The sequence below is a fragment of the Miniopterus natalensis genome, chromosome 14 (genome assembly GCF_054644295.1).
Source record: "Miniopterus natalensis isolate mMinNat1 chromosome 14, mMinNat1.hap1, whole genome shotgun sequence".
Lineage (NCBI taxonomy): Eukaryota > Metazoa > Chordata > Mammalia > Chiroptera > Miniopteridae > Miniopterus > Miniopterus natalensis.
Window position 1 is genome coordinate 50,646,955 of NC_142094.1, and position 60,948 is coordinate 50,707,902.

The following is a 60,948-nucleotide window of genomic DNA, read 5'->3' on the forward strand; positions in this document are numbered from 1 at the left end:
GTTGTCCTACAGGGGGACCAAACTCCGTGCTTCCTGACACTTTGGCATAAAACTCTGCATAAACAATATTAAAGTTGAATGACATTATTTTGAGAAACAGTTCCTGGAATTGCCTCTCAGCTTTTCCTCCCACCTTCACTCTCTTCCGACTTCCATCTCCCCTGCATATTAAATTAATCTTCCTAAAATACTTCTCTCATATCCCTCTTTTGCTCGTGAATCTACAGTGGCAGCCAACAGTTTATCTCCCAGAGCCAGGGCCTTGTAGAGGAAAGGAATCTCAACCATTCGTCCAATCTCCTTATTTACAAAGTGGTGAAGGGAAGGGCCAGAAAAGGTGACTTACTCTTGGCTACTCAGCCAGTGATTGACAGAAATGAGCACTAGATCTTCAAATCCAGGGAATGGTTGTATTTTTGGGGTGGGTTTTTTTTTGCCTTAATTCCTCTGATAAACTTTCAAAGCACAATTTGACCCCACATTTCTGCAGAGCATTGTTTCCCAGCCTGAGTTCCCAGCCTGAGAAACTGCTCCCTTCCAGGGGGCAGAGAAGAGAGAAGACTGTGAAGAAAAGGTAGGATCTGAATACACTGAAGTGGTGGGAAGGAAATTCTCTGTGACTGGAACAGAATAGGCGAAGAAATGAAGACAGTGGTCAAAGAATAGAAACTTAAGCTCAGAGGCTAAGAGTAGAAGCTGTGAGTTTCACTGATATCCCTGATTCCAGAGCAGTCTCATAGGGTTCTTCCTGGGTGCCTTCTATTCCAGATTTGCACACCCCTTCCTCCACAGTGAGGACTCTGGCTCCCAAAATACTGACACGTTTACTCTGTTCAATTCTACAGTACCCACTACCACACCCATGTCACTACACAAAACAAACCTATTAAAAAGAGCTCAAGACTTGTTGGCGATTCTTTTTTTATTTTCTCCTGGGCTCAAGGGTATACAGTCAAAGCGCTACGTTCAAAAATTACTGGAGTTAGTATCCCCTCCCCCACCCCTATTCAGCATGATGGTGTCATTCTTTTCAATAAAGTTGGGCTCATTTGTTTCTGTTTGCATTTAGGTTTTTTTTTCTCTTATCTTTCTTGATTTGACTTTATTTTTCTAGTATGTAGAGATGCAGAACACTCATGTGCTTGACCAGAAATTATGTTTCTTTGGTAGCTTGCTACAGTACACTTAGCAAACTGGATCATTCATAATAGGCAGTTGTTTTTTGATTGATTTCTTATTGAAGAAATGATGTATAACTATCAAATATACTCATTATTTATGGGGTTTCTCAATCCTGAACCTCCAGAAATATTGTAAGCTCAAGCCTTTGATGTTCAATCATGGCAAAGTCTAATGTGGCCCCAAAGTCTTAAGCTCACGGAGGGCATACATCCAGACGGCAACCCTAGGATGCCCCAAAAGATGTATTACATCTAGGATGCTATTCAATGCTACCCCAGTGAAACCTGTCCTGGGGCTCTGTGCTTAATGTAGTAATAGCTGTTGAAAGATTTTCAGAAGCGGCACCTGCATAATAAACTGCCTCAGATGACTGCTGCTTCTTCCACTGTGGGCAAGGCTACAGGAAAGAAGAAAAGGTTAACCTTCCTCAAAGGTTAAGATAGACCACTGCATGCACTACATTTCTTTGGTGCAAATAGGGCACCCATTTTTGAGAAACCTGACAACTGAAATGCAGCCAGGTTTACCTCTCCATGGAGGAGAGATAAGAAAGATATGATTCATTAAATAAATCATTCTGAGGGAAAAAGGTCTAGTTAACATAGAGTCTGTTTCATTTTTAAATTATGCTTATCAATCATTATAAATATAATCCTTAACAAATTATTTAAATAATTGCAAACATGGAGCCCTAAGGAAAACTACTGTGCCCTAGAGCAGGCAAACACGGGACAGAGCACCTCCCAGGAGCTTGAGCACAGGTGGGAGGGAGCAGGGACAGGCAGGCAGATGTGGCACCAGCCTGCTGAGAAGACTCAAGAACTGTGAACAACAGCATCAGTGGAAAGTGAGAGTAGTGAGGACCACCCTGGCTCTCAGGCCAGCATGGCACCTGCGGAAAGGGGCAGCCATGCTGGACACAGGCAGAAGAACCTGGACCAGAACAAAACAAGCACTCTTTTCTCAGCCACGCCAATCCGAGGGTCTTCACTGCTTCCCCGGTGCTCAGGAACCAACATAATCATCATCTGCATAAGAAGGACGGGCTACCTGTGTTCAGTAAGCACACATGCACAGGGCACACTGGTCTTCAGTTAATTGCAGGCATTCTCATCAGAGCTTTTTCATTGCCTTCCTGCAGCCCCCTGATGAGATGACTCCTGCAGGTAAAGAGGGAAATGTGTGGGCTACGCCAGCTCTGCACATATTGCTGTCAGGACGCTGCTGCCGGAGGGGGCCTGGCCCGGCCGGCCCGGCCCTTTGCTGAGTCCTGCTCTCACGGGCTCATTTCCGCCTGTGCTGGACACGGTGTACTTCCTCCTGGGCCTGCGTTCGTCCTTTCTAAGGAGATCCTTGTTCCCCTGAACTGCAGCAGTTAAATCTCTCTTTGCTTCTGTTTCACTTCTTCTGTTCCTCAACCCTTCTTGAGATAATATAGTTATTCAATTCGGGATTTATTTTCCCCACCAGATAACGCAGACAGCTCATTCCATTGGCCTGGTATGTGCATTCTAGAAAGAGCTACACACTGTACCCTAGAGCAGGCAAACGGGACAGAGCCCCATAATCTCCCTTTTCTTTTCCTCTGGGTCCTGGGAGAAGGCCTCCGCCTTGCCTCCTCCTTCACTGGTTTCCATTCCTGCCGTATCCAGAGGCTCCGGCGGGGCTTGCCATTTAGAAACCCCAGTTCTCATCTCCGGGCTGCCTCTCCTGCTCTCAGATGTCCCCTCCTCGGGATTGTTTTCACTGTTTCTTTCCCCAGCTCAGTGTCCTCCCGGGTCTTGTTGAGAACACAAGTCAGACCTTTTTTTTTTTTTTTTGCACCGAGTTTATTTCGTCATTGATTCTGCATAGTTGCTGGGTTCCCCCCATGGGTTCCCCTCTTTAGAACTGCGGAGTCCTCTGTGCCTCGTGCATCCTGTCTGAACAGAGCCTCCCAGAGAGAGATGGATGAGCTGTCGGGAGTTGAGGTGGGAGCTGTCACAATGATGGGGCCACCCGTCTGAATTTTCCACACAAGTGGAGAGATTCGCTCTAGTTTCGCTTTGCTAGGTCAGAGGCACAGCAGCTCCTGCAGAGAGCGTGGTGGGGGTTGGGGAGAAAAGGAGGGACACAGGGACTGCCACGGGTCCTTGGGCAGAGGGCTTCGCCTACATGCCAGAGAGCCCTGCTCACGCTTACAGCAATGCACACGCCACCTGATGCAGCTGTCCTCCGAGCAAGCAGCCCCGGAGTCCCCAAGCTTGCCTGGCACCACCTGCCACTGGAAAGATTCTCGAGAGCCGGCAACATCTCAGTGTTTCCCGCCTTCCTGGTCTGCCCCCACCCCACATGCTCCCCCCTCTCCAGCCCTGACCCTCCGATTTGGTGCATATTGGTGAGGGTCTCGGCCTCTTCCATTCCCCAGATAAACGGTTCCTTTACATGCGTGTGCAGTAGATGGGGGGGTCATATACTAGAATTCCCCCTAGGGAGAGCACTGTATCTGGAAGAAATAATTTCACAAGCTGCTTAGTAGAGGGGATGAGACTCTAAAGGCATATTCCTATTACTAATGGAGATTGCTCAACTGCGAGCCATGGGGCAGGGATAGGAATTTGTTTTGGTCCTGAGAAGTAGGGGGGGAGAGGGAGAGGGAGAGAGAGAGGAGAAAGGGGAGTCATGGAGATGGCAGAAACCCATGCATGGTACCATGTCACCAGCCCTGTGACCTTCACCTCTTCTGTTAAGGCGGAGTCTCTCAATGTCAACACTACTGGCATTTGGGGCCGGATAATGCTTTGTCATGGAGCGCAGTCCTGTGCCCTGGGAGGCAAAATTGCCCCTGAGTTGAGACAACTAAACTCCTGAAGGGCTGTTCCAAGTGAATTATTTGTGGAAAGGATTGAAGGGTTTGAGTTTCTAGCCACGCTGGTATGGGCCAAACTGGGGCAGTGTGAGGGCCAGAGGGGCCAGAGGCAGGAGGAATCATGAGAATATAAACCCCAGGGATTTGCAGATACAGTGGGTCCTGCTTTGAAGTTCTACAGGCTGTGGTCTCCGGGCTCAGGGAGTCTGCCTGCGTCTGCATTGTCCCTCCCTTTAATCTGGCCAGGTCTGAGCTGTAAACACAGAGACACCTTGGTGCTCCCGGCGAGTGGCAGTCAGTATTCCTAGTTTCCAGCTCTCACACAGGCTGTTCCCATTTCTTTTGTGGGAATCTGGGCAACAGCTAAGCATCATCCCACCCAGAAGCTGTCCTGTTAACCAAGTCTGCACACCAGTGCTGTGTCTCCTCCTGACAGAGACACTGGTGGGCATTGATGTGGACACAAATGATTTCTCAGTAAGGCGAGCATTGTTGACAGTCACATCGTAGGACTTCGGGACAATTTTTTTCAGGTTCAAGTGAAGCCATATTTTTGGGGGTGACTTCCTTCAAGATAGATGTGTCCTGAAAGTTGTGTGGCCAACTGCTTGTTTTTTCATTCTAGGCTTATCAATTCTTATTTCCCAGGGATTCGGGCTTCCATGACCTTCTCTCATGAGGACATTTGAACTGGTTTGATGTACACAGTGCCCACCTGCTTTTGTTCAACAAGAGCCAAGATCCTTAGACTTTTCCAGCATCACTCCCTTCCCTCTTCTGCTGCATTCCCATTCTCTACCGGGTTCCTAAACCGTAATGGTGGTTCACTTGTTCATTCCAACTAGATTAGCAGATACACGTTGAGGGCTTGGAACAGGTTGATGAGGAAACCATGGAAACCGTGACTGCACAGTTTATTGAGCAATTACATGTGCCCTCCAATACTTCAAGGAATTAACCAAACAGCAAAATACCATATTAAATATTTAAAAACTGAGGTCCAGAGAAGTTAAGTAACTTGACTCTTGCCACTGTGTTAGTGACCGGATGATCTGACTGCTAACCTTTTCTCTTCATGATACTGTAAAATGATGCAAAAGAGGAGAGTGGCAGTTATAGTTTCATGGGTTTGGGTCACAGTTTGCATACATTTATGGGGAGTTTGCTTTAAAAATAATGGGGTTGTTATTTTCAAGATTTTAGCCTTCTGATAGATTCCTAAAGATGGAATTTGAGATCAAAGGACATATTTTCAAGGCTCATGGTACATATTGCCAACGTCCCTTAAAAAAACTTTGCCCTTTTGATAGGTGAAATACTCTGTCTTTTCATTTTTTTGTGTGTTTTCTCTTCATCTATGAAGTTGAATATTCTCTCACATCTATTGGGTATGTGCACTTTTGTTCAACTCTTTGTCTATTTTTCCAGTGAACTCTTTCCTTAATATTTTATAAGTTTGCTTGTAAAATAAGGATATTCACTCTTTATCATAATGTTAAAATATTTTTGCCAGTTTGCCCTTTGTCTTTTTATCGTTTATTGTTTCTTTAGAAACATAAGCATTTCATGTATTTCATTGAAAAATCTCATTTTTTCATAACTTATTCTATCGATGTGGTACTTAAAAAGTGCTCGGTTTCGATATTTTCTTCTGCTTTTAGGAGGTTTTGTGTTTTACGTCTATGCTAACTCATCTGTAATATGTTTTATATATCAGGCGAGAGTTTATCTTCAACCTTTTACAAATAACCAATGTTTCCACCACTTTTTGAATAATCCCGATCTTCCCCCATTGGTTCCTTTATGATCCATTACGTACTTAAATGTTTTGCAGTCTATATTAGGTTAACTATTCCACCCTGTCTATCCATTTAACAACTTTCATGCCCGGAGCATCTGTTTTAAAGTAGCTTTCTGATCTCCTTTAATATTTAAGGCTCTTTTCTCTCCCCATCAACCTTCCCCAAAACTTTCTTAGCTCTGTTGCATGTCATTTTACCAAATGGGGTGTAATCTTTATGTCATTCGTATCATTTTTTCTTCAAGAGAAGCAAAATCTCTTTGTCATTCCCATGACGGTGCTTGGGTTAGCTACCTGCAATTTTCTCAGCCTGTCTCTGGGCCCTTGAGCTCCCTTTGCCTTTGCCTAGAACTCCCTTCCCACCTCACCCCACATCAGCCAGGTATCTCCTGCCACTGGTTCAATTGCTCAGTTCTTCACCTGCCTGTCCCATGTCACCTTCCCCTGCCTGCCACCCCCTCTAAACGGGAAGTGTCCTAGGAGCAGAAACAGAATCTGGTTCTCACCCTCTGCTCAGCAGTTCTTCTAGCAAAAGGTGTAGAAAAAAGGTCAAAACAGAGCCAGGTGGAGGTGGATGTGGGAGGTGAGCTTCAGCCTTGATCTTGTGGAGGCCTCAGGGGGCCTCGCTGGGCCTTCCTGGACTCAGAACCACCCCCTTCCTATTCTCCCCCCTCTCTTCAGAGGACATCTATCAAATCTGTGCTCCCTTCTGACCTCCTGCAGAGCTGCTTTCACACAACCCACGTTGAAGGGATATTATAAGATGATTTCTGTTAAAGACCCAAGTCAGAGACTCAGGGAACTAAATTATAATTTCAGCAGCACAACATGTGAACAAACATCACCGTGCTTTATTGCTCTAAATCTGTTGCTAAATTCCTTGCTTGTCTACGAGTCAGAAGCCCAACAAACAATGCCTGCAGTGTGCCAACAGCCACTTTGACTGTCATTTTAGATATTCTGAATGATTCATAGCCTTTCTGCTGAGTCCAACCACAGAAGTACTTTCTGTCTAAAGCATTAAACCTGAAAATCCATAGCTCTCAGGGGTCCTCAGAAGTGGCTGGGGGGGGAAAACAAGAGGGCGGCGCAGGTAACAGCTGCACCCGCCACATCAAGATTACAACTAAAACACAGAACCACCATCACGCAGAGCCTCCTGAAATCTGGGTGAACAGAAGCCCCACAACCAGGGACCTGAAGGAGCCTCGAGAGCGGTAGGAGGGGCGGAGACGCGGGCGGGTCGGGGCTAAATTGCAGAGACGGGTCCGCGGGCCCACACCTGGTGCCATGGTTGAAACCCGGGAGGGAATCTCGGCGGTGGGGGTTTCCCGGAGGAGGGAGGGGTCCCAGCCCCACAGCAGGCCCCCAGCCCAGGGCTCCAGGGCCGGGAAGAGACGTCCCCATAACTCCGGGCTGTGAAACCAGCGGGGACTGTCCCTGAGGGTCCCTCCTAAAGGGCCCGGCACGGACTCACCCGGACGCTCCCTCTGAGCCCAGCGCCGGGCAGCAGATGAAAGGACCCGGGACACCCGGGGAGGAACTAACCTGCCTGAAGTCGGGGAGAGAACTGGAGGGGCAGCTTCCTCGCAGGCAGAAGGGCTGGCGGAGGCCATGGCTCCTGTGGCGAGTCCTCCCCGCACACAGCCGGCAGGCGCCATGTTTGAATCCCCAGCACCTGACTCGCACCTTTGGCCCCGCCCCGTGATTCCCGGAGGCCCCGCCCCCCCACCTGCAGCTCATCCAGGCCGTTTCCGGGGGCTTTTCTGTGCAAGTGGCCTCTGGAGCCTCATGCTTAGGACTTTCCTAAAATCTCTCAAACAAGCAGCAGGGGGCCCCATACGGCTTGATAAGCGGCCCCAGGCCTGGCACTAGCGGCAGCTGCATTGGCTCATAGCTGGGCCTCTCCTGGGCTCCTCCAAGCCCAGCACAAGGAGCAGCCAACTATGGTTTGCTGTGTATCTCAGGCTGGGTGGCCCTGGGCAAGGCCCTGGCACAGGCTGACTTTGCACCTCCCGGGAGGCCCCAGAGACAGTGCACCTGGTGGTCAGACTCGACCACACTGGATTACAACCCTACCACATCCACCAGTGACACTCAAGGGGCGCACTCGGTGAACACCAAAGCCCCACTGAAGTAAATCCTGCTCCATAGGGGTGTCTCCAGCACAGCAGCTCTCTGGCTGTAGCTGCAGCTGGTCCTCACAGCCAACTGGCCTGGGGGTCAGTTCCTCCCAATGATGCCAACAGCAACCAAGGCTCAACCTCAACAGGACAGTGCACACAGCCCACACAGGGGAGCACCTAGAAGGCCCAGCTCAGGTGACTGGGGAGGCTGAGCCACTGCACCCTACAGGACACCTACTACACAAAGCCACTCTACAAATTCCAGGAGACAGAGCAGCTCTACCTAATACATAGAAACAAACACCAGGAAGCAGCCAAAATGCGGAGGCAAAGAAACATGTCACAAAGGACAGAACAGAAGAAATCTCTAGAAGAGGAACTAAATGAAATAGATCCAAGCAAGCTAACAGATATAGAGTTCAGAATAATGGTTATAAGGATGCTCAAGGATATTAGTAAGAGAATGACGAAAATAATTGAGAAAATCGATGACATAATGAAGTACCAATTTGAAATGAAGGCTACACGAACTGAAAGGAAGAATAATTTACAGGGAGTCAACAGTAGAGTAGAGGGCGCTGAGAATCAAATCAGCAATTTGGAACATGGGGAAACAAAAAACACCCAACCAGAAGAGCAAAAAGAAAAAAGAATCCAGAAATATGAAGATACTATAAGGAGCCTCTGGGACAACTTCAAGAGGCCCAACATTCCTATTATTGGGGTGCCAGAGGGGAAGAAAGAGATCAAGAAATTGAAAACCTATTTGAAAAAATAATTACAGAAAACTTCCCCTACCTGGGGAAAGAAATAGACTTACAAGTCCAGGAAACACAGAGAGTCCCAAACAAGAGGAACCCAAAGAGGCCCACAGCAAGACTCATCATAATTAAGATGCCAAAGGTTAAAGACAAAGAGAGAACCTTAAAAGCAGTAAGAGAAAAGCAGTTAGTTACCTACAAGGGAGCACCCATACGACTATCAGCTGATTTCTCAACAGAAACCTTGCAGGCCAGGAGGGAATGGCAAGAAATATTCAAAGTGATGAAAAACATGGAACTACAACCAAGATTACTCTACCCAGCAAAGCTATCGTTTAGAATTAAAGATCAAATAAAGAGCTTCTCAGACAAAGAAAAGCTAAAGGAGTTCATCACCACCAAACCAGCACTACAGGATATGTTGAAGGGTCTTCTTTAACAAGAAGCTAATGAACAAAAGAAATCTGATGAACTAAATGGATCCAGAGACATTGATGCTTGTAACAGACGATCATATTTCAGAGGGAAGAGAGAAGGGGGGTGGAGGGTGGGAAGAGATTAACCAAAGAAGTTATATGCATATATGCATAACCCATGGATACAGACAATGACGGGGTGAAGGCCTGGGGAGGGGGGTGGGAGTGAGGTGGAGGGGGTCAATTGGGGGGGGAAATGGGACACCTGTAATACTTTCAACAATAAAGATAATTTTTTTTTTAAAAAGTGGCTGGGAAAATAAAAGATCCTTGCAGGAATACCTGGAGCTGAAACAGGTGGCAACAGGACTTAGGAGGCAGCATCTTTGTAGACGGTGCACATGAGCACTGAGCTGGGGGCTCTATACTTGTTTTCATATCTATCCTCAGGCAGCTTCTAGTTTCAAAGGTGTAGGGAAGGTCTTGCTCTTGAAATGGAATGACTCTCTCATTGGCAACACTTTGGACTCAAAACAGAAAGCAAACCATCTTCCTCTCTAGTTACACTCTCAACCAGAGATGCTTAATTTCTCCTGAGTAAACAATCACCGCCCCTTCTAAATCTGCACTCACACCCTGGGTTACAAAAGAAGTGGTGGGATGGTACCTCATACGTGTGTAGGCGTGTGGAGTTTTCAAATCTGTACCAAGAGTTTGTGAACAGGCTCCCTACCCCATGCTCTGGCCCTATAAATAGGCAGGGGAGCAGGGCACTGCTAAGTGGTAGGATGGAGAACGCTGCTTACATTCATCGCCCAAGCCCACACACCCACACCCAACTGTCACCGAGCCTGAAATTCCTACCATTAGAGTTGCTACTTTTGGTGGAGGCAGAGGGTTTCAAGAAAACCCTTGTGCAAATATAAATACAATAAGCAAGAAGTGTTCTGTGACACTTGGTTGCAGGTAGCATCACACTTCTTTATTTTTTTTATTGCAAATTTTAAAAAAGGCCGGGTGGCTTATAAAGAATTGAATAGGCAAATGGAAATAGTAACTTTGCCTTGGGGAAACCTGGCAGACCCCATCTTCACCAGGTGAGGAGGGCTGACATGATCGATGACATCATGGGGGTGTCAGTGACTCTCTGATGTGATGATGTGATGAGATGCAACCTTGTGTAGTCTTCCCCAAACCCCACTGCCCCAGCTTAATTGTGAGAAAATTATCTGACCAATCCAGTTTGGGAGACATTCCATGGGATAGCTGGCTGGTTCTCTTTAAGACCATCAAGGTCATGAAAAATGAGGGAAGACTGAGAAACAGTCACAGAACAGAGGCTACTGGGGAGACGTGATGGTTTACTGCAATGCAGTGCCCGGGATAAGGTCCCGGAACAGAGAGAGGACATTAGTAGAAAAACTGGTGGCATCCAAGTAAAGTTTGGAGGTTAGTAAATATAACGTACTGGTGAAAGTGTCTGAGTTTAGAAAAATGGACCATGGAAATATACCACGTTCACAATGGGGCAAATTGGATGAGGGGTAGACATGAATTTTCTGTACTATCTTTGTAACATTTCTGTAAATCTAAAATTATTTCAAAATAAGGTTTTCTGAGGGTCACGGGAAGTCCAATATCCAATTTTGCTTTGGGGATCCCATCCCCACTCTTGGTCTGTCCAGGAACCCTGGGAATTTAGCAGTGCCCTAAACCATTCTCTAAGTTTGGGGTCAATGTTCAGCAGGTTTGCCCTACGTCACCTTATTTGTGATGGGTGCAGTTCATCACCTTCTGTACAGTGCTGTGGTTCCATCTGAAATGAGCCTCGCTTGGTCCATGAGCCCAGGCCAGCCTGGTCCAGGTGCTGGCCAGGAGTTAATGCTGAGTGTGCCATTCCTTTTATGCCAGGCTTGGTACCAGGGGACTTACGTTGGCTGTTAGGGCCCTTCCCATCAGTATCTGATCCTTCATTGGCCTCCAAGTGACCAGCCCTCATCCAAGGTGTCGCCTTTCATGAGCTAGTGCCTGCAAGCTAGGATGGGTCTTCACCGTTTCAGAATCTCACCTCCTTCCATCTGGCCAGCCTTGGGGCCATCCCGTCAACCCCCCACAGAGCCCTCATCATTCCAGTGGGTTGAGCCCTGTCTCCTGCAGAAACCTAGGCTGTTGACAAGAAAGACATCAGTGCTCCCTGGAGTCAGAAGTCTAGATCATCAGGACACAGAACCTGGCTCCTCTCTTAGAAGAAAGAAAGAAAAAAGCCTCTCATTTTTTCCCGATGAACTCACCACTGAGGAAAAAATGAGCCTAGTTCATTCTCAAGCTGGTTATTCCATCGTGTGACATGATCAACACATGGCCCTGCATCACTAACATGTAGAGAGTGACACGTTCGTTACACAGTAATGAGAAGAAGTGGCACCAGGCCCTATACTGCCCACCGCCCCCAGGAGGATGCTGAGGAAGGACAGAAGGATGGAGGAGTCCTTTCCATAAATGGTCAGCCAGGAGCCCTTCCCAGGGGTGTCAACAGGCATAGCCAAGGGAGGGTAGCTTGCACCCTTTACCACTTGGGGACTCCAAGGTGACCACTCTGCATAAAAATAAGGCTCACTGCCCCTGAAGGGAAAGAGCCCTGCAATGTATATGAGAGTTTTCTTTCTTGATAGGACTCTACACTCTACTGCCCCTTGAGACTTAATACCTGTCTTTCCTTTGGTGATATGCATGACCTTGACCCAAGAGGTCAAGGAATCAGGAGCACCAGCTATGTCAGTGGCAGAATTGAGAACAAGGTGACCCAGCCTAGAGGACTCATTCACCTTGGGGTCTGAACCACCTCTTTACACATCACTGGCCATCAAGCTGAAGCCCCAGGTGCCACTCCAGACAGAATGACTCCAGCCCCAGCAAACGCAGCTGCAGTGCAATGCTGGGGAGCATGAGCCCCTTGCACTGGCTACAGCTGGGTTTCCCAAAAGAAGTAGAAGGGGATTCACATAGGGATCTTTGGAGAAGGGAAAACAACCTGAGGGCCAGAGCAGCCTGGTTAGGGCTTGGGGCATGCTGGCCGGGATGGTGGCCACTACAGCCAGCCTGTAGAGAATCCAGAAGTTTGTCCACTATGAGGAGAGGTCACAGGGCAAGCTGCAGTCCCTTTGTCCGGAGCAAAGCCAGTGGAACATCACCCGGCACAGCTCTAGAACTGATTTCAGGGACTGTTGCTGGCTGCTTAGCCTCCTGGCTTCACTCTCCAGCCCTCCTGGGATTCTAGAAGTCACCCAATACACTTTATAAATTCCTTCCCGCTTTAAGGAAACAGACTTGGTCTCTATTATTTGCAGTTAAGAACCCTAATTGACACACGTTAACTGCTTTTTATTCTAAACATTCATAGATAAATGTCACAAGGAAATGATTCCCTGGAGCCTGGAAACCGTAAATTAAATGGACGCAATGGAATCAGGCTGCTGTTTAGTAAAAGAGACTGAAAATGTGTTTTTGTTTCCTCTTTCCATAATGCATATTAAATAGCCCCATCTTACATTACTTCCGAGCCTCCGACACTCAAAAACCACGAGTAAGCACACAAGTTAAATTTAACAGCCTTTGCTGGGCTTGGCCTGTGGTTTTCCTCTTATAATGAAATGTCAAGAATGGGGGAGGTGATGAGCCCTGTCTTGCGTTGCTGCTAATGTTTTTAACCAAGGATCTAAGGCTGTTTGATATTCTCGGCTTCATCATTCCCATTTCCAGTCCCGTTTTGGAAATAAAGCAAGATTGAAGTCCAAAGCAAAGGAGCTGCTGAGCTCCAAGCCAGTCTCTGGGCCCAAGGTAAAAAGTGAAGTCCCTGAGGTCCCTCTTCTTGCTTTGCTGCGTGTCGCGAGCTGGACGTCCCTGGCACGTTTTTTCCCCTCTGTCTTATACTGCAGGCAAGTCTCTGTCGCAGGGTGTTGCAGGATTTGTTCTGTGGCCCTGGACTTTCTCCTCTCCTCGGCACTCCTGTGCATGAGCCTTCGAACCCGGGACCCAGCACCAGAAAGAAACCCGAGGAGGGCGTGTCCATGTTGCCCACCTCGCCCACACCCCACTGTATGACGTAGAACCCAACAGAGCAGGGGTTCCCGTGGCTGAGTAGGAGACGTGGGTATTATTTATACTCCCTATTCGGCTCGGAAGTTTCCAGACTTGAGAGAGAGATCAAAGGTACGGGATGGTATCGTCCAAGCTGTGCTGAAGGGAATCCCCAATAGTAAAAAACACCAATGCTCTTTTCTTTATTGAAGGACAGGTACAGACTTTGCCTCTGGGCACTCCTGTGCGTGTGTGTGTGTGTGTGTGTGTGTGTGTGTGTGTGTGTGTGTGTGTAACTGGCTCTTGTTTTTCAGAGAACCCAGGCTTGTCTCACTCTAGCACAGTGATTTTTTGCCACAAGAATGTCTAACACATGCAATACCTGACTGTTTTAGTCAGCGGCACTGACCCCTTTTCCCTTCGATTGTCAAGTAAAAGAAAGGACAACAGCCAACACAGTGGTAGCTGTCTGGTGTGAGTGAATCAAAATTTTACCAATTTTTTTGTCAGATTGGCAAAAAATATAGTTTTGGGTGTGCCACAGAATTTTTGGAATTAGTTTATGTGCCATGAGATGAAAAAGGTTGAAAATCGCTGCTCTATCAGATACTCAGTCTCCAAGATTGAAAGAACCTGAATTTTTTTCAACCTAAGTGGCCCCAGATCCAAACCTAGGGTGACCTCCACCTTCATCTGAGCCTCCAGATCCCCGAGCAGCCTTTTGTGATTGAGGAAGGAAGAGGCAGGGGGGAGTTGTTGAAGGCAAGAAATATTTTTGGTGAAGCTCCCTGTAAGCTGTGTAGGAAGACAAATTCAGAGTCTTCTTCTGCTTCATGAAACTTCCCATTGAATTCATTCAGCCAAATTGCCATTTTGCATCATCTGTAAATAATGGGTCACTCTAACCCCATACCCAGCGGGGTAGGTGTGAACTCAATGGTGATGGGTAAATAAATGGACCAGTAATTTACAATATCACTCTAGGCTCAAATTCCTAAAAAAGCATGATACACACCGCCCTTAAACGATAACAACTTGCCTTTGTTCAGCATTTGACACCCTCCAAAGTCCCTTTTCTTTATCTCATTTGAGTCTAAAAACAAGAAAGGAGGGCAAGTTTTATTCTAGTTTTACCAAGAAGTGTCATGGGCTGAACTGTGTACCCCAAAATTCATGTGTTGAAGCCCTAACCCCTAAGACCTCATAATGTGACTGTATTTGAAAAGAGAGTCTTCAAAGAGGTAATTAAGTTAAAATGAGGTCATTAGGGTAATTCTAATCCCATATGATTGGTGTCCTTATAAGAAGAAGATATTAGGACACAGAGAGAGAGGGACACCAGACACATGCACACACAGAGAGAAAACCATGTGAGGACACAGCAAGAAGGTGGCCGTCTGCAAGCCAAAGAGAGAGACCTCAGGAAAAAAACCCAGCTACCAACACCTTGACTTGTGACTTCTAGCCTCCAGGATTGTGAGACAATATATTTCTGTTGTTTAAGCCACCTAGTCTGTGGAATTTTGTTATGGCAGCCCTAACAAACTAATCCAGGCTCAAAGAGGTTAACTAACACCCAGTAAGGAGCAGGGTGAACACAGTCCACGTACCTCAATTTGAAAATCCTCTATCGAGTAACACAGTGTACTCAGAGGGGAAACCCCTGCCTCATAACTAACTGTTCACGCGTGATGGGTCTCCGATTCACTTACCAGTTCACCCCCGTTTAATTGCCCGAGGGGCTATACACACACAGACACAAATTAGAATGTTCCTTTCATTTCAGGTGACTTAGAGTTCAATTAGTATTCACAGCAAAATGTTCCTTTGATCCTAGGCAGCACTGGAAAACAAGTCAGGCTCCCTGCCCCTCCAGGAAAGCTAAAACATCCCTCCTTCCCCATCCTTATTTATCCAATATTCCCATGTCCTGTGTGAGCAACATACAGGGAATGACGAAGATTGTGAGAAAATTTAGACTTTTCCAGGGAGACCTAGTTCCTATTCAGACTTGTTTCCTTTGGGGATCATTGAGATGCACTGCCCCTCACCCCCCCACTCCCTCCCTTCCCCTGCCCAAGCCAGAAGGGCCTGCTCATTCAGAGCCTCAGGGCCAGCCAAGTCTTCACTCCTATTGTGAATGCTTCCCCAAGTGGTTGGAGCAGTGCTCAGGATGCTTTGCATTCTGAAACGGAACTGAAACCTGGGTGTGAGCAATGTTTTGCATTGCAAGCCCATTTCCCCTTTTCTTCCCTGCCTCGGGAGGGGAGGCTCACGGTGTCCCCACGGGGCCTGACCTCTGGGGAAATTTCTCAAAGCACCAGGAATAAGAGCCCCTCGGCCATTAAGCCGGCTATGAAACTGGTGGCCCAGGAGCCAAGTTCTATTCTGGGCAGAACACTCCCCCTGCTAAAAGGGCTAGAAAAGCATTTGTCACTGCTGGAGAGGGGCGGGAAGACGGCTGACTTTCCCAGCAGGCAGAGATCAGACACTACCTGGCTAAAATAGTAACTGCTGAAAGTGACAATGATATAATCCATGCGTGCAGCCACTGCTGGGAGGTCACCCTCTGGGTCCTCCCGCCCTGCTCTGGCTAAGGACCGGGCGCCCTGGCTGAGGACTCTGCTCCCTGCCCAGTTCCAAGTCCAAAACCAAAGTGCTCTTGAGAATTGGGGTTCCTGTTCATTAATTTAAGTGCCGTCTATTAACTGGGCCCATTAAAAATACACTTCATGCCTTCATTATCATCATCATTTTGGTTTTCAGGATGATCGTTAGATCCTTATCAAGACACACAACTGGCAAGCATTCCAATCATGCCAATAAAGGCCAACCTCAAATCTGTGATCTTCGATTCAAGTAGGGAAGAGGGTGTCCTGCCTGGACTGTGACATGGGCCTTGGTTGCCATGTGAGTGTTAGGTATGCCGGGCTGTCAGTAATACAGCCCTCGCCTCTCCTCTAGGAACCCTTGAAGTCACCACAAATTTAAGTCTGTTGATCCCCAAACATTGTAAAATGAGGTACTGGGAGCCAGGGTGCCGGGTGATTGCCTATCTTCTAAACAGCCGCCCTCCCCAGGACGAAGCATTACTACAAAGACCTTAAAAGGATAAACCGTATCTTTCACTCACCATCACAAAAGAGCCTGCACTTTTCCTGATACGCCCAGTATGGTTGCCAAAGCTCCAGAAATGTACCTAGTTGTAAAAGCCAATACTATCCTACACTGAATGGAAATAGCTCCTTGAGAGATTTTTAACAAATATCCAACCAGAAACCATCTAGAAACAGGAGAGAGAGAAATGAGAGCAATTTTCCTCCCTAGAGAGAAAACCATTGAGAAGAACCAAAGATCCTAGGGCAGAAGGCAACTGGTCAACTCCTTGTGTGGGCTACAAGGGACCCAAGGCCAAAGGCTGAGACAGGGTCAGCAGGGGCGCTGATGGAGATGAAATTGGGGCTCTCAAGGGGAAAACAAGGGCAGGGCAGTGGCTTAAGCCGTGGGGGAGTCCCTGAGTGATGGCCTGGGAGGTGAGGGGGACTCTCAGCCACGGGCAGAATGAAGTGGCTGGAAGGTCCTAAGGGGAGCTGCTCCCAGTTGCTCTCCATTTCTCTGGCACCTTTCAAAGTCCTGCCTAGATGTGTGGACAAGAAACTGAGGTGGCTCAGAAGTAAGGGTATGGCCCCCTCCCCGCCTTTTAGTTCTCCAGCGCCTTGGCTCTGCGCCCCTGACGGTGGGCAGGCTGGCTTGGGCTTCCTTTGGTTCCTAAGTGGCTGCGTTGCCAATAACCCTCTACAGGAAGCAAGAGAAACTCAACTCCCAGCTCCCAACCGGTGGGGGCATGCAGGGATTCTTTAAATAAAGAAATGATTGTATTGACTTAATTTGGAAGCCCCTGAATTTAATTTGCCCTTAATTTGAAAGCTGAGTTTTCTCTCCCACTTTCTTCCCAAAGCCAAGCAGCAGCTCCTTCCAGCTCCACTCAAGGAAGGAGCATATGGCCGCTGTGGCAACCACTTGCAGGGGGGCTGCATGGATAGAAAATGCTTTGCCAGCATCTCAGCTAACACCCAAGGCTCGTGGCTCATCGGTAAGATGACATGCCCACGTCAGAGATGGAGACACTGGGACACTCAGAGGGCTACTAACTGTGACTGAGGGCACAGGTAGGAGGAAAGGGGTTCCCGCACTCCGGTTGCCACCTCCAATTCCAGCTCTGTGGTATCAATAAGGGGTCCTTTTAGACTCTAAGGTCTTCTATGTCTCTTTACATGGATCCTTTTCGGGACACATGCTGTGCTGTCATCTCAGCTGGCCATGGTCCAACCTTCAATCAGCATCTGCCATGAATAGAAGGGGAGGACTCCTTAAATGAAGGACCTCAATTAACTATCTCGATTTTCCTCTGGAAATTGAAACAATTCATTGGATGGCTATAAATGATAGAGGGAAAGTTTTGTTATTGTTGGCAAATTATATAGAATTCAATAAAATTCTAAATCCTAAAGCAGAGCCTGCTGTATTTCTGCTTCATAGGGTGGTGACATGACATCAAGGCAGCTCTTCTTCCAGGAGGGCATCTCCTGTCTGCTTACAGGGCTGCTGGATCAGCCTCATCCTGAACTCTCTCCAGACAGGACATATCTGAGCCAGAGCGCAGACATGAAAAGACCACCGTCCAGCTCAGGCGCAGAACCTTATCTCTTAAAATGAGAAGATGCATTGAGTAAATCAAACCATGTAGTTCAAACTAGCTTCCCCAACTTTGGAGTGTCAGAAACTATGTTCAGTATCCGAAGAGAACGGTTGCTCAGATTAAGAAGCCCAAGATGCGGATGTCGGTAGAACTGCTCGCCCCTCCTCAGTGTGAGAGGGAAGGTTGAGGCCTGGCTCTGCCTGGCAAAAGGAGGATGGGCTCACCCCAGGTCAGGCTCATTCTCTCCAACAAGTGCCCTCGAGGCACCTGCAAGAACAGTGCCCTTTGTTCCAAATATCCAGCTCTAGGAGACTTGGAAATACAATTCTCAAGATCCGAAAGCTTTGGATATTTTTTGTTTAGGGATTTGGGCAACGGTAGAATCACACTCGTGACGTGCTAGGTTATGTTAGAGCCGGCCGTCCAAGGCCACACGCTCTTCTGGGGGCTGAGTACGTGCAAAGAAAGGGCTAACCGCCTAATTACAGGACGGGACTCAGGATCCTGCAGACAGGGCCCCGTGATGAGGGCAAGAGGGAGAGGCGCCCTGTGGTGTCTGATGAATGGCCGGTCCCACAGCATTCCTCTGCCCCCTAGTGGCACTCAGAGCCTACACTGAAGTCCCACAGAGCTTTCCAGGAGTTCCTATGTCTGGGAAGACTAATCTGCAAGACTCTAGTCTTTTTAACTCAAACACATTTTGAAAAATCCCTCCTGGAGCTCATCAGAGATAAGATCAACGAGAAGTGACTTCGGCTCTATGTGGGTGGGCTGGGCGATGACCTGAAGCTACTTTACCTGATCACTTTTGTCAGGTGACAGCTTGTTCCTTCACCTTCATAATAATGTGACAAAGACTACACACACACACACCCGGTCTTTACCACTGGAGAGGAGGGGCTCCACAGTCACTCCACAGCTGCGCCTGCACCATTCGCACTGTTTGCACGAATGTAGTCTTTTGCCTACTGCCTTGCACTGTTCTCCCGCCTGGAAGAGCCAAGTTCACCGTCAGTGCTCTGAACTCTCGACCATGCCAACGGCGAACATGCACTCAGCACTCACACCATGCGACCGAGCTCTCTATGGGCTCTGCGGTCATTGTCTCATTTGAATCTCATGACGATACAAGGAGAGCACCTACTGTCGCCACCATTCTGCTTATGAGGAAACTGAGGCACAAAGGGTCAAGCAATTTGATCAAGGGATCAAACCCAGGAGGTCTGAGTCCACCGTGTCCACGCTCATCATTTCACCACAGCTTCGTTCGAGCTCGTGTCACAGCCCTGCCGTTGGACTTGTTGATGGTACAAAACTTCTCCTACCTAATTCATCGAGTTGGCCAAATTGCTTGGTTAATAGTCCAAGCTCATCGCCACCAATGAATATAAGGTCTCTCAGCATTAAAAAGCAACCCAGCCTTATTCCGGGAGGTGGTTGTCATATTTGCACGGCCTATCACCTATGTCAAGGGCTTCTTAGCATAAAAGCAGAGGCCGGGCAGCAAGTGGCACGTGTGGAACACTCGGAGCCCGTTCCAGATGAGAAAACCCTGGCGAAGACTCCCCGGGACCGTCCCACGGGAAGGACGTGTCAGTGGTAGACGGCGGAAAGTGAAATGAGCCCAGATCCCACAACAGACACTCAGCCCCTTGTATGCAATCAAATGAATTAGGAACCTCACTGTCTTAACTACTAAACATCTTTTATTTTGACAAAACTTTAAAAAAAAGAAACACTGAAACTAAAAATCTTAAGCAAAATGTGGCAGCATAAAAATAATTTTCAATGTACGAATTTTCAAGCGAGCAGACAATGATCTTCTTAATGATTCGACATGAACAAAATCACTTAGCTTTGTGCCTTTCAATGCTTAAAGCCACGTGCGTCTCAAGGCTAAGTGTTGCTTAACTGTGTTAGATGTTCTTGCTATCCCTGGGTACTCCTTAAATCATTTTAAATTAGCTTTCATTTAGAAAAAAGGGCACCCTGCTGAGGACAGAGTAATGAGAATGGTCAAAATTAGTAATATTAAGGGGAACACAGTCCAGAAGAACTTGTACTTGTGTCATTTGAGGTTGGTTTTCTCTCTTTTTAATGATTATGTACCGGGCAGCGAACAGTTGTACCTGTATGATTAATTTTGTAGATTCCTACTTGAATATGTCCTTGTATCTTCTATGCATTTTTTGCATCAGACATTTGATTCATGCCAATTAATTGGACTAGAGTAAGAAATATAAGTCAGCAACTGTATCTGGCCTTGAAATTTTGGGTCTATCTGGGCAATACTTTTTTAGAGAAGAATAAAAAAAAAAATTATTTTACAGGTGCATCTTGCTTAGCGTAATGGACAAGTCCTAGCGGCAGCAAACAGAGCCTGAGCCGTATCAAAATACAAATTATTTTACTTAGGAGCAGTGCTTCAGGTACAGATTGCTTTGAAAGCCCTCGGAAACTAAAAATATTGACAATGGAGCTTCTTAAACTTAGGAGACCGACAGCCAACCACGGGGCAGGGGTACTGTGCTCAGAGGCCAGCTACCCGTCTGCCTCCGGTCTGGATGGGCAGCCCCTGCTCGGTACTAGGTACTAGGTACTAGCGAGTGAGGCTGGAACCGCACATTCAGACCCCCTCACCCCGGAGGTGAGGCTGCACTTCAGGCCTGCGTCTCCCTATTGTCCGTCAAATCCCAACCCCTTCCTCATTCCTACAAAGGGGTCAGCCACCCAGCCAGGATCCCTGTGAGAATGAAAAACAGGTCTCAAGTTCAAAGCTCCAGCCACCCAAACACTCCCCCTGCTGACGCCAGGGGCCGTGCCAGAGGATGGGGTCGGCCCTAAGGAGCCCTAGGAGCGGAGGGGAGGGCACTTCTATGCCTCTGGTGTATGTCCCCGTAATAAGCTGCTGTGCCCAGCCTTCCGCCTTCAGCAATGGGATTAGGCTCCGGGTGGCCCTAGGGAGCTGTCTGAAGAGATACAAAGGCCTGCAACTGGAATTGGGCTATAGGTCTTCTCAGGGGAAGCTGCTCAAATGAAGGTTGCTCCTTTGTGGCGACACCCGTCACTGTCTACCTCTTTCTCTTTCCAAACTTGACCTCTACAGAGAACGGGAAAGCTGAACGGTTGGATCTTTTCAGATAATAAATATACACATATACACACTATCTCCAACCCCTTCTTTTACTATGCATTCTTTTAAAAATCTGTATTTTTTATTGATTTTGAGAGAGAGGGAAACATTAACGAGAGCAAAATATCGATCAGCTGCCTCCTACACACCCCCTACCAGGGATCAAGCCTGAAACCCAGGCATGTGCCCTGACTGGGAATCAAACCAGCAACCTTTTGGTGCACAGGACGACATTCAACCAACTGGACCACACTGGCCATGATTCTAAGAATAAAAATTTAAAAGTTAACGATAGCAAAAATACTACATACTCATTGAAAAAAAATCTTTAGAAACAGGAGAATATAAAGTAAAATACAAGAATAAACTCTGTTTCACGTAGTCACAACTGTAAAGCCATTTTTGCCCTACCCTGTATTCCCGGCTCATCAAGTTCAATGAGAAATTTTCCCACATAAGCATGTGAAAATCTGCCTTTTGAAAAAGGCCAAATTTTGCCATCAGTAATTAATTTTTTTAGAATTTTTTTAAAAATGTCTTTATTGATATCAGAGAGAGGAAGGGAGAGGGAAAGAGAGAGATAGAAACATCAATGATAAGAGTCACTGATGGGCTGCCTCCTGCACACCCCCTCCTGGGGATCGAGCCCACAACCCAGTTTGCCATCTGTAATTTAAACAAAAATAAAAAATATAAACCTAGCATTCAATTTAATCTTCCTACTATTGTTCACTGACTTCTAATAATTGATAGACTAAAGACAAACATGGGAAGCAAAAATTTTTAGTCTGGTTTAAAAAAGAAATTCAAGTAATTTGAATCAGCCTTGCCAACAGTCTGGAGAATCAGTCTGTGTAGTAAGTGCTGTGTGTCAATAAATAATCAAAGATGACATTAAAATACGACTTGGTAAACAGGCATTACCTATTTAATAAGTACAATATATACATAGAATCTCTTGAAAAACTTAATTTTATACAGAAACATATTTACAAAATGAACAGTGTAATCAAATTAGAGATTATCTGTACAATGCACAAGTATATATATCTATATATATATGTGAACCTTGGAAGATAAACAACTTTCATCATTGCAGTCTAAACGGACAGCCATGTTGCATTTTAAAAAAGGATTTCATTCCAGAAGAAAAATACAATTTTAATATACAATTATACTTTTATTTTCCTGAAAATTCTTGATGTTTGGGTACTTTTTTCAAGTATTTTCTCTTGTTCAGCCTTGAAAATTTTTTAGGTTTCTAGTGCCACCAACTGGTGTTAAAAATTAACAATCTTAGTGTCAGAAAAGAATTGTTTTGTTTAAAAATTAAAACAAGTTATTGAAAAATAAGCTACTGGAGTCAACATTCATAGGCAAATTAACATACTGAATAACATGATTGATAAAAAGATTTCCACCACGGTAGCATATATAACATTTACAATATTCATGATTTCTAATTTTTTTTCTTCTACTGGTAAATATTGGTCTGAATCTATATGCAAAAATCTTTAGAAAATAATATACTTCAAAACAAAGTCCGGAAACACACGTGACAACATGATTAGGTCATCTTTGCGAGCATCGACTAGGCATTAATAATTTACTAACCCTTTGCGGTCGTATTAAATTTGGACATGGGTGTCGTACTGGTCGGAATTAATTTCCATTGAAAGAGCAGTGATACATAACATGCAAGATTATGAAGGATAAACAAGAGAAATTATGAACTGATACATGAATGAATAAAGATTCGTACGGTTCCTTGCCGTGGTGGCTGAGAACAGACATAGGACCGGAACGGTAAAAAAGCTTTGGTGGCTGAGAGTAGACAAACGACCGCAAAGGGCTAAAATGAAAAAATCGAATGCTACTTTATGGTCTTTGGATTTTTTCCTTTTTCTTAAGGAATAATTAAACACCAAACTGTGACAAAAGTATGGAAATGTGTACAACTACCAAGAAAACCGCAATCTGCTAGGATTCACTTCCCACAGCTGCAAGCCAGAGTGAGAATCCTGGGTCACCTACTTCCACAGGTGGACAACCCTCTTCCCACAGCGCCCCTGCTTCCTCCCGGAGAGTGTCACTAGACCCTAAGTTCCAGGAGGACAGGAACTGCTCTGTCTGGCCTGTTCAGTATAATCACAGTACCCGGTAGGCAGCCTGGCAATAGCAGGTTTTCAATAAATGTGTTTATTAAGCAAATAAGTAACATGTTGGTAACCTGGTAAAATTTAATTTCAAGGTAAATTGTTTTAAATGGTGATGAAGAAAGTTAAAAAGAAAACACCAAAGTTCACACTCACTATTCTGCTCAAACCCACTATTTTGAATCCTTAAAACTTAACAGGCTGAAGTTTGAAGGGGTACGGGGAAAAAAGGGAGTCACAGTAAGTATGCACTTTAAAACTGATACCTGGTAAAGTGTATACAAACATACGCACACACACAAAACCATTTCCTGCTCAAAGAAATAAAAATTGTACCAACTAACCAAAACAGACTTTGATGTGTCCAGTTCATAATGAACATATAAAAAAATGTCCACAGCTCTGAGGTTTTCCAGACCATTTTCCTCTCCACATACTCAGCACAACAAGGGGAGAAGGCCCTCTACAGCCTTAAGTCGGGAGCTGTTGTGAATAGGTGCAGAGAAAAAATCTGAGCTATGCACACTTTTGTACATTTTGTTCAGTCCTGATTCATATAAAAAAATACCGTAGAAACTAGAGCAAAAGGAAAATTAAGTATTTTCTTCAAAAGTTTTCCATAGTTTCTTATATTTGGGAGGGGGGGAGTAACAATAAGTCAAAATATGGTTTACAGTAGCTTTCTTCTATAATTCTTTCAAAATGAAACTTGACATGAATGGTGCACAAATGTCAATATTGGAATGTTTCAATTTTGTATGTAATAAGTGTGTATATATATTTTAAAAGTGTACAGGCGTATGACACTAGATCAGATCTCTATTTGGTCTCCATTAATACATTTTGTGTCTTAGGAGAAAAAGAATATTATAGCGTTTGAATCTGTATCACATAAGCAGCCGTAAAAATTTAGTTACGTTGGCTACTCTAAGTAGTCTTTGGGAATATCAACAATATTTCTAGAAGCAAATGGAAAAATAATTCAGATTTGATTGCACTTACCCTCTGATTTTGATAAATTATTGGTAAAAAGAACAAGACACATTATGGTAAGACTAATACTTTTTACAGCTATTTTAAAAATAAAACATTTTTAAACTTGTATTTCCATTTCGAAGTGAGATTTTGGTTTTGGATGACAATCTATAACTCAATATATAGAAAAAATAATATAATGAATCATCTAATCCTTAGTAAATTATCTTTTTAAACAATGATGATTTAAAAAGAAAGCAAAAATCCAAAACAAAAATGAAGTTTGCTGCAAGACAAAAATATAATGAACTGCGAAAAACCAGACACAGAAATTAACTAACAGGTGAGAAATTATAAGAAGAAAAAATCCAATGACATAGAAATACTGATACTATATGACTGACAACGTTTAAGCTGCCACATCTTAAATAAATATTGTAAAAATCCAATAGGATACATAAATTTGGCTCTAAAATTCCTTTGGTTACAGAGAAGTAATTATTTTGTGCTTTAAATAAATATACTGAAACACCTCATATTTAGGACTGGTAAGATCACTCCACTATAATATGTAATTATACCAATATAAAGAATGGGTGTGCAAACAGCACAGAATGGGTGCACTCTCCTGGGAACAGGTTCTTCATAAATATTTTAAACATTTACCTTTACACTTGATATGAGTAAAACTGAAGTATTTCTGTTTCAAAGAATTCATTATTCATCTCTTTGTTTTACTAACTAATCCATTTCACATTTTAAAATATAACTGAAGTTCACAGGAATTTTCTAAATGAGCATGTTATTTAAAATCATATTTTATGTAACTGAAGATGTAAAAAACTCAACTATGAATGCAAACAACTTGAATTTGAAAAAAGTAACTAGCCCAGATACGGTACATACACTGCAAGTTACCACAGCTAGCTTTCCTATTAGTTTCCATTAAAATGAAAAGATTTATGATGACTGGCATCCCCCTTTAAAATGCAATCAAATGTTATATTGGAATGTCAAAACAAAATTTTTTATTTTTTAGTATTCTTCAAGTAAGGGAAATAGCATATTACTGGTCCTTTCATGCATAATTTAAAAAAATGAAATCATTTTTGATACTACGTGTTTTAAAGGGAAAAAATATGGAGAAGGAATTTCAAAAGCCCTTGTAATGCTGAGCACTTCATATGACTCTTAGCGAATTAAATTAAGCTGTTTTGATTCAGTGATGGGCTGTCACCATACAAAAACAAATTTGATCAAGTCTACACTCTTACAGGATACACTGCAGTGCATTCCTAATGTAAAAGGATATTTTTCTATACAGATGAAACAAATCAAATTTTTTACTGGCTGATACATGAAGCAGGGGAAGTTTCCAACAATCCTGGGTAGTGACATCTCCTTGCGTGGCTTCTATTTCTTTTCCAAGCAGCAGTTTTGTGTTAGGTTTTCTCTGTCCTCTGTTCTAGTTCATGCTGGTGTTTAATAAGACGTTCTATTTCTGTTCCAAGTGTTTGCAGATTTTCCTTTAACCATTTGAAAAAAGGAGCAAAAAGAGAACAGAACTACTAAGTATAAGAAGTAAAAAAGATTTTGCTTGAACTACTTTTGCCTAAATTTTGAAAAGTGATGATTAGTCTTAAATGCTATATGAAACAAACTAGGCACACAGCTATTTTCAGTCACACTTGACCTTTTTACTGAAGCTACAGCAAACTTTATTGCATAAAATTATTACTAAATTTAAAAAATTATTTTTTAAAATCCATTACTAACTATCAAGGCTCAAACTCAGCACAAATAGAACAGTTTGGTCAGATAATAGCTGCAAAAAATAAAACAAAGCTAGAAAATACATTAGAAAGTAAATGCCTCAATCTTAACAAATATCTCAGTAATCAATTTTAACTAATTATAGTACATGTCAAAAGCAAAGTAAACAACTCATATTAGTGTCTATCCAATAGCTACACTGGCCCATCAATAGACGAGGGGATAAAAAAGCTGTGGCACATAAATACCATGGAATACTACTCGGCCATAAAAAAGAATGAAGTCTTACCATTTGCAACAGCATGGATGGGCCTAGAGAGTATTATGCTGAGTGAAATAAGACAGACAGACAAAGACAAATACCATATGATTTCACTTATATGTGGAATCTAAAGAACAAAATAAACGAACAAACAAAATTGAAACAGACTCATAGACACAGGGAACAGACTGATGGTTGCTGGAGGGGAGAGGGTTTGGGGGCCTGCAAGGAAAAGATGAAGGGATTAAGAAATCCACATCGGTAGTTACAGAACAGTCATGGGATGTAGAGCACAGCACAGGGAATACAGTCAGTAATATTGTGATAACTAAGTATGGTGCCAGGAGGGTGCTGGAAATATCAGGGGACCACTTTGTAAAGTATATGACTGTCTGACCACTATGCTGTACACCTGAATCTAATACAAAATAATACTGAATGTAAACTGCAATTGGAAAAAAAATAGCTGAACTGTTTTTTACTATTTCTTTCTTTCATTGCTATTTTTAAAAATTGTGTTTTTCAGAAAGAGACCACCACAAAAATTGTAACTGTGGGTAAAACGGCTCCCTCTCATTACAGAAACAGTCCACCTATGTGCTGGATCAAACTATGAAAGAGGCAGCATTCTGCCATGTTTGCTGGTGGGTAAGTGAACAAGAAATACAAATACCTTCAAAGTAATATTTTTTAGTAACGTATCCTCCAAAACAGCCTGCAATTTTCGGTTGATCTCCAAGGAGAGTTCCAACGTTAGTCCACTGTCGGCCGGATGGGACGTGTATAAAGATGCCATGATGCCACCCCGTCTACTCAAGTGGACTTTGTTAAAATCAGACGCCTCTGAAGAAAGGGTGCCGGACTCTTCCCGTAAAATGTAACTCTGAATTATCCTGCAAAATAAAACAATGCTATCGGTTACGTGCCTGCAGAATTAAAAATGCCGGAATTTGCAAGAGTCGCCCAATCATAAGCATACAGATGACTAGCATAAATACCTACCAGGTTAATAACAGAACTATATTAGAAAATAAAGGAATTTTCCTTATTCAGATGGTTTCCTAAAGATAGAAAAACACTGCTTTTCTATTTCCTTCCTTATTACTTTAATAAAAAATTCTGTGCACCGGCCAGTGTGGATCAGTTGGTTGAGTGTTGTCCTGTGCACCAAGAGGTGGCCACTTCTAATCCTGGTCAGGGCACGTGCCCAGGTTCTGGGCTAGATCCCGGGTAGGGGGCGTGCAGGAGGCAGCCAATTAATGTTTCTCTCTCTCCCTCTCCCTTCCTCTCTCTCCAAAAATCAATTTTAAAAAATCTTTAAAAAGAAAGAAAATATTTGAGCTGTTTTGCTCCCATTTCAGTTAATATTTTCAATTTTCCTTTTATTAAACTTAGAACTATTATTTTACTTTTTCTTTTAAAAGTCATGGGTAAACTTTTCCCTAAGTCTCAATTATTTCAAAATAAAAATTAAGAAGTCAAGGGTGAAGACTGCAATGTAAAAGCTCTTAAAGAACATGGTATCTGTAAGGATTCGGGCACAGCACAGGTTCTGGAGTGTCAGAGCGGCATGTGGCTCGCCACTCTCTGTCCATCACCTGTAGGGTGAGTGCTGAGTCTAGAACATTTAGTGATTTGACCTGAGCCTCTGGTAGCTTATCTGTCAAATTAGAGAACTCACTCTCTCCCTGAGCAGATGTAAGGAATCAATGAGGTAACTGTATTGTTAAGTCAACAGGCACCGTGAGCCTTGTACTTAGTAGGTGCCCAATAAATTATCCATGTTCTACCCAATAGGAAAGATAATTCACAACACTACATATCTCTTAGAATCTCACAGTCATAAAAATAGAGATCTAAATAGAGCACTTTCTTTTTTTAAGTTCAAAGTTATTTTAATATCTTAAATTAATGTTGACCGTCCACCATCATGAACGACACAGTAACTATCCAGACCAGGAAGTTCATGACCAATAGACGACTTCAGCGGAAGCAAATGATCATTGATGTCCTTCATGCTGGGAAGGCAACAGTACCTTAGACAGAAATTCGGGAAAAACTATCCAAAATGTCTAAGGCCACAGCAGATGTCACCTTTGTGTTGGGATTCAGAACCCATTCTGCTGGTGGCAAGACAACTGGTGTTGGCATGATTTATGATTCCTTGGATTATGCAAAGAAGAATGAACCCAAACATAGACTTGCAAGACATGGCCTGTAAGAGAAAACAATCTCAAGAAAACAGAGAAAGGGCAGGAACAGCATGAAGAAAGTCAGGGAGGCTGCAAAGGCCAGCACTGGTGCTGCAGAAAGTGAGCCAGAAATGGGACAACAGGAGTGAAGACTCTTCAGTGACTATCTATGGTGACTGTGCAGATTTTTCATGAGAGGATTAATAGCCTAAGAACTTTAAAAAAACATTAATGTCTACTGAAGTCTTTTATCCCCTGAAGGAAAGAGCTGTGTGTTCTTTCGCCTCTGTATCCCAACCTAGAACACAGTAAGTGATCAGCAAAAGGCTGGGAAATAAATGACTATAATTAAGAATTATTTTTTTAAAGATAGGACCTTGATATGATTAATTTGAAAACAGTAACTTTACCATCTGAATAATGGTATTTTGAACACAGACTAGGTTACCATAATAATACATACTTTGTTTTTTTCCTAATTTCTTCCACCAGTTGTTTGATGTGGTCCTCCATAAATTCTATCTTTTCATGTTTCCGGGCATGTGCTTTCTGCAGCCTTACTATCCTCTCAATCAGCATGGCCTTGTCTACTTCTGGGAAGTTATCCACAGCTACGGAAGACCCAGTATTTTCTGGGGATCGATCTTCTGCACTGCTTCGGGCATTAATGGACCCTAAAGACAAAAAAAAGTTTAGATATCGTACCTGGTCTACAGTCATCTCTAACCCCATATTGTTTCTTCTAGTATGATTTTCAAGTATCACTCTAACAGAGTTGGGCAGAGAACCCTACACAAGTCATACCTGGCCTGAGTTCTTATTTCTGAATATACTGATGATAGAAGTACAAAAAGATCTAGTATGTCTTTCAGGAATAGGAAGAGAAGTGTCAACAGAGAAACAAGAAACTCAACAAAAGTTAGAAATAGCAAGTCTGAAGTAAGACCAAAATTAAACCGAGAAAAACAGACAGACAGATACAGAGAGAGCAGAATACAGCAAAGTGGGTTAAGCTCAGGAGCCAGGTTTCCCCAAGTTCAAATCCCACTTTCTAGCTGTGAAACTCTGGACAAGTTATTTAACTTTCTGTGCCTTGATCACTTCATCTGAAAATGAGAATAACATCATTCACCTCACAGGGTTACTGTCCTCATTTTAATGAGTTAATACAGGTGAAGTGCTTATAACGACGCACACAGTAAGCTCTAAGTGAGCGTTAGCTATTATTTTTATCACCATCAGTTGCAAAGAATTTTTGAGCCTTTTACCTGACAAAGATGAGGCTTTTTTCACCCCATTCTGTAGATTTTCACAGGTAGTGTATCTTATCTAACGTCATATACTAAATGGCAGAGCTGGGATCTAAATATCTATGTGCAATTTCAAACCCATGTTTCTTCTACTACACAATTTTCCCACTACTGTAACAATTGATGATGTTTCCCCCCTAATATGCAACTCCTGGGAGCAGTGTAGCAAGGACTCTAGAATCTGAGAGCTCAGTCACTGTGGACTTTGGGCAAGTCATGGAAACACTCTTTAAAGTGGGAACTATAACACACCACAGGACTTCTGCAGAGTAAATGATACACTTAAAGCATTGAGCATGGTTCCTGGCATTCCAAAATTGATAAATACACTGATATTTTGCTCATTACCATTTTCACAATATTATAAATCATAATTTCATAGACTATTCATTTCTGCTTTAGACCATTGGCATAGTTACCATGAGAAAAGCTAATATTTAGAAAATACATATGTGTATATACATAAAAAAATCTGATATATAATGATGGTCATTTCATTAGTTCTCAGGTGTTAAAAGTAATATGAAGGTAAAAGAAAAAGAGAGACCACAGTACAGCAAATCTCTCTGTAGGGATGGGTACAAATCTAAATTTAAAAACGGAAGGTGAAGTTGTTACACAAAACAGAGAAGAAGCGGGTAAGGGAGGCAGGGGAAGAGAGGACAGAGAACCACGGACATACGCCCAAAACTAATATAATACTATGTGTCCATTATACTTTAACTAAAAAGAGCTTTACATTCTAGAGTGAGAAAAAAGAAAAAAGAACCACAAGACAAACTTGAAACCCTATGGATAATGATTAGAACCTAAACATTTAACTGGAAATATTTTTTACAGTATGTACAACCACCACTTTTTAAAATTCCAAATGAAAGAAAAATATTTCAATAGAACAAAATATGCTATTTCTTTTTATAATCAATCACTAAATAACTAAAACCACTGGTTTTTTACCTGATGAACTAGAACGACTTCCCATGCTGCTGACTTCTTTATCGTAGCTTCCATTCTCGACCTGATCTAACTTTCTTCGTGCTAGAGAAAAAGGGAATGGATTACTTGTGACAATTATCATGACCACCTGCCCCCAATACCTCTGGTTTTAAGTGCTTAAATCACTTAGGCCAAAACGGCAAAAATGGGGAGAAATTTCTTGAATATATACTTTGGACAGGAAGGCTGTAGGTATCATTCATATAAAATGAAATCTAGAAATGCACAGGTCAAATACAACATCTATAGAAACAACATTATGCCCCGGCCGGGGTGGCTCAGCTGGTTGCGCGCTATCCCGTGCACCAAAAGGCTGCAGGTTCGATTCCCTGTCAGGGCACATGCCCAGGTTGCTGGCTCAATCCCCAGTCAGGGGCGTGCAGGAGGCAGCTGATGGATATTTGCTCTCACATCAATATCTGTCTGTCTGTCTCTCTCTCTTTCAAAAAAAATCAATTAGCCCAGCCGGGCGTGGCTCAGCGGTTGAGCGTCGACCTGGGGTCCAGGCGATCGGGGTTTGATTCCTGGTCAGGGCACATGCCCGGGTTGGGGCTTGATCAATGACTCTCTCATCACTGATGTTTCTATCTCTCTCTCTCCCTCTCCTTTCTCTCTCTGAAATCAATAAAGATATATTTTAATAAAATAAAGTAAAAATCAATTAAAAAAACACCTTAGAAACAACATTATGATAACAACCGATACTGGCTGGCATCACTTAAGCACACTGTGCATAACTCTTGGAGTCCCAAAAGATGTAAAAGAGTACCAGAAATTTCCCCATTTCTCTTCATTATATCTATAAAAACAAACTGAATCTCATGGCAAATATCTGAATATATTTATATTAAGTAAATGCTAGGTCTCTTTTATTACTATATTTCATTTCACTTTGACACAAATAAAGCAGAGGGAAACAGGAGAAAACAGGAAGAATACATTTCTCATTCATCTTTGTACCCAAGCACACAGCACAGACTCCCAATAACTGCATGAATTTTTAAATGAAAGGAATCTGGGTTCCAGTTCTGGTTGTTAACCGCTGTGTTTGGTTAATATATAACCTTTCTGGGTCTCAGTTTCCTGTACAATGAAAGGTTAGGTCTCACGGATCTCTAAGTTAGTGGTCTACCAGATGGATGAAGGTACCAAAGATGCTGCACAAAACAATCATACACATGTATAGGGAGAAAATATTAGAACTTCTATTAAGACTTATATTTAATCTGACCTTTTAAAATTTCCATTTTTCCTGTTTTCTAATATACATCAAATAGAATACATGTTTAAAATTTATAAAGATATATAAACTGGAGAAAAAATGCTTAAGTAATTTTTACCAATAGGAGTATGTGATCAAAAAAATTCTGACACTACTGCCTTAAGGTACTTTTCCAACTCTTACACTTTGTAGTGCCATGAATAAATGTCCTTTAACACAGAAGATGCTACAGACTATTCATGCAACTGCAACAAGTTCAGCAATTTGGTTTACATTAACACATTAAAAAGAACATAAGGCTCTAATCAATGTGGCAGAATCTGGTGTGAAAAATATATTTTCCTATAAATCCTAATGATTAAAAGAAACAAAAAACATTCCAGGTCTAGGTGTGGAAGAACTTCATACCTTGCTGAAGTTGCTTGGTAAGATCCTTGACACTAGAGGCATGCTTACGTCTCTGAGTTACTAAGTCATCTTTTAATTCTTCGACCTGGGTACTCAGTGCTTTAACTTCCGTTTGTCTGCAAGTGAGTTCAGCTTGCAGAGTCTGGACTTCCTCTTTTCGCAGTTCTTCCTCTTTCAACAATCTACTTTCCTAAACATTAAATTAAGATAAAACAAAAAACACCAATTTTAATAGGTGACTTGTATGTTTCTATTAATTCTCATACTTTAAAGCATTAAAATACAAGGTCCTTGCCCTAGCAAGTTTTGCTCAGTGGTTATTACAGCAGCCCTCAGACTGAAGGGTCCTGGGTTCGATTCCGGCCAAGGGTATGTACTTCGGTTGCAGGCTCAATCCCTTGTTGGGGCATGTGCGGGAGGCAACCAATCGATGTGTCTCTATCATATCGGTTCTCTCTCTCTCTCTGAAAATCAATGGAAAAAAATATCCTAGGGTGAGGATTTAAGAAGAAACACACAAAAAAAAACAAGGTCCTTGACAGTAGAGTCTCTCATCATCACTCCTTCCCAGGTTTTGTTTACTGAGCTCCTCAAATTCTTCATATAGTAACGCAGGGAATACATTAATACGTATGCCATCCCATACATGCAAAACACCATGTGATACAGGTCTCCATATTTTTTAACTAAAGTCTCAAATTATTTTTATAAGTAACTTAAAGGTACTCTCATAACTTGGAACTATTAAACCATTTTTAAAGTACAAAAATATAAAAATGTAAAGTACTTTTAAAAACTATATAGTAATTCCAGTTAGGAATGACAAAAACCCTGATTTTCTTGTTTTCAAAAGTGAAATACTTCTTCATAACCATTTTCGGGGAAAATTTTGTTATAAATATCATAAGTCAAAGGGAAAACTGACATTTCTCACAGCATTTGAAATGACTAGACAGTCCGTCCCAATAAAAAAAAGCTTAGACCAATGACCCCAGGTTTATGCCAATAAGGAAATCTAATCTATGCCTCTCGCTATGCTGCTTTGCGTGTTAAATGTACGATTATACTTACCAAGTTGGTATTTGTCTGTTTCAATTGTTCACATTGGCTTTGTAACTGGCTTTCACTACAGGAAAGTTTATCATACTGTGACTGTAAAGAATTGGATTCAGACTGAAGCTGTGCGTTCTTACTAGTGAGCTTTTCTGTAAACAGTAGTAGCTCGGATTCTCTTTTCCTACTGCCTTCGATGTCTTTTTGTAGGTCATTAATCAAAGAATTAAGACTTTCCACTTCTTCCTTCAAATTTTCAATTTCTTGTTTACCTCTAAAAAACAAAGTTTATATTTAAGAAAAGAAATTAAACCATTAACGGACATTAAATTAATGGTTTGGGAATTTTCATTGAAGGAAATGTTTTATAAAGGTACTTCTATTCGAGAATGACTAACACATGCGAGGAACTAAGCTCTAGGAAAATAAGGGAGCGCAACCAATATGGCCCCTGAGCTCCAAGTTTTCTGTCAGGCAGGGAAATTATGTGTGATAAAGCATTTTTGATGATAAAGCACCAAACAGGTCACCGAACCTAGTGTAAGTAATGCTTGAACTAATACTTAAAGTGGGGGTTAGCAAACTTCTCCTGTAAAAGGCCCAGACAGTACCCGATTTGGGCTTCTGGGGCATATGGACTTTGTTGTAACTGTTGACTCTGCCACTGTCATGTGACAGCAGCCACAGACGATACGTAAGGAATGAGCGTGGCTGTGTTCCAAATGCAATATATGAAAAGAAGCAGTGGGCTGGATTTGGCTTGCGAGCCAAACAGATATTCAGCAATGATGAGACTAAGGACTGCACCATATCCCTGGCCCTTAATACAGGGGTTGGCACATAGGTGACAATCAATCAACATTTGTTAACCAACTACTGCTAGAACACAAGAATGGAAAAGGAGAAGGCACAGAGGAAGGAGCAAGGGACAGGTCACTAATGACCTTCCAAACCATGTCATGGCACCTGGACTCACTAAGCAATAATCGAAAGGTTTTGAGAAAATTTCCTTTTCTAAAAGATTATGTTAACCACAGTGTAGGAAATGGATTAAAAGGGAAGGGGGGGAAAAACAGTTTAGAAACTGTGGCGGTTTTGCAGATGAGAGCTGATAATGGCTTGGTCAATGGGAGCAGCAACAAGAATATAAAATGTAAACAGAATGAAAGACATTAAAGAGGCAGCATTGAAAATACTTTGTGACTGGTTAGACATGTGAGGGGAAGGAGACAGAGCCGAGGTGTCCCATGTGGACGCTACTCATCACTCATCTCAGGAACATCAGAGAACTACAGGTGCGGGTGGGAAAGATGAATCCGTTTTGGACATCTTTAAGTTTGAGGTTTCTTTGAGACTTTCATGTCTAGGGCTCAGCAAAAAGGGCTGAAAATAACGTGAAGGTCCTGCCGCATACTATGCAAATAGTTAGGGTCACCCAGGGCGATAATAAAATAAGGACAGAAGAGCTTTACGGCAGAATGAGGAGGCTGCCAAGGACACTGAGAAAGTGGCCAGCAGTGGGGAGGAGCACCGGGAGGGCAGAGGGTGAAGTGACGCCAGAGGGTGTCAAGAAAGACAGTGGGCTAGTGGTATTAATCCTGAAAGCTCAAGCAAGGTTTCGTCTGAGGAAGTGCCTGCTAGATTTAAGGAGGCATCAGCCGTTTTTAATGGGACGCTGAGGAAGAAGCGAGAATGAAGTGGAGAGGGTTAGACGGACTAAGACGTGAAGAAACCAAGGCCAAGTACAGATGGCCCTCTAAAGACGCGTGGGCTGGAAGGAAAGGAGAGAGGCAGGTCACTGGAGCCTGATGTTCCTGAGATATAACAGTCAGCTGAAAGGGAGCGGTCAGAGAGGATAAACAGGAAGAGCAACCAACAAAGACCCGGGGAAGGCGCCGTGGACCCCCAGCTGAGACCGAGAACGCCTCCAGCCTCCATCCTCCATCCTCCATCCGCAGAGGCGCAGGAACAGCTCCTCCGGACTGATGGAAGGAGGAATGGCCGTGGGCGCGGGCAAGCTCAGAGGCCTGACAGCAAGAGGTTTTGGCAACTGCCAACTGAGAGCTCCCAGTTTCTCTGCGAAGTCAGAGGTAACCGTCTGCCAAGGTACGTAGTCAGAAGGAAGAGAAGTGCAAGGAAAGAAGTAAGGTTTAGAAGAGAAGCTAAGATGGTCAGGGCAAGGCTCTAAGGACACGTGGCAGCAGGAGAGCTGTATTAATATTCCCAGCTGAGGCGGCTACCCATGAACTTAGAGCAGCATCACTCTGGGTGATGGTGAGGATTTCCTTAGCGACGCTCAGCAGCCTGGCTATCAGTAGGGTAGGAGAAGTATTTGGACTCAACCTGAATCCATGCTCTGCCAGGCAATGCCATGAGTAGAGTTTAGCTAAAGGGTTTTATAAGAAGCCAAGGAATAATTTCAGACCTGACCTCAAGCTACATACATACAAAGATACAGATATAGGTGTATATCTACCTTTTAGAAGGAAAAGTATGTACTGTGCGTAACAGAATTTGAAAGCTAAGTAATAAGTAAAGAAACCAAAACCCATCTGTCTTATAAATTGCTACTGCCAATGTTTAGAGAATATAAACTTTGTATTTTAGAAGCCGTTGATGGGAACTTCAAAGATAATCCAAAAAAGTTCAAATGAAGAGCAAAATTTAAAAACTTTTAGCCAGTAAAATTATAAACTTATTCTTTTTTAATGCAATAATTGTATTTAAAAAAGGAAACTTGTGATAGAATTAAAAAGCCTATTGATTAGCACAAAGAGAAGTTGCTCATTTTATACCTTTGATATTGCTCCTGTATCTGATCTGCAATTTTCATTTTGTCCAAGAAGTTCTGAATTTCAGCTTTTTGGCGATTAATAATTTCCTTATATTTCGACAATTCATCTTCTGTCCTTAATCGTTCATCTTCCAGGCATTTCACCTATCACAAATCATAACCAAGCTAAACCACAAACAATATTTTCTTGTTCCTTATTAACTATTTCAAGTAGTGATTATATACTAATCTGAAACAGTGTTAATTAACGTGAAGAAAACATAACAGGGAGTTAGAGAGTCCTGGGAGTCAGTCTCTGACTTAGTCACGGGAGTTTCAGTATGTCACTTTATTTTCGCTGAATCTCCATTTCTTCCCCTGAAAAGAGGAGGTGTCTTCCCTACCTACCTCCAGGAACTGGCACGGAGAACAAATAGAAGGGTATGTGGAAAACACTTTGAAAATTATTAAGTGATTGCAAACTCAAGGCAGTTACCTAAAAGCCTATTTCTAAATAAATGAATGATATACAATGATAATGTTTCAGTCATATTAAAATGGATACTAGTCTTACAATAAAGACAATATACACTGGAAAGAATTTAGTAAGTTGTTAGAAATTAAAATTGCATACAAGACTATTAAATATATCCAGGAGAAATATAGAGAAATTCTATCTATTATTTTCTCATACTCACAGTTCTAAAGTCCAACTATCTTTCCAATAGATTTGCTGATAACACTGCCTTTGGATCAGAGGCCCAAGGATAAGTTATAGATAAAGCAAATGTGTTAGAACACAGGAATGCTTGGCAAACACTTCAAAGGGGTTGAAGTAGAAGACATTTTCATTTCAATAAGAGTCCATTTTATTGCTAGGGAACTGATATTCTACTCCTATGAGTTTATTTTGGAAAATTCCTAAATAGATACCCTTTCCCCGACATTTTAAAAATCAGAATGAGTCCAAAATTTAAAATGTTTACCCTTCCTCTTGAGTCACAATGAAATCTTTGATTACCTTTGTTCTCAGTGTTCGTAGCTCATCCATGCCCTCCTTAAACGTCCTCTTCAGATCCTCTAGTTCCTTTATTTTGGCATGATGCATCTTTTAAAAAGTTTCAAAGAAACCACAAATCGTTATGTACTAAACTAGATCCTGCTCCTCCCAAAGGCTTTAAAAGTAGATGACAATAAGCACTCATTACTTCTCCTGTATTTATTATACAGCCTAGGACATACAAAGAACAAAACTACTCACCTCTAGCTGGTCAGATTTTTCTTGCATTTGTTTTTCAAGCTCTCCTTTTGTGACTCTAAGTTTGGCATCAAGCTCATTTGATTTAATTTCTTCTGACTCCTAATGGAAAAGAAATGAAAAAAGAATTTTTTAAGTTTTATACTTTGAAGAGTAAAGAAGGCCTTGGCAATGAAGTGTACTAATTAAGAAATACATAGGGTACATATCTAAAAATGATGACTGCATTGGAAGATTTTAAATATGTCAATTTTGCAAGAACAAGAATAATATACTTAAGATATGTAACATAATATAGAGTGGTTTTATTTTTAACTTATACATTTACAAACATGTACTCTTCATTCTTCTACATTTTCTAGTATTTTTATTTGGTTAAAAATTTTTCTAATGAGATCTCTATATAAGCTACAAGTACTTTAACCTAGGAAATAACCTGTATTTTATTTAACTGCCCTACCAAATACATGCCACACATCAAATGTTAGATACAAAATTTAATGAAACAAGAGTCCTGATATTGGCATAATTTGTTACTAATCTATTTGAAAAGCATACCTGGTATGTTTTTATCATATCCTGACAATTTTTTCGTATCTGATCTGCTTCTTCCTTTGCTTGGGTTAGCTTTGTTGTTGTCTCTTTGAGTTTATCTTTGGTTTCCTGCATCGATAAAAAGACAGTGACAGACTTGGACACGATGATGTGATGAATGGTAGGAACAATGACCAGGGCAGGGAAAGTTGTCTCAGCACTGCCACTGAGGGGCTGAATAACTAAAAGCCATTAAATAAAGCTAAATTTGATAAGATTTTCAGTAAATCACTAGAATTTACTAACTAACCTGATAAAGCAAAAAGAGCAAATACTAAATAGTTCTTAGCACACACACATAGAAGATAATTCTTTGGTTTATGGCCATGGTATCTATTAAAAAACTGCTTTTTTACAGATTCGTAATACAGTTTGATTTCTCTTCCTAACCACCCTCCTGAAACAGCAATTCTGAAGATTTGCAGGGACTACTTTCTCATCAAATTCAATAGTTTTCTTTTTCTCGCTTCTTATTCTTTTTAAAAAAAAATATGTTTCTATTGATTTGAGAGAGAGAAACATCAACATCAATCGGCTGCCTCCTGCACGGCCCCCTGCGTGCGCCCTGACTGGGAATTAAATCATTGACTTCTTGGTGCACTGGTCCCTGCTCAACCACTGAGCAACACCAGCCAGGCTCCCTTCTCTGGTCCAGTTCTGACCACTCGCGGCTCTTTGAATATCCTTTCACTGAGAAGGTGACAGATGGGTAAAGACTTGAGAAAAGTCAGCGAGACTTGCTAAGGGACTAGATACGGTGACTAAGAAAACCCGAGGATAAATCTAAGGTTCACAATCACCAAATATGCAGGGTCAGGCTATCCTACAGAAGAGTCACTAAATTAAACGTCATGCCTCATTACCTAATACTGAATTTGCTCTTAGAACTGATCCTGATAATTTCCACTGCATTACAGTACTCACCTTGTGTGAGTCCATTTCCACTTTCAATTTGTTTTGTGCCCATTTTACTTTAATGATGTGAGAGTTGATATCTTCTTTTAATTTGTCTAGTTCTCTGGTGAGTCTAGTAGTTTCAGCTTCCTGAAATAATATCACTAGGTCACATTTTTCATTTAACAATGGACCAATTACTTGTATATCTTTTATACCTCCTCAAAATAACACAATAACACTAATTCAGAAGCTGGCACATTATGATGACCTATACGCCATAAAACTGATTTAAAGTGCAAATCATAAGATGGCAGTAAAATCCTAAATCCAGTTAAGAGAGATAATTAACATATATTTTAACCAACCGGATATGTTGCAAGTACAAGCAAAGCTTATTCTTCTTAACCACCTGGCCTTAAGGTAAAATACGAATTAAATTGGTTTTGCCAGAATTCCTGAGTACAATGACATTTCTGAACGAAAAGTTAATAAAAAATAACATTCATCATCAAGAAGTGATAATCTGCTGGAAACGAGACCATGCCATGAGGCTGCTACTTAATGCAAGGGCTCCAAATAGCTCAGTAATTATATCTCCTTGGACAGCATCTAAGAGTATATTTCCTTGGACAGCATCTAAGAGTATATTTTTTTATGAGAAAAATATAAATTCTACCCTATGATAAATATTACATTAGGATTCTGGTCAAAACATACTTATTAAACCATTCACACTTTGACAGTACTATGCATATATCTTACCAAAATAAAATCTTCCTGTGAGGTACAAACTCATTTCTTCAACATTTAGATTTAATAAGAAAGGTTTTTAAAAGATCTATCAAGAAAAAGTTACCTAATAAAGAACCTATGTCAATTTCTCATCTTTTTTCCAGTAAAATTTTCTGCAGACAGGTAACAAGATATTGGAGTTACAAAAGCATTCACATACTCAGGAGGTTTGAACAACTTTATGTTTAACAGCAGTTTAGCCCTGGTACATTATGAGTATTTGGTTAAGAAAAAGCAAACAAAATGCATTTCAAACCAGGCCCAGCATCACGGGTTATACCTTTGTTTCATATAGCTGGTGCAACCGTCCTTTCTCCTGAGAGAGCAGCTTGATTTTGTTAGTGTTTTTCTCAGATTCTTTATTTGCATCTCTCAGTTTTCTCTCAAGGATCTCCTTTTCTTTTCGAAGGTCTAAAGATTCTTTCTCCCCTCTTACATACTTCATTACCATTGCCTCTTTCTCCTGGCGAGCCTCTTCACATTTCTTACTGGCCTTTGGAAACAAAGTCTAGCATTAATAAAAAATATTTTTCAAATAAAAATAAATTTAGAAAATATTTTTCTCTAATAATACCAATGTATTTTTTGGTTTGGGAACAACACTCCCAGGGCCTGTGCTGTGAAATTTTAAAAAGGAAAACTTCAAAATGACAAGCAATACAGTAAACAAATGCATATCAGGGACATTCACTTTCCCTGTCCTTACTCCTTTTACTTAGCTGGTGTGGCTGCTATATTCTGTTTACGCCTCCAGATCCACTTTCCCATTCTTTCCTATCTACCCTGTGCTCCAGAAAAACAGCCATCAAACACCACATCAAGTTTCCTTGCCCTCATACTTCCAGTTGGGTTCAGCCACCAGGAGTCGCTAGGCAGAAGATCAGCAGGGTAGGTAAGAGGGAGATCTGGCTCCTCCAGTCACCACAGGTTGGTCAAAGGCCACTGGCTCCTGTCAGATGCCTTCTTTATACAATCGCCTCAGGGTTGTACTCCTTGTACCCTCTCCAATTCCATTAGCCCAGAGAGCAACAATGGCTCCACCAGCAGCCCCAGGATCCTTCATTTCCCCTGTTGGGCAACCTAAATCTTCCCCATACCTTTGTAAAAAGTCCTTTTATTAAATTCTCCTCAAGTCACCAGTTTCTGTTTTCTGCCAGGACCCTTACTGCATGACTAACAATTTCTAAAATCTATAACCTTAGCTTCCTTGCAAAAAAGTAACAATATGCTAATTAATGATCATCTGATTTCCTAGATAGGAAAAGCTTTCTAAAGCATTTCACGTGTAGTAAGAAATACCCAATTGGATTAAGTGCGACATCTATATACTCATCTCAACTTCCCTATTAGTGTAAGCTGATACTCCATATTATGAAATTTTATACAATAAAAACTTCCTTCTACAGATAGCCCTTCACTTAAGTAAATTCATAGTTTGCAAATATGATGAAGCATATATTTACTTTGTAGAAGATGAAACCTTAAGCTTTAGGGATTTTCAATGGCATCTAGTAGTAAATGCCACTGTAACTACACTGAAGTCACTACAGTGTCAGGAAAATGTAGGAAAAGCTCCTATGCTCTCATGAAAGTGTCTGGGGAAAAAATGTTTCCTGAAGTTCTGGTACAGCGGATAATCACATCCAATAAACACTCAAAATATTACACACACACATTTCTACGTTCTACCCCAAATAATGGCAGCACTCCCTTCACAGGATTGCTAGGAGTATTGCTGTCAGTCTGTTTATGGCACAGATAAAGGAATAGGAGCCAGTAAAGTCTTTGGCTTTGACTAGTTTAAGATATTTTATCACTGACTTCAATGAAGATAAAGCACAAACAAGATAACCAATAGGATTCAGCAGGCAACTAAAATGATTAGGGATATTCAGCAGGGGAAACAAGGTTACAACAACGATGTACAGTGAGATTCCAATCAAGTAGGAAAGAGAGCATAGGAATGTGTGTAACTTACACACTCGTCTGAGATAAGATACATAACCAAAACATAAATCAGCTATGGAGCAGGGAATGAGATGCAAAGGGAATGGGAGCAGGAAAGGACAAGTAAGTACAGATGAAGGGGGCTTTCGCTCTTTATTCTACACATTTCCTTAATTTATTGTTATTTTTTGTAGGTAGCATATTATTTATGTATTGTTTTAGCATTTTTTAAAAAGTTAATTTTTATAGGAATAATATTATCCATTCCTAATACACCACTGATGTCCAAAATCATCTAACAGGATTAGTATACTTTAATAAACAAGAGAGCATCATTAGAAAGTTAATAATGATAAAGACTTGAAAAATACCTGTTCCATCCGATGGGCCATCTCTTTATGCAACTGCTGAACTGCATTTTTAGCTGCGATATCTTGAGCTATTAGTTTATCTTTGGAAGCTTTAACTTCTTTATCAAGTTCCTCTATTCTTGATTCTAACTGTAAAGAAAATTTATATCCAGATTATTTTTGTAGCTGCATCAAACAGACCACCAATACCTCAAAAATAAACATAAACACAAAAAATGCACTGAATATACTTCAAAAAGTAAATGTTAGCAATGTTTCTGTATCTCATTAGAATTAAGTTAGCATGAATCTGATGCAGAATCTGATAAGATGGATGGTAAGTTCTAGAGTAATTACTATGGAAATAACTCAAAAATATAGTGAAACTATCATAAAAGAAATTTAAATGCTACATACCCAATGCAAAAGCAATGGATAAACAGGGGAACAAAAAAGACACGAGACATAAAAGATAAAAAATGGAAGACACAAATCCAACTGTTAATAACATTAAATGAGAGGAGATTAAATAAACATATCAAAAGGCAGAGACTGTCAGACTGGAATAAAAAACAAGATCTAAGTTATGCTGTCTACAAGAGAAGCTTTAGAGTCAAGGATCTAAACAGACTGACAGTAAAAACATGAAAAAAGATGTATCATGCAAACAGCAACTATAAGAAGAGTGCTATACTAACGTCAAACAGGCTAAAATAACAAATTTTACAAATAAAAAGGAACATTTCATAACAATAAAAGGGTCAATCCAGCAGAAAGATATGACAGTTATAAACATATATGCACTTAGTTCCATAGCACCAAAATACAAGAAGCAAAAACTGAGAGAAATGAAGGAAACAGACAATTCAACAACAGCTGAAAAATTCAATACCCCACTTTCAATAACCTAGACAAAGGATTAACAAGGAAATAGGAGTCTTGAACAAAACTATGAAATAACTAGATCTACACAACATTCCACCCAGCAACAGCGGAATATAAATTCTCGAGTGTACATGGAATATACTACAGGATAGACCGTATGCTAGGTCATAAAACAAATCTCAATAAATTTAAAATATTGAAGTCATATAAAGTATATTCTCCAACCATAATACAATGAAATTAGAACTCAGTAACAAAGAAGGAATTTGAAAAATTCACAAATATGTAAAAATTAAACAACACCTAAATAACCAATGGGAGAAATCGCAAGAGAAATGAGAAAACACTATATGATGAATGAAAATAAAGACACAACATGCTAAACCTTACAAAATGCATCTAAAGCAGTGCTTTGAGGGAAATTTATACCTATAAGCACCTTTCTGAAAAAACAAAGGTTTATATGTGGTGGCCCTAGAACACATAAAAATCAGGATTAAATACATAAAATAGTCACCTTCCAACTATGTAAAGGTTCATTAAGTAAGCCCAGGTATAAACATGTGAAGTTTGGTTTTTTTATTATATTATTATATATTAACTACTGTTATTTTCATTATATAGCCTTCTGTAAAAGATGACATAAAAGAAAAGGCTTTTAAGGCTAGAATACTTCTAATCCTGTCTACAGAAGAAAAGGCAGCTCAGAAAAATAAAGAGCAGCTCAATTTTGCTACCAGTCTGAATATTCACTTTATTGATCCATGAGGGGAGGGGGGGAGGGAGTGGGGGAGGGGGGAGGGGGAGGGAGGGGGAGGGAGGGGGAGGAAGGGAGGGAGGGAGGGAGAGAGAGAGGGAGGGAGGGAGGGGGGAGGGGGGAAGGAAAATAAGTGAGAAGGGTAAGGCTGGGGAGGCCAGGCAGCCAGATAAAATCTGAAGTAGGAGAGCCGGTATTCAGAATGTAGTTCATATGAAACTATGAAATAACTTAAAAATATTCTAATGTCATATATACATTTTTAGATATATATTGTTTCTTCCTTTAATTGGCAAAAATGGTCTATTTGACTGCTAATTCTAATTGTCTTTTCTTCTCAGACTTCTACCATATAGAGTAGGATATAATCACAAATACCATATAAAAATATTAATTCCCACTTCATAAAAGAGAATGCTTTACATACAAAGAAACCCTCTCATTTAAAAAACAAAACTTTAATTTATACACAAATTTCCTAGAATGTACTTATTTATTTTATAAATTGAAATGTAGTCTTCAATGGTTTGCCTTTTTACCTGTTTAATTGTGCTCATATGCTGCTTCTCTGTTTCTGTTCTTTTTTTTAGTTCTTCTCTTAAATTGTCTTTTTCTGAACATATGTCTAGGATGAGCTCCTGATGCTTCTTATTTTCTTTAATTAACCTAAGTATGAAAAGGGCAGTATAAGTAAAACATAATTTAAAAAGGAGATATGGAATATAATCTACTTCCAGATTAGGGTGTAGGTACTTATGATTAATAAGCCACATTCCTAAGTTATCCTTTTGTAATGGCACATTACACTTTGGAAAAAAACGTTCTCTGACCAGTCAGGCTATTAACATCTTCCTGGAAATTTGTATATTCCAAGTCCAGTGAATATACTCAGATAAAGAACACCACACTCTTTTTAAGTTTATGTCTTTGGGCTTCACAATTATGTACTTCATCCCACCAGCACCTGAACCCCTTCAGATTAGCAGTTCTCAACCAGGGGTAACTCTGCCCCTCCAGCCATTTGTCTGGAGACATTTTTGGTTGCTACACAGGGGTGGTGGTTGCTTGGCTTCTTGTGAGTGGAGGCCAGGGATACTGCTAAACATCTTACAAAGAATGATCTACCCCGAAATGTCAATAGTGCTGAGGTTGAGAAATCTTGCTTTAGATTTTAAAAATACTTTAATGATAATTTAATCGTTATAGAAGAGTAGTCAATGTAAAATACAAAAGCTTAAGCAGAAGTTTCATTTTGAGTCCCCTAGAAAAGCATGAATAAAAACCTTAAAAATTACCTGCAATAAGGTAAGACACCAAAGAAGGTTAACAGCTGATACTTTTGGATTATTAACAGCAATAGCTATTACTTAAAATTTATTACACAATTACTATTTATTAAGTTTAGCTCTAAGTGCATTATTTCATTTAATATTCGTTAATAAAATTAGCCTCGTTGGTGTGCTCGGTGGTTAGAGCGTCGGCCTGAGTACAGAAGGGTTGCAGATTTGATTCCTGGTCAAGGGGTCAAGGGTATGTACCTGCAACCCAGGCCCCGTGCTGGGGTGTGTGCGGGAGGCAACCAATCAATGTGTCCCTCTCACATTGATGTTTCTCTCTCTATTTTTTCCTCTCTCTCTGAAAATCAATGGAAAAAATATCCTTGAGTGAGAAAAAAAAAAATAGTAGGTTTACAGTTGTAAGTACAGAAAACACAGAGTCTGTTCTTGTATTATTAATTAATTATTGTATTATTTATTTGTATTACAACTGTAAACCTACTTTTGCTCACCTCAAATAAAAACACTGATGCATACCTATTATTTCTAAAATAGAAATACCACATTCTAAAAAAATAGACAAATTAAATAACTAAACACACTTGACATTTGTTTAATTATTCAGTAAACACATATTGTTGATCAACTACAAGGTGCATGGCTCTATTGTCGAATTGAAAGTGGACAAGACAATGTTTTCCTTTAAAGAATGCCACCTTTAATCCCTGTGGGGAAAAATAGCCTGAAAGAACAAAAAACTTACTTCTTTATGGTGTGCTCCTGCTGCAAATACTTATCTTGTACACACTTTTCAAACATAACTAACGCATGTTCTCCCTTATGCATTCCATTGGGTACTCGGTGTTCTGCAAAATCCGTAGATAAGAGCTCAGATTCTATTTCTTCTAACAAATCCTCTGATGTGGAAGCATTCGTTATTTTTGAAATAAGTTTCTTGGTACAGTCTGTATCGTAGGGACTTTCTGAATAAGTCTTTTGACTAGCTGCGTCAGTAAATGTAGATGACCTTAATTCAGCCAATATTTGACTTACTGTCTGTTCAGTTCCATTGGTTTTTGAAACTTGCTTTGTAAAATCTCCACCAGGAAAATTAGCTATTTGTTCAGAATCGTCTGGGCATGAGTCTGTTTTAGCACAAGAATCCTCACCTCCACCATGATCTGGAATATAATTTTCCTGTGCTTCAATTTGATTATTGTGTTCATTAGGCTGACATGAAGTTTTATCAAAGTTTAATAATAGTTTGGACTCATTTTCTAAGCTGCTGCTTTCATCACCAGAAAACAAGTTGCATGAGTCTTCCTTTAGTTCAGATGTTTTCCCAATATTTTTATCAGAGGAAATGGAGGCGACATGCTCTGTCTCTGACATGCTGACTGGCACCAATTCGCTCTGCATTCTTCAAATCTGTTCCTGATCTTCGTTTTACATCTAGGAAAGTCAAAACATCAAAGTTTAAAAAGAAAGTTTTTTTAAAACCAAGACCCCATATATATTTACACATATCCCATGATGTGGAATAACTAAGGCCACAAATTGTACCACTAAAAATTCTTTTCAAAGCCACTCTTTGAAGGGTAAAAGCAAAAGAAAGAAAAAAAGGACAGGACAGCCCATCCAAGTGCGCCACAGCCAACAGCACTACAAAGTCTCATTCTTTCTCCTACAGTTCAGTCACACAGCTCAGCTTCAGACACAGTTTCACATTCCTCAGTCACCCCCATAAAGATGCTGGATATGGAATAAGACTAGTAACTGGAAGATTAGTGCCAAAAAATTGTTGAAAATTCCTTTAGCTACACAGGAGGAAATGAGTATCGAAAGAATCTATAAGAAAATATTGGGGAAATAAGACAGCAATGAAAACATCAGAAGAGAAATTACAAACCAAGATAATAAAACAAGGCACATTAACAATGACAAAAATTTACTGAGAAAGAAAACTAAACAATAACAAGACACAGTTACCTAGAGCCTAAACACCTAGAGCTGAGCTGAAAAAATTATGGCATAAAGGATCCCTGGCAAGGATTCATTTTTCATTCAGGCCGGGATCCAGGAAAATACTATGGTGAGTTCCAAACATGTTCATAAAGAATAAACACTATTTGGCTCTCCCTGCCCAGAGCATGCCCACCCCCTTCTCCTTCCCCCACAGTGTGCATCTCCTAAACTCTAAGGATCCGCAGGAGACTTGCAACCAGGAGAGCAATGGGCAGCGGCAGCTCATCCTGGGCTAACCCCCTAACCTGTTGGCGTCCAAGGCCCCCTTTTCTCTGACTTTGCAGCGAGCCGACTGCAGCTCCACCTTGGCTCACTTCCTTCACTGTGACTTTTATTTCTCAGTCAGCCAAAGTAGCCCCACCTAGGCACATTTCTTCCTTATAACATTTTTAGAGTGCCAAAGCGGCCCTCCTAATGCTTCTGTCCTATGCCCTCCCTGGTTTCACTGTCCCCTTTAAGACACATACTTGAGGAAGAAGAAGAGACAATGTTCAGTGCACCCTGAGCAGAGGCCCTACACACTACCTCGGTCCTAAAGGCAGCATTTACAAACCTAATTCACCAACGCTAGAATCCATCTGTGTGCTATTTATGACGGCCACTATTCTAGCTGTTTCCTGAAAATAATTCAAACTCAAAATTATTCTGAGGCAGATAAATACAAAGCATTCCAGCAATCTCAATGAAAAAGAATTGTCAACTTCTTTTGTCACATAGCAACAAAGCATATACATGGTAGATGAATTACTAGAGTCATATAAAGTTGGGTAAAAATGTGGGCAGATCATAGTTTTGACAGCAACTAGGAAAGGACTCTAGATGGAAGGTGAACTTATAAAAATCAAAACAGATTAAATTTTTGAGTAACAGAAAGATACATGTTCATTGTGGTCTATGATGGAGATGGTAGTCAAAGGATGGTGAAAAACGGTAAGAGAAGCTGGCTAGGTACACTGCTCAGAATGATATACAGGAGTGAGCTTTGTTATAACAAATCATGATTGACTAGAATATACTTGATTAATCTATAAAGCTTCCAGCATACAGTAGGTTCTTAAATATTTGTTGAATTAAAATGCAGAAATGACATGATGTAAGTAGTATTTGAGGAACATTATTCTAGGAACGCAGAAAACAGGAAGAATAATTCTAAGAAAGGAAAAGAAGACCAGCTCGTTTGTCAAATACCCTGTCTTTTAGTTTAGACTGTCCTTTGAGATATTGACTAATATTGACATTGGCCTTAATACCATCAATTATCTAGCTGTATGACATATTTCCAAACAACCAAATAGAAATTGTTATCCTGCTGCATATAAGCCACATCTAAGACATAGCCCACACTAGTATTAAAGCGTGGTTTAGACAATACAAATAAATGAAGTTATTAAGACCCCACCAGTATGCTGCATTCCAAAAATCTAGGACAAAGTAAAATCATTCTCAAACAGGGATTTTATCCACCTACATTACCTTCCCTAAAGTAACTCACCTTAATATATAACTTGTGAATGCGTTCCTGCTAAATCTGAACTTTTAATTTAGAAATCAATCTAAAAGCTAATGAAGAATGTAGTTTTAAACATCATAACTAGTCCACACTGTATCAACTGAAGTAGAACTCAGAGCTGACCAAAATAAGTCTATAAAGGTACTGTGACTCTCCAGAATAGACAGAGCAAGTGAGAAGAAACTATCATTTGAGAGCTTTATAAATTTTGACCATGTCATGCTTTGTCAAAAAAAAGCACTAAACAAATACTGGTTCTCATCCTCTCATCCAGATTTCATTATTTCCAGGGTTTCAGTCCTCAGCTTTATTTTGCCTCCCATAATTTATCCACTTCAGTAACATGAACCAACAATTCACAGTTGACGCCCACATGATTTTCAGTCCTGTTCTTGAGTTATAGATAACAAATTATCTATACCTTCACTTTCACTCTTTATCTATGTTAAAATCTCCACCTGAATATGAGCATTTCCACTAAATGTTCTACCATAACCTCATACTCAAAATGGCTAACCTAACATCATAAATACAGCCCCAATAATCAAGCACCTCAACCAATCCTGTCAACAGTATACCCTTTTTCTCAGTCTGACGCCTTTTCCTTTGCCCTCTTAATCTTTTACCAGTTTCATGTCTCCTACAATTATACCCTCCTTTCTACTGTCACTGTCCCCACCTGCACCCCAATCTACATCTGATCACTTCATACCTGGAACACTTCAACTGTTGGCTTCTCAATCTCACTTCATTCCTCCCTCCTGTCTTCCTTCCTGCAACTCCAAGTGGAAGAGCACGGTGAACTAAAGGGCAAGTGATTTGAGGCAGCACCAGGGCAAGTGTCACCCAATTCAGAGAAGGGGTGGAAGTTTGTAATATCATTAGCTCTGCAAAAAGGGAACAGGAGGGGCCCTATGATGTGGGTCCTCAATGGCAGAAAGAGCTAGGAAGCTACAACACTGCCTCTAAAAATATCCACACACACCACCTGCACAGCCCACCGTCAAACGCAACCAGATGAATTAGAGGAAGGTCAGGGCTCTCCCTTCCCTCTTTGGGTTCAGGTAATGAGAGCTAGGCCCCCAATGACTGGTCATCTTCCCTCTCCTCCAGAAGGGCTAGCTAGAGAACGGAGAGGGTAATATTTTAGAGCCAGATTATTATACCTCTTCTTCAAACCAAGCCTCTGGGAACCAAAAGCTTCAACCTTTCTCCAGGGAGACAAATGCGGTTGTTTTTTGTTGCTCATTTTTGTTTTTTAAATTATTGAAACCTGTCTTGATTTCTGGAACAAGTTTTCTCTAGTAATTAAAAGTGGCAGAAAAGTTATGACATCAAACCAAGACACTATTAAGGGACTGCACTTCAGAGGAGAGGAGAGATGGGCCATTTTACACAGTAATGATTAGAGACCCACTGAGGAAAAAACTAAAACCATTTCATGCTTATGCCTCAGAGTTGTGATTCCTCCAGGAAACCAGTTGTACTACTTTTCCAATCTTATCTCTCAACACATTCCTAAAAGCCTAGTACTTCACTATCCTCTACCAGTCCCCGACGAGTCTACTCTCAATTCTGCCAATTTGCACACTAACCTTTCCATGACTTTGCTCCCATCCAGACTGTCCTTTCCTTTCTTCTCTCCAGAGCATAATAATATATTTAAGGAACTGATTCTAACGCTACATCTTCCTCCAAATTTTCCCTCAATGCAAGCACAAAAATTCTCTCTCATGTAAATGAAAACACACTGCATTTATAGTCATCAAGCAGAGTCACAGCCTTCCTTGTGACATTTCTTTTAAATGATTTCTATACTTGCAAGGAGAAGGAACCTCTCTCTGAACTGAATCAAACTTCTTAAATCTCACACAATAATAATAATAAATAGGTAACTAAATTTAACAAATATATTCTCTACTACACTTACACTCATTCTTGCAAATGCTATTCCGTGGTTCTCAATGAGAGTGGGGCCCATTGGGTTTACGCAATAATCGGGAACTGAACGGCATTGAGTGGATAGGGACCAGGTTGTAAGGAGACTCATAATGTGCAAGACAGCGCAGAATAACAAAAATGTGCCTCACGCTGCTGGATATTCATCCAGGTAAAAACAAACAAGCAAACAAACAACCCTGATTTTATAACTGCCTCAGCTTATTACTGTTACCTCCTATAAATTACACAATGCTTAGGTTAACCTCAAACAACAAGTACTTTCTATACCGTTGCTCAGTAATATGCCCATGATCTTTGAAAAAGTCTTCGTATATCATCGCATCTGATAACCACTGAGCTTTCAAACTTAGTTTTCTGATGCCTAAACGAATACTTCCTGGAGGCAAAAGGAAAAGGAGGGGTTAAAGATCTGCATGTATATATGTAGCAAAGCCATCACCAACGTTTTAAATAACTATGTAAGAACAGTGGGGGGCGGGGGGGGGGAGCTGGAACCTCGAGGAGCTTGATTATGTCCATGATTAATCAGGGGAACAGCTGAGTCCTCCTGTGGGCCTCCAGTTGGCAACGCTGACATAGACCAACTTGGTTGCTGTCCAAGTTTTTTCGGGAGTTGGGGGTGGGGGGCACCACCAAAGCCACTGAGGATGGAATAATCTAGAGCAGATTAGGGGGAGGAAGGAAACTGGCCACCTGTCTCCAAGACGGCTTTCATAAGAGCTTGTGTAAATTAAAGGAACAATCGATTGTAAACAAGCGATTACAATCACAGGTTTACAGTCTCTTTTGCTTTATGGAGGTAAAAAATAACATAGATTATTTGACTTTTAGCAACAATAACTAATTAGGGAAAAATACTGTAGTATTTAAAACAGCACAGTCACAAAATCCTCTTAATTCAGCACTTTTCCCCCCAGAGTAGTTTGTTTCTGACACAATACTACAGGACCAATTCACACTTCTAAACTGTTTCAGTGGAGTGAGAACTGGTTTCGCTCTTACTGGAGCTCATCAGCTGTAGGCAACTGGTCAAGAAACATTTTTTATTTGCCTCAAGCAAACCATTATCCACCTTGGATGTTATTTTTTTTTAATCCTCACCAGAGGATATTTTTTCCACTGATTTTTAGAGAGAGGAGGAGGAGGGAGGAACACTGATGAGTGAGAGTGAGAGTGAGACAGACAGACAGACACACGCACACACACACACCCGACTAGCCAATTCCAGCACAGGCCCCATTGGGGCTGGGCTGGACCTAACCTGCAACCCGGGCATGTACCCTTGAATGGAAATCGAACCCATGACCCTTGGGTAAGCTGACTGACACTCCAACCACTGAGCCAAACCGGCCAGGGCAGATTTTATTCTTTAATGAAAGAATTCACAATTCTACAAAATTATTCCCATATGAGAGGCATATAAATGAAAACACTGTCTTTAACAGCTTTGTTTTCCAGGTAAATAAGCAGTATAAACAACAAAAAACTTAAGCTTATTCAATAAACTGCAAATACAAATGAATCCAATCTATAGATTTTGGTAACAGGATTCATACAAAAGTACTAAGTCAGAAATACATTTCCAAACTAGATAGTAATCCATTCCTGAAATATGTTTTGAGCGTGTATTTTGTGCAGGCACTGCTCTATGCTTTAGGAGCATAGCAATAAATAAAAGTCTTCTTTTACGGTGCTTACAGTGGACCAATACATAGAAGCGCTCTGTTAAATTTTTTACTATGTGTTTACATTATTTTAATTTGAAAATCAGTGCTATCTGCATGAGTGTTTTTTAAGTCCAACAGAAAAACCTGACTCAGTTCAGCATAAATATTATTTCCAACTGTAAATAACATTAGTTATAAATACAGTTCAGCATAAATATTATTTACAAACTGTACCATTTGAGTCTCAAATAAAACCAGCTGCACACTTTTCAAACAATTTTCATTAAGTAAAGTCTGTAAAAGCATTCCTGTTCAATATAATGGTTTACCATCCTTTGAAAGAAAAGTACATTAAAAGGGTTTTTACATAGTTACCAAATAATCTTTGAAAGCAACATAATCAAATGAATAACTTATCTTTATGAACAGTTCCAACAAGGTTCTAGTATTGAAATTAAAGTCAGAAGCAATAAATTAAATCAAAAAGCATCCACAGCCCCACATAATCTGATCACAACCCCCAAGTAAATGATTTTTAATAGTATTAACTTTAAAATACAAATACTTTCCTGGATACAGTTTTTAAAAATAGAATAATACAACAGAAGATAATCTCTATAAAAAACATAAAAACCTTGTTTCACATGATGAAACAATATTTGACACTGAAGTTCATAGAAGGTGAATTTATGCAAATCGAATTCTACTTTTAAAAGATTAAAAACTGAGCTGGCTACTTCAAAGAATTTTAGATTAGTATGACCAAAAGGAAGAAATATTCTGTAAAGCAGTCACATTCTAATTAAGCTTTGGGGTAAAATTTAACTTTAATATATTGAGTTTCCTTTACACGAAATATAATCACTAGATTTTAAAAGTTGCCTTTGGTCCACCAGTTTAAAATGTATGTTATACGAGGCCAAGGTCAATTATCCCTGTAGGGGTTTGTAAATCTTTGCACCCAAGACTCAGGGCAGGGTAAATTTTTCAGTATGTGCATTATATATCACAAAAAAAGAAGATGTTAAAAAGACAGACTCAAGGCAATCAACGCAGTAGGATCCCACGCAACATAGCACCAAATCCCGTGACAGAACAACAAGAGAAACAGAAATTATGGGTCCATCAAGATTCCAAGAAAAAGAGGGTAAGTGGCCACATCATGTATCACATTATCAAATTATATATCATATTATCAGTTTGGTATCTTAGATCCATGCAATTTTATATATCTCTAACACATAAAGCAGAAAGTTATTAATATAGAAATCTTATTTTGAAGCTACCTGTATAGATAGAGCTCACAATTTGAATTTTAATGAGTAAGAAAACATGAAGAAGTTGCCACTAATTATTTTCCTCCAAAATCTGAAAACCAAAAGGAGGAAAAAAATTTGACCTACAGTTCCGTTTTCAAAAAGTAAAGCTAACAATGTAACAAAAAAAAAAAAAAAAAAGGTAGTAAGTCTGCCTTATTTGAAACCACCTTTGGCCTGGGCTTGGTTAATTTGATATGATGTAGTTTACCCCAAAAAATCAAATTATTCATTAGCACTTACTACATAATCATCCCTACTGTAGACTTATCAGTTCATGTCTCTTATTGACAAATACATTTACAATCCAATCAATACTTTGCTAGATTGATTTCCACTTTGTATCTATTGCCCTTTCACCCTATTATTTTCCCTTTTGTTTATGTCTAAGCCCAAACAGATTTATCTCTCTCAAAGATAAAATTCAAAGGACAAATCCGAAATAATATGACTAGAGGGTTATTTGTAAATTTCAATTATCTACGCTCCCACTGATGCTCTGAACATTAAATATAACATTCACAATACTGTAAGCTCAGCGTCATGTTTTTAAGAAATTTGAGAATTTGCTTTACTTATTTAAAGCTAAAGATAAGGGAGAAAAGAAAAATCTAAATTTTATTCAAAGAAAAGTAACAACTTAAGGTTAAGGATTCTTTAACATGAAACTGTTTGATGAATTTGGAAAACAAGTGCAGATTACTAGTCATTCTTCAAAGGCAAAGATGATTTTTCCAAGTCTGTAGATAAGGCTGCTTTGTCCTAGCATCTCTCCCTAGAGTGAGAATACTGCTGCACTGTTCTACCTTCACTCCACGATGTCAGGATGTAGCTGTAATAAGACGTTTTTAAAATAAACATTAAGCAATCATCAGCTATGCTGTCATTGTATAGCATCAAAGAGCAACTCTTGAGTTTATGGGAGAAGGAATAAAGGTTTATAGAGTGGCTGCTGTGCTATACCATGCCTTCTGTGTTAGCAATAAGTAAGACTCTGAAATACCAATGACACTCTGGAATCTCCACTGCTTAAAGAAAACATTCAAGATTACATGCAGGTATTCTAAATTAGACACGGTCTTAAAAATAAAATCAATATAAACACAATCCGTGCATAAACACAGGCAGGGCATTTCCAGGTAGATTCTTCAGTAATTATACATGCTTGCCTATTACTATGTAAAAAGGAGTTTTAGTTCTTTGAACTCTGCAAGATTTGTGAATTACTCAATACCTTCACTGAATTTTAACTAACATGAAAAGACCATAAAGGAAGGGAACAAAAGAAGGAAGCCAATCATCACTGTTTTCTATTTGTGTAATGACGAATTGAAAAGTAGCTGTACAGAGAGAGAGCAGTAAACTTGATACACCAGCTGAGAGTTCAGTTTCACTACCATTGTCTTTAGAACCTTAATCCTTCCCACAAGGTCAACACCTCAAATGTGAAGGCCTAGTTAGTGCAGCAGTTGGGAAGGCCACACCCACTAGCATACCTAAACACTTAAAGAGGTGTGTTGTTTTTTTTTAATGACTACCAGCACACCTCTTGAAACACTGTCCCACTAATTTACTGCACATTTTCCTTAGAAAAACCTCCAACCTATCATTTTGGAAAAAATAAAAAAGCTGGGCATCAAGGGAACATGACACATGCACGGAGAAAACTGCCGAAATGCCTGGGACGGTAGGGCGTATTTTTACTACATACTGCCTAATTCCCACAGGTGAGAAGACTAGCAAGTGAAAGGGGCGGTTTCTGATACAAGTGTTACTGACTCCAAAGGCACAGGTCTCTTTCCTCCAAACAAAATGACGACGTGAACATTAGCTGCACTCAGCAACCTGCTACCAGCTGAGCAACCACCACACCTGCACCGTCCCCCACGACTGCGACTGCGGGGCCTGTAGAAGGAGCTTTGCCATTTTACACGTTTGGTAGAGACACAAATGTGAAACATCATCCTTTCCACCCAAGGTTTATCACATGTCTTTGGAAGTAAGGCAACATAAAAACAAAGACCAGATCTCTCACAGTCACAACCGCAAAGAATCGTCTCTCTCGGTTACTTAAAATCACAGTGATGGCAGTGTTTAAAAGAAGGTAAAAAGTGGCCGCAACAGTAACCATGACACACACACACACACACACACACACACACACACACACACGGTGAACTTGGGCAGACGAAAGGAGATATCGACGACTGAGTCTAGAAAAGATCTCAAGCAGGCGGGGCTGAGCCGCAGTTCCTTCGGGAGGCCAGGCAAGCGGCCCAAATTCCGCCGCTGCCCGGGCACCGCTCGGGAGGCGCGGCCCCCGCGACCCGCGCCAACCCCTCCAGCCGCGTCCTCCGCAGGCAGCCCGGCACCGACGGAGGGACAGAGGGAGGGACCGCAGGGGACCACGAACTCCGTCCCCTAGCGTCCCCATCGGCCTATCAGACGGGAGCCCACCCTGGACTGGCAGGACGGCGAGCGAGGGGGCAGCCCCGCCGCGCCGCCACCGCGACTCCCCGGTCCGCCCCGGGCGCCCCTCGGGCACTCACCCCACTTCTCCGAGCCTCCGTCTGCACCCCTACCGAGGCCGCGGGAGCACCGTCTTAGGGACCAGCTTCTCCATAGCGGGGTGCGGCAGATCAGGAGACGCGAGGGGCAAGGGTGGAAAACGAGGCCGACGCCGCGCTCTCGGCGCCCCGGCTCCCCCTAACCCCCGCGGAGCTGACACATCAACAAAGATGGCGGCGATGCTGAAGCCGGCGCGGATACAGCTGAGGGGGCGGGGCTCCCGGGAAGAGCCAATCGGCGCGGCGCGTCGGTGTGACGCGACTCACCTTGGGCCAATGTAACCTGCCTGCAGTGGGCGGGGCCGGGGCGGCGCGGCCGCCAGCCCCAGAGCGGCCCCCCGGCTCTCGCGGCGCCCACGCCCCGGCGAAGCAGGCTCTGCGGTGGCGAGTCCTGTCCTACCTCTTACGCCCCTGCGGCCCCACGGGAATTACTTCTTTCTGTGGGCCGCGCTCATTGGATAGAATCCTCCTCATCCTTTGGCCCTTCCTCTATTAGTCAGGGGCATAAAGCAATAAAAGAGATTTCGAAATGACGACTTCCCGGCTCGGATGCGCAAACCTTGCACCTGACGTGGGCGGAGCCAGCGGGAGCAGCCTACCTGCCCCTCCGACAGTCATTCCTGGGAGAGCCCGCGGGGTTTCCCTGACGCCGCGTTCCTTCCACGAGTGGCACCTTCTGCCATTGTTTGATAACAAACTGCGGGTGCGTTGGAACCTGGCTCCCGGCTGAGAGCTGCTGGCGCGCAGGGCACGTCCTCTCGGGCCTCCGTGGCCCAGCAAGCAGCGTGGGTTGTGACACGCGGGAGCTGCTCAGTAATTAGCAACAAAACGTGCACTGGGGGTGGGAGGTGGGATGCATTGAAGAGAGTGGCTCAGTTGGGGTTGAAGAAGTCAGGGGAGCAGTTCCAGGCTGGAGATTTTGCAAACCTACTGTGTCCAGTGAAGTAATGTTTTTTGTTGTTTGTTTGGTTTGGGGTTTCTTACACACCACTGGTGAGTGAACATAGTTAATTCTGACAGTGGTAAATGCAAGTGTTTTTGTAAAGCAAAACTGTTATATAGGACAAAGGTCTAAAGGTCTGGGCAGTTCGAAATGTTATTTCTTACTAAGTGTTACAATGTAGCACAGCATTTTGTAGATGCAGGTGTGTAAACAGGATGAGCGGACAGAAGCTCATCTGGATGAAAGTAGGTAACTGCAAAGAAGTCAGTATGTAGCTGACGAAACTGTATATAAGCAATGGCTAAGCCTCCCTTTGGGGAGGCAGAGCTCTGAATGTGAATCCCCAGACTCCTCTACTTGCTGCAAGTAAATAAAACTACCTTGTGACAGTTGTCTCATATTTTGAATAGCCTATACCAAGCAGTGAACCCCTTGAGTTCAGTATCAAAACTTACCACTGTTCCCTTAAGCTCTGTTACTAACTGCTGGCAAAAGAGAGGGACGGAGAGAGAGAAAACAAAGAAATCACTTTTTAAAAAAACTTGTGTAACTCTCTTCCTCTTTCCCTTAAACAGGAAATGGCTCTTCTCTACTGAAATGAAGATAATGCATTAAAACACTTTTGTAGTTAAAGTGTCTGTGACAGTAAAGAAATGATTTGACTTTAAAACAATAAATTGACCAAATATTTCTAGTGAGATATATTATTCCAAGAGGGGGAAAACAAAGAAACTTTAATCTTTTTATAGTACTCATATTGTCAGCAATAATATCTGTATTTTTATTTCTGAAATATATATTTGTATAAAGCATGTAATTATGTCTTCCAGGAACCAAGATTTTCAGTACTGGAGAAACAAAATACAAATATAAAATCAAATTAAGTAAAAACCCCACAATTCTAAATTTAAATTTAGAAATATCCATATGAACTCATTGGGGCAATTTTTTTTTCTGTCATTAAAAAGTCTGTACACTGAAAAGGGCAACAACAATGATCAATGCAATGCACACTCCCATTCTCCAGACTATCATCTCTGAATATAATTTCCCAGGAAAAGTCACCTGGGCTCCAATTGGAGAGCAAAGGCTGATTCTAAATCTGGGGCAAGATATCTATAAGAAAGCCTAGATCATGTTGGTTGTACCAGAAAACAAAGAAGAAAGCAAAGATAATAGGAGTTGGGTCAAATAACTCAGGAGGCAATTTAAAGGTGCTTCCACAGACCAAAGATAGAGCAATTTTAGCATTCAAAAGTAACAACAGCAATTGATTGAGACACATCTGGGTAGCTCAGTTGGTTAGAGCATCATCTGGCTATGCCAAGGTTTTGGGTTTGATCCCTGGTCAGGGCACATACAAGAATCAACCAATGAATGCATAATTTAAGTGTGAAACAACCAATCTCCCTCTCTCTCTCTTTCTCTCTCTCTCTCTCTCTCAAATCAATAAAAAAAAAATCAATGTGTGTGCTGATTTTTAAAAACATCACTGGTCACCTTTGAAGGATGCCAAGGAATCATCACATTCTGAAAACAAAAAATCAAGCATCCTATCTTTCCTGTTACAACCTGAATTTTAATCAAATAGTGGATGTGGAAGGTTCTTCCTTATAGATTTCCAGGTAATAAATGCAGAAGATAGACTATCACCATTTTGCAAATCCTGATGAAATAATGGCTCTAGGTAATGATCAGCAGTGAGTCTAGAATCAGAACATGAAAAGCTGATAGGAAACTTTATGATAGATGGATGGGGCTGACAACATTTGAACCTTCTAGACCTATTTTAATATTCCTGAAAGAGAACAGCTAGATATTAAGTGTCTTATGATGTGATGCAACAGAGCAGCGATTTCTCAACCGGTGTGCTGCAAAATTTTTAAAAATGTAATGCCTGACTGTATAGTCAGGGGCACTGACCTCTTTTCCCTTAGATTGTCAAATTAAAAAAATTACAACAGCAAACACAATAGCCATCAAGAGTATACCTACTTTTTGTCATATCAGCAAAAAATATATTTTTTGGTGTGCCAAAGAATTTTAGTAATTGATTTATGTGTGCCATGAGATGAAAAAGGCTGAAAATCTCTGCAACAGAGGATCACAACATGACCTGTGAAGTATTCTTGCCAGAAGGGATGCAATCAGCAAAATCCAATGTGAGAAAAACTGCAGTCACTTCAATATATATATATAATTTACAAGAAAATAAAAGGATTAAAAGAGAAATTTCTTTTTAAATACATAACACAAATATTGGATCTTGTTGGGAGCCTGATTTTAACATATCATCTATCAAAAATCATTTGAGACTATCTAAAAATTTTAAATACTAATTGTATGATATTAAGAAATTATTTTGCCCTAGCGAGTTTGGCTCAGTGATTAGAGCGTTGGCCTGAAAACTGAAGGGTCTCTGGTTTGATTCCAGTCAAGGGTATGCATCTTGGTTGCAGGCTCGATCCCCGGCCCCAGTCCAGAGGCAACCAATCGATGTGCCTCTCTCACATCGATGTTTCTATCTCTTTCTATCTCTCCCATCCACTATCTCTGAAAAGCAATGAAAAAAATATCCTCGAATAAGGATTTAAAAATATAAAAATTATTTTCAAAGGTGAGATACATTTTAGTGATGTTTTATAACAGTTGTAAGATTTTAAGTATACATATTTAGATGCATGTGCATGAAAACATACACTGTCTCAGAAAGTAAGAAAGTGCTCAAGAAATAGAAAAACCCACGTTGATGGGAGTACGTCAAAGCAGAACAAGAGCCAACTGAAAGAGCTCCCAATGGTGAAAGTTGGAACAAATTAAGCAAGGAAATAACACAGTCCTGGATTATAACCCGAAGTATAAAATAAGAGACATATGGAGACAGATCATTGAGTATGTTGATAAATAAAGAAGAGGCAAATTTTCCTGCAAAAGATTTCCACATAATGTGTGTAGGGAATCTGCCCTTCAGAGTGGAAGTATAACTCCCCGTCCTTAGATGCAGACTGCAATAATGACATCCTTCTAAAGTGTGTCGTATGGAAAAAGAGGGAACAGGAGAAACTTTATAGGTGTTCATGGAAACTCTTGCTAGGCATTCATGGAAAACATCATTGTCATAAATCATGTTCATAGGACACACACTTGATATGATGCAATACATATGACACTTAACCTCTGTAGTCTTCCTTCCTGTAACCCATAACTCCAGTCTTACCATGAGAAAAACATCTGACAAATTTCAGCAATAAGGCATCCTACAAGGTGCCTGGCCAGGACTCCGGGAAGCTGCCAAGGCCATCCAAAGAGGGAAAATCCGAATAACTGCCACAGCCAAGAGGAGCCTAAGGAGCTGTAATGTAATGTATCTTGAATGGGACCCTGACTCAGAAAAAGGACAATAGATAAAAACAAAGGAAATCTACATGAACTATGAACTTTAGTAATAATGCATCAATATTGGTTTCTTAATTGTAACAATATATCCTCCTGGTGTAACATTAATAATATGGGAAACTTGGTGTGTTTTTTGTGGTAACTCTGTACTATCTTAATTTACTTTGTACATTTAAAACTGTTCCCAAAATTAATTACAAAAAAACGAAGTCAAATTTGTTTCAAAACAATGGGGGGGGGGGGGTTAGAAGCCGACAAGATCGACTGTGACTTGATAATGTTGAAACTGGTGATGGATACATGGGGGTACCCGTTTTCTCCGAACCTGTTTGACAGGCACATAGTTTTAAACAAAGTTTTCAAACTATTTCATTTGGGTAACGCCGACACATCATGACCTCTCCCCGTAAGGGAGCAAGAGTGATCACGCGAGTTTAGTTTCCAAGACCAGGCGGAGGCGGTGGTTAATCTGACAAACCTTGTATGATTTTAAGTGGTTCACGTCACCCAAGCGACCCTCGCGGAGACGAGGTCTGCGTCGTTAGCTCAAAATTTGGCCTCGACGTCCCGCGGACGCCTTTCTAGAAGCAGCTAGAACAACAGCGCCCTTAGGGCTCCGCCCAGGAACTTTCTGAACCCGCG

The 60,948-nt window shown here is 41.2% G+C and overlaps 1 protein-coding gene and 1 pseudogene across 1 annotated transcript; one reads left to right on the top strand and one right to left on the bottom strand.

Moving 5' to 3' along the window:
- Positions 1 to 22,795: 22,795 nt before the first annotated feature.
- On the bottom strand, positions 22,796 to 56,131 carry CCDC186 (coiled-coil domain containing 186). Its single transcript, XM_016212174.2, has 16 exons — positions 55,950 to 56,131; positions 45,684 to 46,372; positions 44,183 to 44,309; positions 42,023 to 42,151; positions 39,985 to 40,197; positions 38,940 to 39,059; positions 37,980 to 38,084; positions 37,425 to 37,523; positions 37,185 to 37,271; positions 36,186 to 36,328; positions 33,409 to 33,664; positions 32,338 to 32,527; positions 30,669 to 30,749; positions 28,865 to 29,075; positions 26,883 to 27,102; positions 22,796 to 25,700 (listed from the first exon to the last, which is right to left on the bottom strand). Exons 2-16 carry the CDS (start codon positions 46,337 to 46,339, stop codon positions 25,617 to 25,619), a joined length of 2,721 nt encoding a protein of 906 aa, XP_016067660.2. The 5' UTR covers positions 46,340 to 46,372; positions 55,950 to 56,131; the 3' UTR covers positions 22,796 to 25,616.
- Positions 28,140 to 28,550, top strand: LOC107536412 (small ribosomal subunit protein eS24 pseudogene; annotated as a pseudogene).
- Positions 56,132 to 60,948: the final 4,817 nt, after the last annotated feature.

What these genes read in the sequence shown, in the direction of transcription:
- CCDC186 (XM_016212174.2), bottom strand. Translation starts at nt 46,339, where the DNA reads ATGCAGAGCGAATTGGTGCCAGTCAGCATGTCAGAGACAGAGCATGTC. An exon ending in ACCAGCTATATGAAACAAAG is followed by an intron (nt 39,060 to 39,984) that starts GTATAACCCGTG and finishes ATATTATTTCAG; the next exon opens with GAAGCTGAAACTACTAGACT. An exon ending in AAGTCGTTCTAGTTCATCAG is followed by an intron (nt 29,076 to 30,668) that starts GTAAAAAACCAG and finishes TTTTGTCTTTAG; the next exon opens with GGTCCATTAATGCCCGAAGC.